The sequence below is a fragment of the Arachis ipaensis genome, chromosome B9 (assembly GCF_059453495.1).
Source record: "Arachis ipaensis isolate K30076 ecotype BB chromosome B9, ASM5945349v1, whole genome shotgun sequence".
NCBI classification, from domain to species: domain Eukaryota; kingdom Viridiplantae; phylum Streptophyta; class Magnoliopsida; order Fabales; family Fabaceae; genus Arachis; species Arachis ipaensis.
Window position 1 is genome coordinate 22,231,262 of NC_142444.1, and position 72,089 is coordinate 22,303,350.

The window sequence follows — 72,089 nt, forward strand, 5'->3', positions numbered from 1 at the left end:
AAAATAAATTAATATTTAATATAGTTTCATATGCATTCTGAAAATTATATGTACACTAATTTAATTTTTTTTAAATTGACCTTTTATATTGGTCTTAAAAAATAAGATTTAGTTAATATATATTTTTAAAATATAATTTTAAATTGTCAATGAATTATATCTTAAATAGCATAATTTTTCCATATTCATTTAAGAAGTTGCGGGTTCAAGTCTTCTTATTTTTTATTAAAAGAAATACAATTTTAAGTTATCAATTAAAAAATTATAAAAAAATACAAAATAGAATTTTTAATTCATTTTTTGTGTATTTATTAAAATAAAAAATTTAAAAAATTTTGTTAGTAATAATCTTAATATATGTCTAAAGGTACATGATAGCAAAATTCTGAAAAATATATACTAATTATAAGTTATATTGATATTTTGTCAATGAAATAATAATATGCGACATGAATTATTTTATAATACATTATTATCTAATTGATGAAAAGATTAATATAATATATTTTTGTATTTTTTATAAAATAATTTTAAATATTTAATCTTTTGTGGACTATACTATAATTAGCACATCTATAATTTTTAAAGACTATTTTAATTTTCAACCTCAAGCTTTTTTTTTCCTCTTTGAATTTCTCATTTATATTATGTTTACTTTTTTTAAATATTTAGCTAAATGCACGTGTCAAGGTTATTATAAGTAAAATGATTAAAACTTTTTTATTTTAATATATATATATATATATATATATATATATATATATATATTGAAAATGTAAACTTTGTATATTATCTATTAAAAAAAAGTATTCATTAATAATCTTAACATGTAAAAATAAAAAACAACATTCTTCGTTGCTATGTGCTCTTAGATCATATATTACTTATATTTAAAAAAAAAAAAGTTACTTAAAACACTTGTTTACAAATTGTATAAAATAAAAGCCACTCGAAAGTGATGGGGTTGTTGAAACTTGAGTACATTGGGACCAGTTCATCTGTTCATGCACCATGCACTTTTGTAAGAAAGAATATTAATCGCTATAGTCCAAAATATATATTTAATTAAGAGGAATATTATAATTTATATCGATTATTTTTATGTATATTTTTTATTTTTAATATTAAGAATAATTAATAAATAGTGAGAGGAATAAACTTAAAGGTTATATATATATATATATATATATATATATATATAAAAGATGAGTTAACAGTAAAAAAATAATAAGTCACTTTTAAAATGTTTTATCTTCTATTAAGCCTATGTCTATGAGTCCATTAGCTTGGTTGACATGTCTACTCTATGATTGGACAGGTAAGCATAAGTTTGATTGAATATTAAGTTAAATTTTGATGCATTCATAATTGAAAATATAGTTATTTTTATATAGTTATGTAATAATATATTATTAAATATTTATATAAAATTATTTTTATATTAAATGTGCATCAAATTAAATCTATGAATAATTATGACTTTATTAAGTTTTTAGTTTTTATAAAATACTTAATTTTAGTTTTAATTCCTATAATTAAATTTTTTTAATTTTGGTTTAATAAAATTAAAAATAATTTATTTTAGTCATTGTCATTAACTAGACCTGTATGTTAAGTATTAACATATAGAAGGATACATGACGATATAATGTATTTTAATTTGTCATATCATTTTAACATATTGATCATCATTTAACTGATCATATCAGCAGTGGTGAAACTTAGTTCAGATAAGGGGGAATGGTCTTTTCAAATTTTTTATAAAAAATTTAGTAATGTGTTTTTAAAAGATAAAAAATAATTTAATTGACTTAAATACTTTACTATGACTTAAAGTATCTAATAAATTCAATAAACAACACTCTTTCTATTTTTAAGTTGAAATATAAAAAATTAGATATTTTTTATTTATTTAATTTAATATTATTTTACTATTTATTTAATTTAATTTTTTATATGATAAAAAATAGAATATTTAATAAGTATTAATATTATTGTATTTGTATAAATTGATAAAAAAATTCAATAAATATTATAAATTTTAATATTTGTCCTTCTAACTTCTTCTTTATATATTTTACAGGATATATATTCAAATTTTTATATAAAATAATAATAAAAAATCAAAGAATTGATACATGTTTTAAGAAGAAGGCTAATATTTAAAAAGGAGAACATATAATTTTTACAATATCAACACCTGTAGATAGTTCTTCTACTTTAATGAATCACGAAAAAAGTGAGATATAACCTTCAAAAGTTCAAAAACTTACGTCTGATGACTTTAACCTTAAATTTTTGGAATGAGATCTTGAAAAACGGCTTTAAATTTAGCAATATCACCCAAACCAAAGAGATGAGATTAGACGAACTTATCTTAAATGGGGTTCATATCAAAAACATTTTGACAATTATTTTCTATCTGCCTCCCAAAATTTTGTTTCAAGTTCCGCCACCGCATATTAGCACTTAATGGAATAAATTAACTATGTTACTAAAATAAATAATTTTTAAATTTTACTAGATGGAAATAAAAATATAGAGCGAGATCATAAAACAAAATAGGTATATGGAAGTTCCTAACCCACATGATGAGTAGGTTAGTAATTTACACATTTTAATTTGATCATAAATATCTCGCTTTTTTCCTACATTAAAGTATAATTTTAAATTTATAATTTTATATGACGCACATTAATTACTTTGCGTCTTGCTTGTCTTCCAGTCTATTAAATAATGATATTGCTTTATGACTATTTTATCATTATTTAATTTTTTAAATAAAATATTATAGATAAATAAATTTAACATTACTTAAATGTTAATATCTTTGAAGGAAATGGATGCGCTCTAGATGCATGGCCTCCGATGCTAGAATCTTTGCGAAAGCGAGGAATATAGTCACGCCGATATATATTATAACTTATATTAAATTATGTTTTTGCAAATTTATTTAACTAATTTTGTTTTAAGCAGTTTGACCAATGATTTATTAGTTAAACCATCGCTCCGATGGCCTATTACTCTACCGAATTGATTGTGGGGTTAATTTTGATAATCACAAAAAAAACACACAAAAAAACAAAAAAACAAAAAGACAAAGTTCGAAAAAGCGTAAGTTTCAGGTCCCAAAAAAAAAAAAAGAAAAAGTGTAAGTTTTATTTATTTATTTATTTATCAAGAGGTTGGTATTCTGAGTTCCTATCTCACCTGATGACGTGGAATCCAGTTTGAAAAGGAAAATCTCGTGAAGGATCTTAGATTCCTGACTAGTGACTAGCTTTGTCTCACTGTTTTCAACTGTTACATGCAATTCATGTGTGTTTTCGATGTATACAAGTATGTGTTTTGTAATGTGCTTCTGTAATTGACTATCAATATGGCTATAATTTTTTTATTTTTTTGAGTAAAATGATAATTAAATTTTTTAAAATTTTGTTTTTGAATTAATTAATTATTAAAAAAATATTAATTAAGTTTTTTATTATAATAAAAAATGGTTTTTATTAATAGATAATATAAAATGAAATAAAATTATCTATATATTTTACTATTTATAATAGTGCGTCTCACATTACTGTTACATGAGCATGAAAATGATATAGTTTTGGACAATAAAATATTCATTATCTTTTGAGTTTTTATATAATATTTATCAATTGTTTTGTATTTACACACAAATCCTACCAAAATTGATAAAGTTTTGCTCAAAAAATTTTATCTACACGACGATCTTTTATAAATAGACACTTTATAATAGTTAACGGTACATAAGCATCACCGTTAAATTTGACATGATGAATTGATAGAAAGATATAACATGTGCTATTATAGAAGACTAAATCAAAGACTAATTAATGCGAAATCAAAATATTTATTTATCACTTTATTCTTATTTTTTTAGTCCATCTCAAGGTGTCTTTGTTCCAAATAGATAGAGTGAAAGGTTCTATCGGCTATATGGCGGTCAAGATTGACCTTAAGAAGGTATATGATTGTCAGAACTATCAGTTTCTCTATGATACTCTCACTGAAATTGGTCTCCCAGTTAATTTAATTAGTCTTATTGATCACTGTTATTCTTTTGCTGAAATGCAAGTCCTCTAGAATAGAATCTATTCTACTCCCTTCTCCCTGTCTAGAGATATTCGACAAGGTGATCCTTTATCTCAGTATCTATTTATTCTGTATATTAAGCGTTTATCCCAAATTATATCGACTGTTGTGAATAATAATCTCTAGGACCCGATCTGTTTAAACCGAAGAGGTCTTAAACTGTCACATCTATGTTTTGTAGATGATATTGTTTTGTTTGGCAAGGCTTCCATGGACCAAGTTGAGATTATGAGGAATATTCTGGATCTCTTCTCCTGTAGCTCTGGCTATAAAATGAGCTTTGAGAAACCTTGTATTATTTTTTCAGACAATGCATTCTTTAATAGAAAAGTTGAATTAAGTAATGCCTTGGACATGAAACTTATCACAAATTTGGATAAGTATTTAGGAGTTCCTTTGCTTCATGGCCAGACTAAGAAAGAATATTTTCAATTTATTCTGAATAGAATGGCTAGCTGACTCAGCTCCTGGAAGGCTCGGAATCTTTCTCTTACAGGGAGGGTTACTTTAACGCAATCCACAATAGCTACCATTCCTATGCAAACCACAAAGATTTTGTTAAGTGTTTGTGGTAAAATTGATGATATTTGTAGAAATTTTATATGAGGAAGACTTTCTGATGGTAAGAAGCCTCATCTCCTTAGTTGGGAGAAAATTTGTCTACCAAAGACGCAGGGAGGACTGGGTTTAATACTGGCCAGAGCTCTAAATAATGCTCACATGATGAAACTAGCTTGAAAGATGATTCACCATTCAGATATTCTATAGGTACAGGTCCTACGGAGAAAATATAGATACAACAATAATCAGATTTCGATCATTAACAAGCCTCAATCTTGTTCTAATGTATGGAAAGGTATCTGTCAGATTTGGATAACTTTTGAAAAAAAAATCTCATTTGGAGGCTGAGTATTGAAAATCAGGTGAACATGTGGACTGACCAAGGGATACTTGGTGTGCAGAGACTAGCTGATCTTGTCCGAATTTCTTATCAAAAATCGAATGAAGGACAAAGTGGTGAAATATGTGTCCGGCTCAAGCTGAAATTTAAATCTCCTTGATAATTTTTTAGATGAAGATTGGGTTCCTATCTTAGCTGCAACTAAACCATTGAAGAGTAGTATGGGAGAGGACCAAGTTGCTTGGTTACACTCAACTAATGGTTCTTTTACCATTAAGTCAGCTTGTTTGATTTATCTGGAGGTTGTGGATAAATTTGCAGATGCGTTTTTCACAAAGGTCTGAAAAGTGCAAGCCCCATAGCGACTTTGTGCATTTTGTTGGCTAGTAGCAAACAATGCTCTTTTCACAAATGAACTTTATTTTTGAAGAAGAATGACACCTGATGATCTTTATTGTATCTGTGGTATCTATCTTGAATCTGTGCTCTATGTTTTCCGAAATTGTAAAGTCGCGCACGAGACGTGGAGGAGTATAGATAATTCATTGAGTATGGATACTTTTTTTTTTTCAGTAAGTCACTTTACCCATGGCTCCTGAAAAATCTATCGGCTCAATCTCACCACCAAGATGTCCCTTGGCCCCTTATCTTTCTTTACACAATGAATACCTTCTGGTTTCGGCAGAACAAAGTTCATCTTTGAGGCTAATCTCTTTATGCAAGAAGATTCTATTCGTTAGACTACTCTTCATTTAGTTAAAAACTATTATTTTGCACAATCTGAGCCTTCTTGAACCAGGAGTAGAGTTAGTTTCTTTATTGAGAAACAAATCAAATGGATGTCCCCTTCCTCGCCATTCTTCAAATTAAATACTGATGGTTCAGTCACAAAAGAAGAAATTGTGGCTTGCGGTGGTATAATAAGGAATCATGATGATAAGTTTTTGGCATGCTTCAGTGCTAATTTGGATACTTTCTCTATTACTCAAGGTGAATCATGAAAAATTCTTCTTGGATTGGATTTTGCTATCAATCTTAATATTCTTAATCTAAGTATTGAGGCGGATTCAAAGGTTGCTGCAAAACTCTATTTGGGGAATATACTGCTGATTTCCATTATGCTAAATCTCTTGTTGTTGTGATTCATTCAAGATGTCACAATTTTATAACTTGAAAAATTCATCATGAATTTAGGGAAGTAAATGCTTGCGCTGATCGACTGGCAGCATAGGGCCATAATCTGTAGTTAGGAGAAATAGGTGACAATCGACCCTTTGGTGAGCTTACTATTTCCATGGCCGGTACTCCTGTGATGGTCTCAGTTTTCGGAGAGGGTGGAGCACTAGATGGTGTCGAGGATGTACTACGGGATGATGATGACATCGCGAGGAGTATTCCAGCCAGGGTGATGGAGTATCTAGTTCAAGAACTCAACAGTACCCCCTCACTTTTCAACTTTGAACTTGGATGCCATGACACAGTAGAGGTTACCCGAAGTACCTTCTAGATTTGGGGCCAGAAATCCACAGGATACAGGAGCTCCCGCTGAGTTCCAAGTTTGACAGCAGCTTCAGAATAAAGAGGAGGCCGTGTTAAGCATGAAGACTTATAGCATCTGCCATGGGGTTGAGTACAAAGTATTGGAATCGATCATCACAAGTACCACAGAAAGTGTAAGGATTTTGGCAATGACTGCACATGGTTGATTCGTACCAGTCTTCGTCAGTGCAGGGGTATTTGGGAGGTAAAATGGTACAATAGACCTCATACTTGTCTGACTACCTCGATATCTAGTGATCATAGGATGCTTGATTATCATATTATATCGACTTTCATACTGCTTATGATTAGAGCTGATACTGCTGTGTCGATCAAGATATTACAGAATGCGACAGAGGCATATTTCGGTTTTAGACTGACTTATAGGAGGGTTTGGTTGGCTAGCAGAAGGCCATTGCAAAGATTTATGGAGATTGGGATGAGTCATATAATGAGTTACCGCGGTGGGTACTAGGTGTGTAGATCACAATTTCAGGTAGTGTTGCAGTGCTGAGGACGAGTCCTGTGCGAGTTGGTGGGCAAGTTGATGAGTCATCAGCTTATTTCCATCGGCTTTTTTAGACATTTTCACCGTATATCGAGGCTTTCTGGCATTGTAAGCTATTGGTTAGTGTTGACAGGACCCACTTGTATGGCAAATACGGGGGTACACTGCTCGTTGCGATTACTCAGGACGGCAACTCCAATATCATTCTTGTTGCATTCGCACTTGTGGAGGGTGAGAATGCAGAACCATGGTCACTCTTTCTTTCTCACCTTTGGCAGCACATGATGCCTTAGCCAGGAATTCTAGTCATATCTAATAGGCACGACGGGATTAAGACTGCACTGGAGGCTCCTGATGGCGGTTGGCTTCCACCTAGTGCATACCAAGCATTTTGTATCAACACGTGGCGGCCAATTTCATCCTGAGTTTTAAGGGCAAGGATGAACAGAGGTTTTCAGTGAATGCTGCCTACGCCAAGACTGAGGTCGAGTTTGACTACTAGTTTGACATTCTCCTGTCCGAAGACCCTGCAACATTTGACTGGGCTAACAGAATTGAGTATGCACAGTGGACTCAACATCGGAATGAAGGTCGGAAATTCGAGCATATGACTACCAACATCTCCGAGTGTGTAAACTCGATACTAAAGGGTGTTAAGAACCTTCCAGTTTATTTGTTGGTGAATTCCACCTATGGGAGATTGGTTGAGCTATTTGTCCGCAAGGGAAGAGAGGCAGAGGCACGTTAGGACCCAGACAGTAGTTTAGTCAGTACCTGATGAAGGCAATAGAGGCTAATGTGAAGGTATCAAGGTGTTTTACGATGACTTTGTACGATAGGCATAATTCTGAGTTCACTGTAGCTGAAAGGACTCAGACTAATAGCTTTTCACTTAGATCTTATAGAGTGTCCCTAAGGGACCAGATCTGTGATTGTGGATATTTCCAATCACTTCATTATCCATGTCTCCATGCCTTAGCATGCTGTGTATACTCACATCTAAGTTGGGCCACCTATGTCCATGAGGTGTATTAGATGAGATCGGTGTTCGATGTCTATCGGATGGGCTTAAGAGACGTGCATCTGAAAAGCGTCCCAAGACTACTAGGATCCGAACTGCAATGGACGAGACTGACCCAAACAGACCTAAGAGATGTGAGCTATGCAGACAATCTGGCCACACACATAGGAAATGTCCACAAAGAGGAGTCAACATGGGTTCCACTTCTGTTAGTAACGTGTAGGGTTATGTTTATTTAGTGTAAGGCTTGATCGGGTATGTCTACCTTTAGTTTTCTTTAATGGTGTGTCCAATGTAATGTGTATTGTGTTTTGTATTCTCACCTAATAGTTAGTTAAATAACATGATTTGATTTCCGGGTATTTTGCGTATTATTCACTTGTGTTATGATACAGCGGCTTAATACATCATGAAATGGTAATATAACATGTGCTTCTAATCAAATGTAACATACATGCGCTTGCTAAATACAGTAGGCGACAAGCAGGATATAACTAACATGTAGATAAATATGCATACATATGCAGAAGCGAACATAAAAACACAACAAGAAACTGACAATGCATACACCTAATCAAAGTAGATGTGATCCTATGAAGCAACGGCGGTGGTGCCTGATACGCCGTGCTTTCTAGGCTAGAGGGACCTCATCTTCATCCCGGTCGCCATGATGCTTCATCTCGTTTGGTATGTACTCTTGTGACGTCGATGGACCGGAATGTGCTCGAGTATGTATAGTGAATGCCGAGGGGGTGTCCCACCCAATGCAAACATGTCATCCACGGATCCAGTAGGAGGCTCATTCAAATCCATATCTAGGTGTGCTTGGGGTCCACCTACCTCAGATCTGCGTCGTGCCTAATCATCCTCTTGCATGATCATGCTAATCTCCTCAAAGAAGCGTGATCCTCCAAACTCCACGTCAAGGCCCTCACTACTAAGCAAGTCCAATAGCATCTCACCGGGGGCCAATGTATGCCTGGCTCTCGTATACCGCCTCATCGCTGCTAGGAACCCCGACAAAATAATCACCAGACCCCCAACCAGCCTGTGCACCCAAACCGTAACAATCTCTACCAACATCTCCTGCACCACCGGAATCGCCCACACCTCCTCCTAAACCCCCACCCATCCCTCCATCATATCTATCATCAACACCTCCGCCACCCCCTTCAAACCCACCACTACTCATACCACCAGCAACTCCACCATTATATCCTACTCCACCACCATCACCAACTCCAACATCATCTCCACCATCGTGTCCTCCTCTATCAAATCCACCATCGTGTCCACCATCGCCGTCATCATCTCCAGGATCATCTCCACCATCGTCCTCACCATCACCACTGTCGTGACCATCATCATCATCATCATCATCCTTGCCTCTTCCTCCACGTGGAGCTCTACCTCGACCACCACCCCTCCAACCCCATCAGCCAGGACCCCTACCTTCTCTATGGCCTCGACCCATGCCCTTTAATGCACCAATCACATCGTCGAGCCACCTCCACACACGTTGACTTAAACGTGTCCTAACACGATGTCTCCGCTCAACACGACATTTGTATGGGACATCAAGAACCTGGTCCATATCAGGAACCTGTCTTGGACCTCTCTGCATCAACTCGATTGGTATCGCAACTGCCCTGGGGTGACCGAGAAAGAGCTCAAGCGACAAGAATCTTCTGTCATGCTCATGCCACCACTTCAAGTATGCATGTGAAGGTCCTGGATTTGGAACAACGTCAAACCGTAACACATGTTGCGCCTTGTTGGTCCAATAAATGTGCCAACACTATAACGTAGTAGGAAACCACCAATCTCTACTTCTGTCATTCTTTGACATCAAGAAATCGATATCGAGGGCGGCACAGGATCGGTGTTGTACTCCACCAAGCTACGGTAGCACCCGATCCACCTAATATCACTCTATGACAGCAAAATAGATCAATGTTGTCACAGCCCTCCATAACGTCATATCCCGTGGCTCCAGTATCTCGGGGTGCACCACTTAAACGACATCAGACAAGCTATATGGCATCCACATGAACAGAAATAGTTATCGTTAGTCATCATAAATAGTAAAATTGCCAAGATAATATGAACGATGAATATATTCAAACCCTAAATACTCACATCCCCAGCCTGAAGTACATCTATCCTAAGCTTCCAATGCGCAACTCGAGGCCCCTTCTCACTCAACGTTGGCTGACAACCTGACTATCTGCGACCCAAGACATTTTATCAACAACAGAAATAAACTGAGAACAAACATAGCATAACCCAAAAGCAAGTACCTCGACGCCAACAGCCAATGAAAGACATCAAATCCCTCAGACCAGGGAACCGCCAGAAGATCCATGACTGAAGGAGCTGCAATGGACCAGTGATAAACCACTATTTCATGGTTTATCTTGTGCTCATTTGGGTGGTTTTTATCAGCTTTTCAACCACTTATTCATACTATTTGCATGGTTTTACATTTGCCTTCCTAATTATGTGCTTTAATTGAAAACATGTTTCTTTGGACTTATCTTTGCTAATATTAATCCTCTGTTATTACCATTAGATGCCTTGATATGTGTGTTAAGTGCTTTCAGAGATTACAGGGCAGGAATGGCTCAGAGGATGGAAAGGAAGCATGCAAAAGTGGAAGGAATACAAGAAGTTGAAGGAACTGCAAAGCTGTCAGCCTGACCCTCTCGCACTCAAACGACTGTAACTTTAGCTACAGAGGTCCAAACGACGTGGTTTCAGTTGCATTGGAAAGCTAACATTCGGGGCTTCGATTTGATATATAATATGCCATAGTTGCCTTGACTCTAGGCGACGCGACCGCGTGCTCCATGCGGCCGCATCACAGTGACAGAGATCAGCGTGTTTGAATTCTTCTCCAGTGATTTCTGGGCTGTTTTCGACCCAGTTCTCGGCTCAGAAAACACAGATTAGAGGCTATAAAGTGGGGGAATGCACTCATTTAAGGGAGGCTTTCATATTCACAATTTTAGGAGTAGATGTAGTTTTTAGAGAGAGGTTCTCTCCTCTCTCTTAGGATTAGGATTTAGGACTTCTCTTAGTTTTAGGAGTGACTCTCAATCCCAGGTTCAATGTTCTTTTATTTCTTTTCTCACTTTTGTTTATGACTCTTTATGATTGATTTTCTATTTTAATATATTCTGAGGTATTTCAGACTTATGATTGTTCTCTTTAATTTATGTTACTGTTGCTTCCCATCTGAAGGCATTTTTATTCCAGTAGATTTATTTTTCTCCTTTTGGTCTTGGTTAAGGAATCAGTAACTCAGGAGTTACCTTAGCTCAACATAATTGACTACTGTTATCTTTGCTAATTGAATTGAACTTCAATAATCCCAACATTTTCTTAGGAAATAAATAGGATTCGAAGGTCAGACTAATTAGTCCCTTGACTTTCCTTTGCTTTAGTAAAGGTCAACTAAGTGGAATTAAGATTCAACTTTCATTATTATTGATAAGGATAACTAAGTCTGGACTTCCAATTTCTCATACCTTGCCAAAAGTTTATTTTACAGTTATTTATTTATTTATTTTATTTGTCATTTAAATATATCTGTACCCATTGCCCAACTCCTAAACCCCCAATTTACAAAACTCATAACCAATAATAAGAACATACCTCCCTGCAATTCCTTGAGAAGACGACCCGAGGTTTAAATACTCGGTTATTAATTTATTCAGGGTTTGTTACTTGTGACAACCAAAACGTTTGTATGAAAGGACTTTTGAAGGTTTAGAAACTATACTTGCAATGAGGATTTATCCGCAAATTTCTAGACCACGCAAAAGTTCTCTCATCAACCAGCTAACTTTATCATGTTCTTGTTGGTCACACAGCACATGCACCGGTATAACCATGACAAAACAGCAGACCCCCAGCTATATCGATCGACCCATGTCCTCTAGCCTGGCTACGTAGGGTAGCCAACGAATGTGAAGACATGTGCCAGCCTTATCACTGGATAGATGAGTCGATAAAAGTATCATGATATACGCCCGAGCATACCTCCTAATCGTAGCATCGTCTGCGCCCTGAGGAAGCTCACTGAATGTCTCCTGCATCCAAGTTCACTTCACCATGAATTTGTCGATGCAGTTCACAGGAGGTAAAACACCCAATAGCTCCTCAAACCATGCCCATGCTGGGCGGTCACTGTTGATGTATCTCTCAAAGTTCGTGAGGCATCCGCTGACGTACTGATCATAGATCGGGAGACCTAACTAGTACGCTACATCCTGCGGTGTAATCATGCACTCCCCGAAGAACATGTAAAAAGTATGCGTCTCTAGACGCCATCTCTCTACGAATGCACTCGCTAATGGCTCATCCAACCTAAATCAGGTCTCATTCAGCCTCGCAAGATGGTATAAACTGGTCATCTGCAAGTAGGGCACGATCCTGTCATCTAGGGGCATGCCGTGTTGCCTTCTTATGCTGGTGATATAGCGTTGGGGTTGCACAACGATAGAAAATTGTTTATAAGAACCATAACAAAACAGTGTTCATTTAAAAAAAAAAATTAAAAATTTGCTAAATAATGCCTGACCTAACTTATAAAAACTTGTTTATAAGAACCATAACAAAACAGTAAATAATGCATGACCTAATTGAAAAAAAAAATCCTAAACCCAAACATATAATCTTACATATTCAAACAAAAGATAAAATGCTAAAACTAAATGGATCTAACACGGGAGTACTCTAATAAAAATTTAACTTTAATATATAAAACATATCGCAATACTCAATCACCATCATGACTAGCACTATTGAGTTAAAGTGAATCCTAACCCTAAACTACTTCTTTCTAAATATAAAACTAATAAATTAAAAAATCTAATAGAGCCTACATTCTCTACTCTAACTAATATTTTTAAGTACCATTTCAAATTTTTGAAATCTAATCAACTACTAAATCACTACTTCTAACCGCCATTTATATTGAAAAAGTTAATTTTCTAATTCCTAACTAATTCCTAACTAATTTTCTAATTTTCTAATTCCTAGCAGCTACTAGAGGAAGCAGGTTAACATTACTAACATTACTAACCTATGTTAAAAAAAAATGTTTTCATTCACTAACCTCTTTATGAATGACACCAACAATATGTGCGACTCCATCCAACTAATAGATACCGTTTAGATTGTCCTCCATGTGGTCAGATTTAAATGTTGGGGGGTTATTAGCAAAATTTTTGTTCAAGTTCATTTTTGGTGGGGTAGGAAAAGTGATTTGTAATTTAAACCAATTGAATTCGAATTCTATATATAGGCCTGATATTAGTAAATTAAACCTATGCTCTTATCAATGGCTGTAAATCAAAGCTATTGCATTTGATTTAGTAGATATGTAAATCAAAACCACTTGTTTCTATTTACTATAGGTGCAATTCGAAATCTATGAATTTGATTTATTATGTACTTGTCAAACTAAGGTTTAAACTCTACAAAATCGAAACTATCTACCTCGATTTTACCTTAAACTTACTAAATCGAATCATATTGCTTTGAATTATAATAACAAACCCTAAATCGAATATAATAAATTCAATTTACATATAAACGGGCAAAAGAAATTTGCATCTAACACTTTTTATTTTGGGACTTTTACATAATATCGGTGTGTTTTTAATTTTTTTACGTGTTTTACCCTAAAAAGATCATACTAATATATGCAAATAGTATTGTTAAAAAGAAAAAAAGTGAAAAGATAAATAAATAAAAAAAAACATTGAAAATTAACACTTTTCAATTAATAAAGTAATTAACAATTGACCGTTAAAAAATTATCTAAAACTAAAAGGTAAAAATATAAAAAAATTTGAAAGTATAAAATTAATTTTAAAAAATTTTAAATTTAAAATATAAATATAAAATTTAAAATATAAAATTTAAGATAAAGCAATGAAATGATGGCCGATAATGTTAATAAGTAGTTAATATTCATAGGTAAAATAATGGTATTAGAAGAAAGGAAAAGAAAAAAAATAAAAGAATAATTTAAAAAATATATATAACTTTTATCGTTATTTTATTAAATTTTTTTATTAATTTAATATTTGTTGGGTGAATTACCAGCTTAATGGTATTAGATTATTAGTTTCATACTTTTAAGTACAGATATTTTATTGAATTGTCATGTTTACGTATTGGATACATTTTAGATACGATATTTATTGATATTCGTTCGATATACGTGTCTGATGTGTCCAATTGCATCTTAATAAAAAATATTTTTTTTAAATATATTTAGACACACTTAAATATTATCGCGTGTCAACATATTTAATTTAGTTTTAATATATATTTTTGAGATAAATTTAATAATAATATATGTTATTATTTATTAAAAAATATTTTATATAATTAAAAATAATATTAAAATAATTAAACATTAATTTATATTTTAATATTAATAAAATATTAAAATATTATTATAATTTACTTAAAAAATATTTTATATTATATATATATATATATATATATATATATATATATATATATATATATCTTTATCAGTTCCTTAATGATAGGTTCAGTAGCATTTTTGATAAAGAAATGATTGCACTTTACAGTGTTCTTGAAGATCCCAAAAAGTTAAAAATTGCAACGTAGGAGCTGACAGTGCAAAGGACCCACAATGAAGAAGAAGCCGACAAAAACAATCAACATTGGGACCAACCCCACTCATGGTCTTGTTGGCTCTAATATTTAGAGTTCCTTTCACTCTTTCAAGGGTTTATTACACTTTATAATGTAACTTTACGCGGCAATAGGATAGCGATACATGCCAGCCTATGTTAGGTGAACCCACTTGCATTTAACCCAAAAAACAAGCACTTTTTGTTGCTGTATTAACTCTTTAACCCCATTTAACCCAGGTAAATTCTGTTGCTTCTCTTTGCCACGTTTCAAACATCTTAACTTTCTTTTGTCCCTTTTCTTTCTCCACTAAATAGTAAATACACAAGTAATCCTTCCTTCATCTATTTTTCTGCTAAATCATGAAACCTCTAATAGAAAAAATCACAATTTGGTCTTATCTGTTATTATCGTTGGACACATTAGCTTTCCTTTAAACGAAAATATATTCTCTCATTTTTTTTTAAATTATTTGATAAAGTGTAATTCTTCACTTTATATTCTTTAAATGAAACTAAGAAAATATGTAAAAAAAATATTAAATAATAAAAATTATATTTTATCAAATAATTAAAAAAAAATTTAAGATGATCCACTCTCCATTAAACTGATCCATTGCTTTAAGGGTCAAATATATTGTTCATACTCTGATCCAATACAATGATCAAAACCAATCAATACAAAAAGACCCAAGCCAAAAGGTTGGCCTTCACCGTTTACCCGACCTTCCCAAAGAGGTCGGATTCGATAATAGCTGACAGATAATACTTATTCAAATAAGTAATTGCCTCCTTAAATCTCTCACCCACTTCTAGAAGAGATATCATAACAACCCTAAGATAAAGGGATGGTTATCCACCGTCAGAAGTGGAACTACACCAACAGTGGTTATTGGATCATCACTTATAAATACACGGACACACCCAGGTAAACCTAAGTTCTAATATATTCTAAACCTGCTTAACTCCTTGCTGACTTAGGCATCGGAATGTCATTGCAGGTACCATCCCCATTCACTAATACACATACGAATCAACTCGGACGGCGACTCCCATACGCAAAGAAAGTCGAAGTCCACGTTCCCGCACCGTTTGGGCCATTCATTCAAGCCCACTCATCCGGTTTTAGGTAAGTTTCGGAACAGGTATCTAATGACAATATAGATAATGGAGACCTTGTATTTCACAATCATGTTATTTTTCTTCTTGTACTGGAACTCTAAGTGTGGGTTGCTCTCAAAATACTTTGTAACAACAAAATATTTTATGTTTTTTTCTTTAAAGAGGTGAATAATCAATATATTTTTTTTTTTTTTATTGTATACACCAACTTGACAGGTAAAGACTAATTTATTACGAATCAAAATTTATTCATTTAAGTGTTTGTTATTAACTAATAGGTTGGTACATAACGTTTATTGATTTATCTGAGAATTGGTTGAATTTATTATTAACGGGTTAATATTGAGAATGTTTGATTTGGATTCAAATTGATTGGGTCATGGTATTGAGATATGAGATGTTGAATCTCATGAATATTGATGCTTGATTATGAAATGAGTTTGATATTAGTATTATTATGATTTGGGAAGGATATTGTGAAGGTGATTCACTTGTAATTGTGAATTGAAGGTATTCTATGAGTTAATGGTGCAACTTAGGGGCATTGAAACTTAGAATGATTGAATTAGGTTGTGAAGAAATGCTAAAGAACTATCAGAATTTATTATTTTGGGACATTAGTTATTTATTAATATTTAAAAATATAGGCTAAAATATGTTATTAAATTACTAATCTTAAAAAAATTGAGTTGATAATTAAAATTGATAATAAAAAATAATAAATTCGGAACATTTCTTAGTTGTGTATGGCAATATGAGGGTGTTGATTGAGATTATACCTTTTTTGGGAGGTTGGTATATGAAGTATTGCAAAAAGTTCAAGAAACTTAGACTCTACTATTAACATTATAAGGGGTTTTTTCAGAAATAAAATAAAAAAAATTTATATTTTCCCAAACACTATTTTTAAATTTTAATTCCTCAAATATGATTTTTTTTTTTTTTTGTTTAGAAGTTCGCCTTATAACTTAAAATTTTTTGAATCCCCCGTTATTAATCCATTATAATCGTATTTGGGCTACGACAAACTTGTTCTAAACAAAAAAAAAAATTGTATTTAGAGAATTAAAGTTCAAAAATAGTGTTTGGAGAAATATGAATTTTTTTTATTTTATTTTTGAAAAAAATCCCTTTATAAGTGTGCCCTTATGTTCAACCTTTTTTGGTCATCAATAATACCTACCACTGCGATTTGATGTACCATAATCATCAAATATGAATAACAATTATTTACGCATAATTTCTCAACGCTAATAAAATTGAGTACAAATGTGATAAAATAAATGATTGAAAATTGAGCGCGTCAAATGGAAAGTATAACCTTCCTTTCGGCTTTCGGCCCCAAAATTGAGCTCTTACATATAACCTTTTAGATAGGGTGATGTAATAATGCTCCTCGTTGAGAATGTAATAAAATCAATTGAACCTTTTACAGTTGCATGAAGATCGAAGGAAACATATTAAAAGAAAGAATCTCATAAAATTCTATCCACCCATCTACCAGAAAATAAAATCATATATTCAAATCTAGAAACCCCATAGCACCAGGCTAATAATTTTCCTTCTGTACCTGAAAAAGGCTACAATGAGCATCACTCTCCTCTAAATAAATCTCTCTAGCTTTATTGAAGTTATAGGATTTGGTGGACGGAAAGTCTCCAATTGCAAGTTAGAGCCAACACAGATATCACGTAAAATTGCGTCCCCCTTCTCCAATTTTATTACCTCTAAGGTACTTCCAAGAACATCAGCTGCAAGTCCAGTTTCTAAGAGGCTGCCTGGTTCCTCCCCTCCATCACGTAATAACCGCCCAATCTCATTCAAAGAGATAACAGACTCTATTATAACTTTCGCAAAAACACGTCCAAGAAACTCTGGTGCTTTGGGAGCATCATTAACAGCATCCTCCAATGTACAGAGAACAGACTCAAACCTAACAAAACAACAAAAGAAAACAAGGTTATTTACGATAAAAGAATTCTCTCTTCTAGTAATCATATTCTTTAATAAATCTCACCCTTGGATAAGCTGTGCTTGACTCAAGATACCATCATGTGATTTCACAAGGTGAACTAGCAATTTGGCCAAAAGGTCTCGTTCTGTGTCCTTTCTCTCAAATGAGTCTGTGACCCAGAGACAAACCATGGAAGGATGGAAGCATGGAGAATTTAATTCTTTGACACATAGAGCAACTTCCTTCTCATCTCTAGCACTAAATTGCATAATTTTTTGTTAGAATGGTTGATGTCATCAAGCTTGTGGATCTTGCCCAGGATGAACATTGGAAATAGGAAGTAGTAATATAAGAGCAATATCATAACATCCTGCCAACTATATCAATTTATATTCAATGTATAGGCACATGTGTGTCTAAATAATTTTAAAACAAAAAGAAATACAGCATAACATAATCTATTCATATTTAAAGTTGACTGTAAAAAACTTCAAATTCTAAATACATAATATACCTAGTTTTGTAAGCATTGTGAAAAAAAAAATGATGGTTTCAAGTGTTACCACAGTCAAACATTATTAAAATGAATCAAGGCTTAGGTTGAAGTTTGCAATTAAAATTTACAACTAAAAAGTTACAATTTTTGAAATCATATGCAAAATATATCATTTTCAGATGAAATGGAGTAATTCATTGAGGACTTTTCATTATCACTATCATCTTCCATTTTTATAAGAAATAATAAATTCTGGTAAGTGGCGGAATCCACAACAAAATATAGAGAATTGTGTACTTATTTCTCTTAGCTGTGTATGACTTAGCTTTGTGAAAACCATAAATACCCTGAGAAAAGTTAAGCTAGGTCTTTGCCAATAAAATATAAAATGAAAACAAACAAACTCTCATCTCAAGGGCATTAAATTTGGATTTTTTTTTTGGGTAAAAAAAAAGTAAGTGGCCACAGGCAGTAAGAAGATAGAAACACCACAAAGTGAAAGCATTACCTGTAGTATTCTTTGATTGCTGCCATGGACATGTCTCGGAGTTGTTCTTCTGACCGAACCTTTTCTGAAGAAGGAACCTGAGAAACTATTGACCCTTGCAATTGATCAGATGGTGAAGTTGCAACAAGGTTGTCAAGTCTCCGATATGAAGTACTCAAATCTTTTTTGTCTAAGCCTATATTATGCTCTAGAGCACTTGATTGATCATAAGCAGCTGGACCTGAAAACCTGTCCGTAAGGTATGGTGCATGCTCTGATAAATTCCCATAACCGTTAAGAACATCAGTTGCTTTGGAAGAGTCTACTGAGGTAGGAATTGCATTAGGCATCGATGAACTTATTGCAGTTGATCCTCTAATGGACATTCCCCTAGCCAAACTGCCCTGGGGTCCCAAGGTAATAGAATCATCCCCCAAGGCTCTTGGAGACAAGGTCCTAGCCTCAAAAGATTGCCTCTCTTCAGAACAAGCATCCTGAGAACCAAACCCACGAACTTGACCAGGTAACCCATGCGGTACTCCAATTTGAGCAGTTGTAGATGACACCAGAGATCCTCTTGGACGAAAGTCCATAGGGTTTCTTCTTGATGTTTGGTTGTTGCTTGGACCACGACCTAACCTACCAGCTTGGGCCTGCCTCTCTTGCACCGCATCTCTATGCACTTCCTCAATCTTCTTTGGACCTTCAATTTTTCTCCTTTGTTGCCATTTATTTTCCCTCAAATCAATGGCATCCTTCAACATGAACCTCACCCTAGATGATAAATTCATGTTGTCTGACAATAGTTTCATCCTTTCGAAGTATGCATCCATATGTTTTTTGGCTTTGGGATGATCAATCATGTCCCCAATAGTACTCATTAGCTTGCACAAAGCTTCAATATCTTCTTCATCAGGATCCTGATATTGACCGAGTAACTTCTTGATGCACTCATGCATTATCCTCTCTGTCAACATTCTCTTCTTATATAGCTCACCAATTAATCTAATATTACCTAGCATGCGTCTTCTTGCCTTGACTCTTCTATCTTCCCTTTCTTCATCAGATAGCTTAACTTCACCTTCATCAGCCTTATTTGCTTCTTCTTGCTCTCTTTCACCTCTCTCAAATTCCTCTTGACACTTGTTTAATAATAATCTTTTGAAAGTTATCTTTTCATTGTCCTCACCGAAATCAGGCAACTCAGAAGCCAAATGTAAACAGAAGTTGGCATACATTTCACAAAAGGTAGGCTCCATCAAAGCCTTCTCAAAAATTTGTGAGATGACACCAGTAAGTGTGATAGCATTGTCAATATTAACCACTTTTACCTGTTCAAAGAGCCTCTCAAAATTCTGAGGAGTTAATTTGTTCAAGATAGCTTTCAGCTGCCTCTGTTTTGCCTCTTCTATATCCGAAACTTTACCCACTTCATACTTCCTCTCAGCCTTGTGCATCGTCTGTAAAGGAGTTTGAGGAGTACGAGAATGAATTAACCCCTTGTGCTGGAAGCTAACAGAACGCTGCCACCTTTCTCCATTACTGTTTCTTTGCATTCCACTTGGAATTCCCATGGATTGCGTTGGTCCATAAAGGACCCCTGCTCCAGCATATTGCATAGGTGTCTCTCCACGAAAGTTCCTTAAAGCACCAAAATTGTTTCCTGGACCAGATCGAAAACCTACATTACCTCCACCAACATCCAAACCACGTCTTCCAGAATGAAAAGTATTAGAAGATTTACTCCACCTCTCTTCCTCATTTACACCAGTTCCACAATAATCCATCCAAGGCATTCCACTAGGCCTATCTACAATAGTAAAACTCATTAAAGCCTCAGCTATGTCAACTGTGATCTGAAAACCTTCAGGAAGATCAGTGCACTGCTCTGCAAATTTCAAAAGAAAATCTCGAGAGTACCTCTTGGCTACACCTCTGTTAACATCACTAATCAGTTGAAATTTGTCATCAACTTCCAGTTTTGATGTACACATGTCAGCAGCATCCTCCCAATCATCAGGCTCAACTTTACTCTGTTGACATTTCTCACTCACTTTAAGATCTAGGTGAGCAGCATCTGTAGATACCTGCTTCAAACTTTCAGATGAAGAAGCATTGTTTGTGCTTTCTGAACTGAAAACAGTTTCTTTCTTTTCCTTTGGTCCCTTGTATGCGTTATAAAGATCAGAAGTTGACCCAGCAGCATTAGCTTTTCGAAGAATCTCTCTTCTTTTCTTATTACCTTTAGATGTAGCTTTTACTTTATTTGGTTCTGAAATTGGTTTATCGTTGGCACTAGATGTCAAAAAAGACAGAGAGTCATTGCAAAAAGTATCTGAACTATTCTTGACATGATTTGAAGTTGTCTCCAGAATATCAACTGACTGCATATCTAGTGTACAGTAATTTCCACAAAGAACACGGTTAGTAACTACACAATCATTTCGACTTAAAATGATATCTCTATAATCCAATGTAAATAAATGTAGAGATGCTTAAATTTCCACTCGGCCTATCAAATTTTGCTACAACACTAGCAGATTCATCATGTCCTTGTTGTATGAATCTTTAAGATTAACACCTCATCACTTACATTTACAGAATTTTGTTCAATTTGTTTTCTAACACCTCATTAGTTACAGCATTTTGTTCAATTTGTTTAGACTTGCCCATCACAATTAAAATTTTCCTGGTAACTACAAAAGTGGTTCATCATTTTTGTTACCAAGTTTCAAACAATTATGCTTTAAACCTTTTTCTTCTGGTGATTCATTATGCTTGTCATCCTTATGATGACTACTAGAAACTTCAATGCTATTGTTCACTTCAACACTAGGGATGGTTGATATTGTGTCATACATTTCTGGAAGATCTTCAGTGGCAATTGCTATAGAATGAATTGTTTCAGTTCTAAATGATTTGGAAACTCCAATATCAGACATACCATTATCAATAGCTTGATAAGCAACATTATCCATTGATGGAGATTGAATAGAAACCTGTGGGGGAAAAAAGTACATAAAATATAATATGCTCAAGTAAATCAAGACTAATGAAGAATACTTAAAATGAATAATAAAGTACTAAACTGCCTGATGATGTGATTGGGCGCTCTTCTCTAGTTTCTTTGGATTTTCCTTCAAAGAATTTGACCTAGTTAGAGCTTCCTTCCTTCTAGACACAAGTGAGGCATGATCTTCAGTCATTACTGATGAAGGTTGTGACAAGGGAGTGGCTGCAAGCTTCTCAATAGATACAAAAACAGATCCAGGTGATTGTTTTTGTTGCACAAAAGAGTTACCAAATAATTTTGATTGCTGTGAAGAAATTTCTGGACTAGTTTCAGATACATTTTGTAATGCAGGGGAGCCAGAATCACGTGATGCTACCGAAATATTGGGTTCTCGGTTTTGAACGCCAGAATTACCAGAATTGGACAATGATGTGTCTACAACATCAGATGCATCACATGGTCTAATTGTCACAGGAGCAGCTCCAGTTAATGACATTAAATTAGGAATATCATGAAAATTTTCTAAAATTGGGGGTTCAACACTACCAAGAATAGAAGCACCTGTTTTATTAGCAAATAGAGAGCTATGTTGCATTGAATTCAAGAAACCAACATTTTGCGAACCATGATTCAATGGATAATTAAATCTTTGTGGTTGCAAATTAGCAGTATTTTGGCTACTTGTTAGTGGGAGAGGATTGGGAGGATGGTAATAGAGAGAATTAGTACTATAAGAGTTGGGGGAATAATAATTCATTGGATAAGCTGCAAAAGATTGACCAGGTTGGGATTGAGAAGGGATATTAGGATGTGACCTAGAATTAGATGACCCATCTGAATATGCATTTGCTCTTTTATCAAGTCTCAACTCTTCATGAGTCTCGGGGTGAGTGATCTTCACATGAGTTGTTTTTCGAGGACCAGGTTGATATTTTTGTCCATGTTGGGGATATTGTTGAATCATACTAATACCCACATTGCCTAATTGATGTGACAACTGATGCCCCATTTGAGGAGTAAAAGTCATGTTTTGACCTTGATTCATGATCCCCTGAGGTTGCATTGGACGAGGTTGAAGACTTGGAATAAAAATTGGTTGTTGCACTTGTGTAGTATTTCCAATTGGCAAAGCCATTTGTATAGGCATCTGGAGAGATGTTGTAGGCAACCCCTGAGATTGAATATGTGGATTAGAACTACCAAACTGTAAAGATGCTCGTGACAGGTGATATGGTGTTGAGTTTGAAATCCCAGTTATAGGAATAATAGAAGGATTCTGCATTTGGTTTGCTGAGGTTGCAGTTGGCACGCGAAGATCCTTTTTTGCCTTAGTTTGTATATTAGTTTCCCCACCAATAGACTGCTCAATGACACTTGCATCTTTTCTTGGTGATAGTTGTTGTTTTGGAATAAGAGATGTTGGCACTGAAGCCTGAAAGTGAAGACAATTTGTTGGCACAAAATAAATAATTTTCATTGCTATGAACACATAATTCAAGGCGTGTTATGTCAACATCAACAAGTTACATAATCATAAGTGCACTCCAACCTAAGATTCTATATCAAATCAATTCTTGCTCAGCATCTGAAATAAGATCTAGAATTCAATGAGAAGTTGTGGGTAGTGGTACCAAAAGGAATATAGTAACATAGAAGTAAAGGAGAAATTAAAAAGAATATATATTCACACCTGATCCTGCTTCTGCTCATCTATATTAGGAAGAGCTGAGCTTATACTAGTAGGGCCCTGAATATCAGAACAAATTACTTAATGGCCATAAAGTTCTAAAAATATATGCAGTATACCAGACACAACGTACACAATTTATATGTGCAAAACTTACTGTCATCCCATTCATAATGCTAGGATTAATAGATCCAAATTGGAAAGGGAATGACTTTGATGCATCTCCTATAAAAAATACATTTGATATTCAGAATACTTCAGTCTCAAGACTGACAATTAATAGCTACTAAGGAAAATATTTTAGCATTAAGAACTTTTACAAACCCAAGATACAAGTCATAAAATGTTGACTTAATTCCACATAATTTCAAGCAAAAAACTCATTAGTCTAGCATACCCTTAGTAGGAGTTTCAGGAGTAATTGGATCAGAAGTTGCAGGGGGCAGTTGAGAACTTGGAACTTTTGGAATAGTTACAGTACTCCCTTGTACAGCAGATGATTCACATGGCTTGGTAGTAGCTGGAGCATCAGATGCTCCTATCATACAACATAAATGAATGAGTTACTTAAACTAATAATTCACCGAACACCAAATAACATATAATTCTAAATAGTTACTTTAGAAAATCAAACCTAGTCCCTTCAGTTATACTCCTTGTGGATACCTTAACAATTGAGCTACAATTTGTTTTAATGTTTATTTTCATATTTTGTTATATAAAAATAATCAATAAAATTGTCCATATCTAGCAAGGTAATTGTTATATAAAAAATAATCAATAAAGATGGAGATACTTTCCACAGAAAAATTTTCTTAAACAGAAAACTAGAAACTTAAAAAACAAAGAGAATAAACATAATTCTTTTAAAAAGGAAGTAAATATAATTCTCCTCAAGCTTACCATGCAATTGAGGTTGCACATGGGCACGATTCTGTATGTTTCGAGCAGCAGAACCACTGTTAGACTCTATTACATTCAGTGGGGTGGGGTTTACTCTAGATTGTCCAACTTGTGCATCGCTAGACTTCTTGTTAAACCTAGAACAAGCAACAAGCAACAGACAAAATCGATTAAAACACGCCTGCTCGCACACACACACGCATCTCACACAAAACAAATCACACACTCATCTCACCCAAAACTCAATCTCCACACATCCAATATCCATTGAAAAACATAATCGTAGTAAAATAACAAAATCAGTTACAAACTTGCAAGCCTTAACATACCTCTCGTTAGAGGAGAGTGATGGAGATGAGGGAATCGATGGCGTTGGCTTAATGCCGCCACCGCCGTAGGCAAATGAGGAACCTTGTTGCTGATTGAAACTGGTGGATCGCTCAGATTTTCGGTACACTGCTGTGCTTCTATTGGTCTTTGATTGATTGAAGGACATATATCCAAACCCTTTGATTCCTCAAATACAGTTTTCAAAAATGGGGGGATAATTGGAAAATAAAAAGAGAAAATTTCCCTCTTTCAATTTTTCCTGCAACCAACATGATCCAAGTTATCATCATAATTGGAGCACGCTAAACTTTAAACAATTTATCAAATTGTTCGTATTTGATCTAATTGTTGTTGGAACATTTAGAAAATTATTCAAAAAATACATACCGAGAAAAATTAGATATCTACAATTTCGAATTTTTTTGATAGCCAAATGTTAGTTTACTCTCAGAATTGCATACACTAAGATGACAATAAAAATTTAATTAAAATGAATACCAAAGAAATAACATGATAAGAAACATATGAAATAAATAAAACTAAAATAAAAGGAGGACATAGTGAAGCACCTGAAGTGGAGGAGTGTGTGTCAAAATTAGGGGTTTATTGGGTAGTGATGGCAGTGGGAGATAAACACAGATAGATAGAAGGGGATGAGAGAGAGACAAAAAGAGAAGAGGGAGAAAGGGGGGGGGGGGGGAGAGAGAGAGAGAGAGAGAGACCAGATACAAAATGTTCAACTATGAACCAAACTCACCCGCAACAAACTCATGAGTGAAAGGGTGGGTCAAAAGAAGGTAGGTTTTTCAGGAGATCACTATTCGAATGGGCCATGATTTTTGTAACACCTATTCATACTCTTCTCTTTATCCCTCGAGATATTCTTGGGAGTTCTAACAGCAAATAAACTTTAATCTATTTATAATAAAACACATAAGATATGAGTCATATGTGTTTCTAAAATAACAACCATGGTTAAGAGTTAATTTAATATTTAAATATCAAATTAAGATATGGGAAAAAAAATAAATCTAGAAATATTATTGATTTCTCCTTAAGTTTCACATCCTTAGTGTCTCTTCACTGTGTCTGACACTAATCTCAATTCTCACAGCTGGTGCAACCACATGCCTCAACTCCAAACATTTTTTTCTTGTCATTGCTGTCGCTTAAAGATTCAATTGCAAACTTCTGTTCAAGTCTCTTTTTAATTTTAAGCTTTTGAACAAATTATTTTTGGAGTTTTGATTTGTCTTGTTATTAGTGTTTTTGTTACGGGAAAGAACATTACCAATTTCAATGAAATTAAGGTAAAGGATGCTGATTCAGAGCTATTTCTTACCGTAAAAAATATGAGCTCTTGTAGTGTCAAGTTTTGTGTTCATAGAATGTGTTTTATGTCTAAAATAATATTTCACATCAAACCTACCAAATAAAAAATACAGTTTTAAAGTTAGAAGCAGTGGCAGAATTAGATTAGAGGGAAGAGTCCAATTAAGAAGGAAATAAAATAGTATAAGCTTCCGAAAATATTGCCATAAAATCTCTATTTTTACTTGGTTTAATTCAAATTTACAATGAGTTAGTTAATCATGGTAGCTTTTTCCAAAACATAAGTGATCCAAAAAACATGTGTCTCCTTACAATTGAAAAAGAGAAAAAGTCTTCCTTTGTTCATGAACATCAAGTTTTTCTCTTGTTTCTCTCACTTTTTTCTTCCTTTACTTTTGCCTCTATTGTAATCTAATTTTAATGGTTAAATAAATTTGTATCCATGTAAAATGGTAACTTTTTGCTTTATTTATTAAAAGAGTAAAGTATCGTTTTTGTCCCCAACGTTTGGGGTAAGTCTCAAAATTGTCCCGTTTAAATCGCTATTTAAGTCCCTAACGTTTCAAAATTGACTCAATGTTGTCCTAGGGATCTGTTAACAGAATTAATGGCGGGACAAAATTGAGATGGTTTTGAAACGTTGGGGATTTAAATAGGACGAAAGCGTTGGGGACAAAAACTATACATAGAAATAAATTTTAATTTTATCCTTCAATAATATCAATTTTTTACGATACATAGTTATTCAATTATTTTTTAATTACATCTAAGTAAATTATACTTAATCACATTGCTTTTGTTCTAAATAAATTTATTTTTTTATAATTTTACTCTTAAAAATTTTTACTCATCATAAAATGTTTATAGAATGACTAGTACATAAACTTGTGGGGAAAAAATGATACATATACAATAAAGTAATGTGATTCTAGTCATTCTACAAATATTTCATGATGAGTAAAAATCTTTAAGAGTAAAATTATTAAAAAAAAAATTATTTAGAATCAGAATAATGTGCTTAAGTGTAATTTATTTAGATGTGATTAAAAAATAATTGAATAACTATGTACAGTAAAAGATTGATATTAGTGAAGGATAAAATTAAAATTTAGTTCTATGTATCGTTTTTATCCCCAACGTTTTCGTCCTATTTAAGTCCCTAACGTTTTAAAATCGTCTCAATTTTATCCGCCGTTAATTCCGTTAACAGATCCCTAACGGCATGACAACATTGAGTCAATTTTGAAACGTTAGAGACTTAAATAGGACGATTTAAACGTTAGGGACAACTTTGGGACTTACTCCAAACATTGGGGACAAAAACAATACTTTACTCAATTGATTAAATATGTGATTATTTCATAAGTTAAGATTGTATATAGTAGTAGTAGAACTATCATGCAATTGCCTTAACATAAACGAAATAATGATATAATCAAAACTAACATTTTGAATTCTTTTATCAAAAACATAAGAAAACAAACTGTAAGACCTAAAAAAAAATTTTAAAAAAATCATATCTTATGTAACAATTTTTTACACTGTTAATTAATAAAAGTGTAAAACAATATCAAATTACTATAAATAAATATTGAGTATAATAGTTAAAGTATAATTTTCATGGGTTGAGTGTAAAATAATTTTATACTATCAATCAATTAAAATTCGGAATACTGAGAAATCATAATGTGGATAATAATGGTAGTGGATAGTTATTTTGAATGATTTGACACTTCTTTCAAAATTACAATAGGTAGATAGTGTAATGTTACACTATGAGTGTAAAACTAAATCCAAATTTAGAGCTTAGTTTTTGTATACATCATTGTTGTGTAATAAAGTTTTACATGTACGTTCAATATTTCAATTAAATACTATTATGTAGAAAAGAAAAATGCTTATCATACTCACTATCTAACAAAATCATACCTATGTAGTTGATAACTCTTTGGTTATCCCACCAAATCGTTCAAGTTGTAAAAGATGAGTAAAGCATTGTTCCCATGACAACTAATTTATCAAAACTGGTCACTACTTTCAAATATCTATTTAGAAGAAATAAACTATTTTCAAATTGAAGGTATCTCAAATTAATAATAGTAAAGTAAGAAAGAAAATGCTATGTTTAATACAACTAGCAAAAGCACGCTAAAGATTCGGATTAATTCAATTCAATATAATAACCGAGTAATTTTCTAGGAGCTTGATTTGCAATTGATAAGCTAATGAAACAGATTATAGTTGTTAATCCCTACTTCCTTAGGTGGCTAACTCTCCTCTTCTTATATCAACATATTAATCCTTTAAGTATGTGTCTATAACAAGGACAAACTCCTCTCCTTAGAGCTAGTGCATACATCAAATTCCCAATTCATGCATAAACCCTAAGTCAATTCAGAAGGAGATCGAACTCACGAAGTTGCAATGAAACAAGCGATAAACCTTTAAAGTATCAATCTTATCATCAAATTCTCAAAAAGCTGAGACATAAATTATCCATATTGAACCAAGCCCCTATCTATAGTGAGAAAATCTAGTTACTCACAACATCTATCTTTCTCTTGTTCTTTTTATTTTATTTTGCATCACCGTCTAGGCGGTGGATTTATGCCGCAACAAACAGTGACCTTTCGGCTGGAAAATATTGAGTAACCTAAGCAATGAATGCTTGAGTAGCTAGCTCTAAGTGCATTATGATGGCATATTGCAATAATTTTTTTCCTGACTAGTGCTTGAGTGATAACTTTTGATTGCTTGAACATGAAGACTCTACATACTAAAAACTCCAAAAATATAAAAACTAGGAAAATGAGCTCTCTTCCTATATAGGCCACAACATCATCAGGTAAAATTCTATTACCTGACTCTTTTAGCATGGGTATAATTACAACCTATTACTTAGGACTACTCAAAATTACCTCTATCCAACAGATGGTGGTGTATCTAATTACCCCACATCATGGGTATAATTACTCCTCGCCAAAAGGGCTCTTGGGAATCAACTGTATCTAACATTTTCGAAACAATTCTATTCTCTACCTAAGTAGCAAGACAATTTTATTCTCGTCAAGAGCTAACTAAGTTCGCCTTAGCGTGACTTAGTCATGCCAGTCCTTTTCAATTAACATAGCACAAACTCTCATTCATTATCCTTTATTGTATCTTATTAATCTCATTTGTGAATGATATATTCAACATCATAATCAAGCATAAGAACTTTACGAAGTGATAAAACATAAAAAGGCATTCCATAACATCTATCATATCAGAATCCAATGTATTTTTAGTGTCATCTCTCTTTTACCTTCCTTACTGAATAATAACTTTGCAAGCTCTCTAGCTAGTCTCTCACTCATTTAGATCATCAATAACTCATTATTCATTTTCCTTTATCAAACAAAAGCGCACCTAATTAGACTTTTGAATCTAGTTTTACTTGTTAACTTCTAATTCTTCTTTCTCTTTCTCTTTCTCTTAAGTCTCTATATCTCTAACATAGAAAGCATCACAAGCAAAATATGAAATCTCTTGCCATGTGTTCTAATAAACACCGCCCCTTGCATAACATAATATTGCATCAAACTCATAATAGGCATAAGGCCTTCTCTAAAGAAAACCATCTTTTGCCCTGAACTAGGATCACACGTGTCACAAGTACACCTTTATGCAAAGGTCTAACTTCTTACCATTTTAGAACATAATATTCGTGACAACATTTCATCACCCATATTTAACTTATCTTAATTCCTGAATCATTTACATTAACTTGTATCAACTCTTATAATCTCAACATCAACAATTAATACTCAAGACTCAAGTTAAACAATGACATCCTAAGCCCAAGACATATTCATTAACAATCTATAACATTACAATGTCTAAAACACTTTAATCCACCATATCCTATAATAACTCTTAATCCTCAAGAAGCATTCATAACATCAAATGCCTAAAGACACCTTTAAGCCTTAAATCACTTCCCCTTTTACATCCTCTAACATGATTTAAATTATAATCCTTATGCTCCATAATCATTCTAGTATTTTAGGGAATCTAGTACTCGTTCTAAGGTCATTTAATACATAAAAACTAAATTCTGCAGCAAAAGAATACATTTTGTAATAAGGACAATCAATTTTGTCATTGATTTGCATTTTGCCATTCTGGTGAATCGATTATCCAAGCTAGAGGATCAATTATCCGTTCTCTAAGTTACAGAAGAAAACACGAATTTCTAGATAGCAAAGAGAATAAAATCGATTCTCTAAGCTGCAGAACCCAATTTTTTTCGCATTCAATTCTACAAAACTCCACCAACACAATCTACCTCTCCAACCAAACTCGTAAGTAAAAATCTTCCAAAATCCATATCGTATAATCACATTCAAGCATATATCAAGCTTTCCATGTCTCACACAAAACCCTAGGAAGCATAAATCACTAACAACAACATCAATCATGCACTTTGAAACACAAAAACCTAACCTTGGTGTGCTTAGTGTAGGGGCGATTGCTACCATAGTGTTGCTGGCAGTTAAAGCCAACAAAACAGAGGAAGGTGGACGGATTAGTGGTGATGATGGCGATGTGGGTTTGCTCGGTGGTTGTGGTAGCCATGAAACTTGACTCCTTGAAGTTCCTCCTTCAAGCTTCCAAGATATACAAGGGTTCCTTCCTCCCTTTCACTTCTTCCTCTTCAGTTCTACTCCTCCTTTGCTTTCTTCTTTTTCTTCTTCTCATCTGTTTCCCTCGTCTATTTTTCTTCTCTCTCTTGTAAAAACCGAATCAGATCATCCGGTTCGACCGGGTTAGCAAGAACCGACCCTTTATCCGGTTGATTTTGATGAAAAATCGTACTAGTCAAATTGACGGCAAACTGAAGAACCGATCGGCAGCGTATCCGTCTGCTGCAATGCTCCTAAACGACATCGTTTAACCATTTTACCCACCCTCATCCAAGTCACATATATTGAGGAATTAAAATCAAGAGTATTTATTCAAATTGGTCCCTAAAAGGAATTTTGAAGTGGACGCTTTGGTCCCCAACAAAATTTAATTACATAATTAGTCCCCAATTTTTGTAAACGTCCATCACTTTAGTCCTTCTGTTAGTTTCTTCCGTAAAATCTTAACGGTAAAATCCAACGTGTCACGTTAAACTGTTGAGTCAGCCATTAAACGCCACGTGGGATGAAAGACAAAATGGTCCCTGAAAAGACAACTACAAAAGTGTTCTTGTATAATGTCCTAAATCCTAAAACAACGGCGTGAAGGTCATCATCATTTTCGTGTGCTACTCTGAAAATGTGTAACCGTGGCAAATGGAGGGAATTCGGTAAACTCTTATCGTCGACGAGTTATTAGAGGTAGCGGAGATGGTAGTGCTAGCAGTGCTTCAGGTGGCCCCAAATTTGGAATTGCAAGAGGGGAGAATCCAAGATGCCACTGTGGAATTTATGCCATTGTTGTGGAGTCTGGAACAGATAAGAAACCCAAGAAGACCTTTCTTTGGATGTCCTTATTATAGGATAAGGAAAATTGAGTATGGTATCTTCTTTATGCATTGCAAAATTCATGGGTTAACTTTGATTTTGTGCATTTTCTCCTTCAATGTAGGAGAATCTTTCACACTGTGAATTTTTTATATGGTTTGACAAATTTTTTTCCCATGAAATGCAAGGTAGCCAGCATAATGTTGTACTGGAAGAGAGGGTGAAGAAGTTGAAAGATTTGATAGATGAATTATAGAAGAAGACTAAAAATGTAAGTAAAAGGAGGGAGTGGAGCAGTCAATGCAAAAGTGTGTTCTTTTTCATGCTAGGTTTTTTGGTTTGTATTCTTTTCCAACGCCATAGCAGCACAACTCTCTATTCAAGCATCCTTTTACGTCGATTGGCAAGCCCATGCGTACGCGTGGATTGACAAAAACGCAGGGGACGCGTACGCGTGCAACACGCGTACGCGTGTGTTGGCTTGTGCACCAGGCACCCCTCCCGCATCGTTCTAACATAACTCTCTGTCCATTTTCTCTTTGTTGCACAGTCACACACGACGCGTGCGTGTCGTAGACGCTTGCGCGTTGATCCTTTTTTTTATGCAAAATAAAAATAAATATACAGAACTGGAAATGAATACTGATATTAATAAAATAAAACTAATACACAGGAAAGATCATACCATGGTGGGTTGTCTCCCACCTAGCACTTTTAGTTATTGTCCTTAAGTTGGATATTTGGTGAGCTCCTTGTCATGGTGGCTTGTGCTTAAACTCATCTTGAAACTCCCACCAATGCTTGGACTTCCAGTAAGCTTTAACATCTCCAAATAAATTCACCAAGCCGTGATGAAGTTCTCCACAAGCTTTGAGCTTCCAAAATGGATCCTCTTGTATGCCGGGATCCCAAATCTTGTTTCTACACCCGTCTTTAAGTTGATCATCATGATTCCATTCGGGTGGTTTAGCCTTGGAATTCTCATTTAAGCACCCAAACATCTTTCCAGACCCAATCAATTGAGAATTATACTAACCCTTGCAATTAGGCCTTGAGCTTCCAACCATAACGAACCTAGGATGGTGTTGCCAACTACTAACCATCTCTCTTTTATTCTTAAAACCACAGATAGCTCTAAGTTGTCCATCCGTTTCAAGCGGACCATACTCAAGTGGGAAGGTAGAGTTTAAGGATAAGAATTTTACCCACTTGAATGTTGTGTTGGATGGTAATGGCTTGGGGGGAGGTATCTCCAGTCGGGACCCTGCCAATGTATGCTTCACTCTCTTGGGCTCCTCTTTGATGATTTCCACCTCTTGACAAGCTTCTGTAACATTAACCTCTTCCTCTAGTTCAATGGGAGATGGTTCAATTGTAGATGAAAACTCATTAATTATTGACCCATCTCATGATCAACCTCCTCAATATCTTCAACCATGATATGCCTTGGAGGTTTTACACCCTCCTCAATATCAATTTCAAGCCTCTTGGAGGGAGGCTCTATGACTTGAGCTTTCCATGGAGGTTCCGCATCTACTAAGTCCTCAACCACTTCCTCTTTTTCAATAATTTCGGGTTTCTCCACTTGTTCTAGTACAAAATCTAACTCCTCCTTGATAACTTCCACTTCTTGACAACCTTCTTCAATTCCCCCTAATTCTTCAACTACTCCTTCATATTCAAGGGTCTCTCCTACCTCTACTTTTTGGGCCTCCTCTTGCTTCTCTTGAAGTATATATGTGTGAACCTAATCCATTAAGTCCCTAAGACGATCCCTTCTCTCTTGTTCCATGTCAATAGCGTAATTGGGATCATGTTGCTCTTGGATTGATGGATATGGGTTAAAACTAAGTGCATTAAAAGTAAGTGCATTAGAGCTTGTGAGTATGGTGGTTCAAAGCTACGTTGAGGATGGGGTTCATAGGCATATGGTGGGGCTTGTTGGTAACTACAAGGGGTCCACCATATCCATTGTGTTGGTACGCACCTCGAAATGGCTCTTGCTCATAGTAAATTGGTGGAGGTTGGTTGTCACGAAAGGGTCCACCATAACCATTGTCTTGGGATGCATCGTAGAATGGTTGTTGCTCATGGCACATTGGAGAAGGTTGTTGCCGAAAGGGTTTATCAAATCCTTGTGGCTCATCCCATCTTTGATTGTCCCAACCTTGATGCATGTTCGCATTATAGCTTCCATTCCCTACAACATAATTTGAACCAAACTCGTAGTCAAAGGGATGAGAATTCATAGTAGCAAGAGAAATAAAAACTAATAAAAATTAATGAAAGTAAACTCCTAAAACTAGAAACACTAACAAAGAAACAAAAAAGCAAAATTATTCACAATATTCACAGTAACCAATAATAAGGCACACGCTTGCAATTCCCCGGTAACGGCGCCATTTTGATGATTAGATTTTTGTGTGGTCTAGAATTTCACAACAAATTCTCGTTGCAAGTATAGTTCCTAAACCAACAAATAATCCTCTCATGCAAAATTTGGTTGTCACAAGTAACAAACCCCTAAAAATAATAACTGAAGTATTCAAACCTCGGGTCGTCTCTCAAGGAATTGCAGGGAGGTGTTCTTATAATTGGTTATGGGAAAGTCTCTTTTTTTGGGTTTTGAGTTTAATAAACAAGGAATGTAAATAATAAGAAAATAAATTGATAACTAAGAAAGCTCTTAGCAAGGTATGAGAATTAGAATTCCTATCCTCATTATCTTCCTCAATTATGATATCAATTGTCCATTGCTCCCACTTAGTTAACTTCTAATTATGAAGAAAAGTCAAGTGGATAAATCAATTTGATTCCTCAAGTCCTAGTCAACTCCTAAGGAAAGACTAGCTTTAGAGGGATTCAAATCAACTAGCAACTTTCAATTATCAATCAACAAAGGAATTTAATAACTCAAGAGTCTCCAATTACTCAACCAAAGCCAAGAGGAGAAAAATCTACTCTAAAATCTAACTAAGCATTCTATCAAACACTTGGAAGGCACAACATAAAGACATAGAAAACTAACAAGGAAAATAAATCTAAACAACCAATTGTAAGGAATCAATGATAACAAACGAAGAAAGGAACTATAAACATGAAATACCTCAAATTGCATTAAATAGGAAATTGAATATAACATGAGAATTCATAAACTCAAATAGCAACATAAAGTAATCAATAAGGGAAATAAATAAACTAAGAAGCTAGAACAAATAAAAGTAGAAGAGAAACTAAATTGAAATAAGATAGAATTTAGAAATTAAAAAGGAATAAACTAAGAATCCTAAAACCTAGAGAAAGGAAAGAGAATAAACTACATCTGAAACCTAAAATTATGTGAATGAATGTTGTATGAATGAATCTCCCACTCTGCAGCCTCTAATCTATGTTTTTGGGCTTGGAACTGGGCCAAAAGGAGCCCAGAAATTGCCCCCAACGTCTTCTGCAATTTTTGCACGTGGCGCATGTCACGCGTACGCGTACATCACGGGTACGCGTCGATGGTCTTCTACACGTGTCATGTGTACGCGTGATCCACGCGTTCGTATCACCTAACAGCATGCCAACTATGAGAAATTGCATATCATTTCGAAGTCCCGGATTTTAGCTTTCCAACGCAACTGGAACCACCTCATTCGGACCTCTATAGCTTAAGTTATGATCGATTTAGTACGAAGAGGTCAGGCTTGACAGCTTAGCAATTTCTTCAATTTCTTGTATTTCTTCCACTTTTGCATGCTTTCTTTCCATCATCTAAGTCATTCCTGCCCTATAAACCCTGAAAACACTTAACAAACATATCACGGCATCGAATGGTAATAAGAGGGGATTAAACATAGCAAATTTAAGGCCAAAGAAGCATGTTTTCAATCATAGCACAAAATTAGGAAAGAAAATGTAAAACATGCGAATTATATGAATAAGTGTGAGTTTAGTGGATAAAATCCACTAAATTAAGTATAAGATAAACCCTAAAAATGGGGTTTATCAGTGGATGTTTAGGCCTTCGTGGTCCCTTACATGTTTTTGCATTGTGGCTAGATTCGCCACATTTTTTACAGGTAACCTTGAATGTTCTTCGTCCCTTTGCTCCATCACACGCGTCTTCAACAGGGTCTGCCTTCCTTTTTTCCTTCATGGGGCAGCCTGCAGGCCTTCTAATCATGGGTGGCTCTGAAGATAGTGGTTCAGTCTTCACCCAATACTCTTCTGAGTTGACAGGTTTGATGACATGCTCATCGGTTGCTCTAAATGCATACATCTTTAGCCAAGGATGTACATATGGTTCTGGCTTATCACACCTCTTTTGAATAGCTGCTAATGCATGAACACATGGTATTCCTACAAAGAATTAAGTAGCATTGACTTTAGTACAACAGAACGCATATCTTAAACTCATGTACGTCAAATACAACATGTTATTACTATCTGTCAGTTGCCACATATTTCAAGTACAAGTATGCCTTCAAAATAAAAATAATTCACTAAATCAAGATCCAACGGAGGAAATCTCTTTACATTCCCATTAATGTAAAGAAGTTCACCCTTGTTATCTTTGACAAAACTCCCCCCATGTTGAAAGACAGGGATAACCCAATCAGTCATCTGCAATCCATAAACATGGAATAAAATGTCAAAACCAGAACACAAACTTATACAGAGCAATTTTATATTAAACAACAACTGCTCAAATTTTGATTTTCTAATTGTGATAACTAGATTAATCAATGTATAAAGTGTATTTACCACAAAATATTGAATCTTTTTAATGTTAAGCTCATATATGCATGTATTATGTCACTTATCAGTAACTGGTTTTCATAGTAATGAAGAACTTAAAAACACTTTCTTCACTAACTAATTTCTACTACCAGAAACATACACAAGGTAAACACATTCGAACAATTGCAACGATGATCAACTATACCATCCGCATCATAATAGAGAAGATATATACTAACCTGACCGGTGAAGACCGATAGACTGGCAAAACCTTCTTTTATAATAACTTCATCTGGTACAAAGCCTTGAGTCAACAATGTCAGCGGAGGTCATCGGAAGACTAGCGATTCACGTGGTGGTGGCTTTCTTTGTAAAAAACCTAGGGGAAGAGAGGGTGTTGGTTGTAATTTCGTTTTGGGGGAGGATGACAAAACTGGACATTTAAAGCCACTCAGCTAACGAAACGACACACACCCTCGTGCCTACTCCCAAAACGCGGCGTTTAGCATCATTTATAATAGGGACCAATTCGTCTTTATTGAACACGTGGTGTTTAACGGCTGACTCAACACCTTAACGTGACACGTTGGATTCCACCGTTAAGGTTTTACAAAGAAAACTAACAGAAGGACTAAAGTGACGGACGTTTACAAAAGTTGGGGACTAATTATGTAATTAAATTTTGTTGGGGACCAAAACGTCCACTTCAAAATTCCTTGGGGACCAATTTGGGTAATACTCTAAAATCAAAGTTCAGCAGCCTTACCTAGAACCCACACTCACCCCCGTCGCCTTCTCCATCGCCAAACACTCACGTCGGTGCTAGGCTAGCATCACCTTCCCGTCGGCATCCCTTCTCGATCTCGTCGGCGCGCCTCCGCACCATCGCGGACTTCTTCTGTCCCCGTCGCTCACGATCGTTCTCTTCTCGCTGGAGTACCTCAGCTCTGTCGCGGTTCTCTTCCCTTCGTCGCTGACGTTCTTTGGTGACCTTGCCGCATGCTGGACATATCAGAAATCGCTGGGGGCGATTTCTAGGCTGTTTTTGACCCAGTTTTTGGCCCAGAAAACACAGATTAGAGGCTATAAAGTGGGGAAATCCATCCATTCATTGATACAACATTCATTATACATAATTTTAGGTTTTAGATGTAGTTTTCTAGAGAGAGAGGTTCCTCTCTCTAGGTTTTAGGATTTAGGATTTCTCTTAGTTTTAGGATTTCTTCTTCGTCTCAATTCCAGGTTCAATGTTCCTTTAATTTAGTTTCTTTTCTACTTTTATTTGTTCTAATTTTCTAGTTTATCTAATTCCTTTGTTGATTACGCTACTTGATTTATGAATTCTCATGTTTAATTTAATTTTCTATTTAATGCAATTTGAGGTATTTCAGAGTTATAATTGTTTTCTTCTATTTATGTTATTGATGCTTTTAATTTAATTTAGATTTCTCCCCTTTGACTTTGGTTGAGTAATTGGTGACACTTGAGTTATCAAACTCTTTGTTGATTGAAAATTGGAATTTGCTGATTGATTTGGATCCCTCTAAAGCTAGTCTTTCTATAGGAGTTGACTAGGACTTGAGGAATCCCATTGATTAGTCCACTTGACTTTCCTTTATTTAGTAAGGGTTAACTAAGTGGGAGCAATAAACAATTCTCATCACAATTGATAAGGATAACTAGGATGGAATTTTCAGTTCTCATACCTTGCAAGGGTTTTCATGATTATTAATTTACTTTCTTGTCAATTTATTTCCTTGTTCCCTATTTCAAAACCCAAAAAGACACTTTTTCCATAATCAATAATAAATCATACTTCACTGCAATTCCTTGAGAGACGACCCGAGGTTTAAATACTTTGGTTATTATTTTTATTGGGTTTGCTTAAGTGACAACCAAAACTTTTGTGCGAAAGGATTTTCTGTTGGTTTAGAAACTATACTTACAACGTGATTATTTTTATGAAATTCTTTACTAGCAAAAGTCCGTTCGTTCAGTTCCCTAGCATTGTTGATTAGAAAAATATTTATTGAATTTATACTAACACAAATTACTAAGGCAAATTAAGATTGCACGTTGGGCCTTGACCTGAAGTTTAGTGTCTTATTAAGAGATACATACCAATTTTTGGCGCCTTATCCCGCTAAGACTTTCCTTCGTAGTAGAGCTGATTTGACATAATGATTGACAGAAACTGTAGTAGTGAAGCTTTAAGTGTTGGTTAACGTGAGATTTGGAGAGACCGTTTTATCCCTCATTTTCGTCATATGTGTTTCGGATTGATAATTAGAACTTCATTACATGTTAAGGGGATTCTAGCCATAACAAAAGGTATGAAATGTAAAGAAGCATGGATTATTGCCATTGAGAGTCCTCCACTTACCTGCTCCTAGTACTGAGGAATTCACATGCCACAATGAAAGGTGGTGCTGATGGTGCTCTACTGACATGAGAGTAAACCTTTTTTTTTCTTCTTATGGAGCCTGTTGTCACTCACGAGGACAGTTTGACACCGCGACAGAGCCACGAGTCATATTGCTCTTTCTCAGCGGAAATATTCTTTCTCGAAAGCATATCTGAACGGGGAAGGCGCATAGAGCTCTCTAGTCGACCATTCACGAAGTGAAAAACTTCCACGCTTAATTGGCTTCTACATACCCCCATATTGGAAAGTGCCCATCAAGCAATATACCCATGTGAGTTAAAATGACTATTCTTTTTTTCCACTCCAACCAATGCTAATTCATTGACATTTGTTTCGATTCTTAGTTTGTTTCCATTGTAAAAGTGTTTTATGCAAAGATATTGCGCCTCTCTTCTAATGGATTTGTATTTTTGTTCCTTGAGATTGCAATCTTTTTTACCATGTTCTAATGTAATAAACAAAATGGCGCAATATGGACAAGTGTTATGTTTCATTGAGTCTGCCTATTTGATGACATCTATGCCACCGTTACCAGCCCTAACCGGTGTAAACGTCAGCGTTAGGGTCATTTTTTTTGTAACCTTAGGATTATTTAGTTCAATTGAGGGTGGGCCTAAGTCATTGATTGGAAAATGAGCCATACTAAGCTAGTAGGCTTCAGCCACAACTTTGATGGTTTAGATTTTTTTTTACTGGTTATGAGAACATTTTTACATCATCCTTGTTGTAAATTTTTTTGTTTATGTTTTCCAAATCACCCATGTCATATTTTTTTGGAAAACAGGAGTGGGTCTTAGTCTACGTTAGAATCTCGAAAAGTAGGCCAAATGGTTTTAGTACGTTTTTTAATTCTAGTGGTAATGGCTGTGTAGTCATCGTGATGGTCTAACACTAAACCAAGTTAGCCCAATCAGTTTTGGACCGGTGAATAGTTGTCAACTAAGCAAGCCTGATCTACCCCGTGTGTGTAAACTAATCTTAAAATTCAGGTCTAGGAAAAAACTGGAAACTACCTACTATAGTCTATACCCACAAGCATGGCAAAAAAAAATTGAAGCAAAAGAGTCAGTTACATTTTCGTTGTCACCGGATGAAACAAACCGTAACTGAACTATGAGTTGTGGGAGAGTTGATCGGGCGCCAACGTTGGCGGTTGGAAGTGTTCCTGGTTACACTCCCAAGCGATAATTCAATGTGCAAGGTCTTATCTGCACTATGTATTCGAGGAAGTTTAACCAAAAATATTCGTTAACATTTGATTGTTGTTTCATAACTGCGATTCTAACCTCTATTTAAACTATGTGTTGTTAATTTTCAGGTGATCTCGCAAACTTTCGTTGTCTCAAAGTTCCTCGGAGCAGGGGAGGTCAAAGAGCTTACCGGCTTCCCATGCGACACTGAGCCCAAGTTTCCCATGCTCTCCATCCTGTGCGCGGAGGCAGTTCCAGCCGAAGACAATTAGGTGTGTTAAAAGAAACTATTTCTCTCTCAATGGACCAAATTCTTTAGAATTTTTGTTGGTTTAATTATGTATATCTTCTGTAATAGTAGATTTTTTGTTTACCGAAAGTAACAGAAACCATATTAAATGAATACCCTTAAACCTTAAAGTCATAATATTCACTATTTACTTTCAAGATGTTTCATTGTCCTTTCTAGTTCTGATTTAGTTTATTACAAAAATTGTGACACCTCCAGGGTTAAGGCCGAGTCTCCTGGTGTTCCTGTCAATTTAGCCGCCAACGGCTGGTCTTTCGTGAATTCTATTATAGGGCTAAGACCCTACGTCATGTTGTGTGTCAAAATTTGGAGAAATCACTGTCATTTGTTATGGCTAAACGGGTATTGGTCTGTATCATGCAGGAGTGCAGTCCGATTATAAAATTTGGGGTGACTACTATATCAGATCTACATTCAAAAGTGAGGAACCTTTGCGAGGTTGTGTCTCGGTCATATGCACTCATTGCGGAGATCAGAAAAGTTTTGTTGGAGCTAGTAAGGCAACATGCAGCTAGAACCACACCCAACAAATGTTTAGCGCCTTTGTGTGAGTGCGCGTCGCATCCTAAGTTTATACTGAAGACCAGTGAAAAGCCAAAGAGTGTGCCAAAGAAATAACGCATTTGTAGCCCTTGAACCAGCACACACGACGTTAATGATCCAACGTATCAACCGTCCCTTGATACCAGTTTCAACATTGATCACATGTCATTCGGTTCTAAAATGAAGAAAAGGATCAGGAGGCAAACCACTAGGAAGTGAACAAGCAAGGCTTCAAGTGACCCAATTAACATGAAATGTCTTTTCATCGATTGTGTGCAAAAGTACATTTGCCCTCATTAATTTCATGTTGACCTTTGTGTTTGGAATCTATTTCTATCAGGTCAACCTTATTAAGGAACCTTGCAAAGACGCATCTGGTAGATACACACGGGCATCAGTGGGATTACAGGTGAGAATACAAACAGAAATTTATTACAATCACCTTGCCAAGCTTGGTAAGGACATACAACTGGATAGTGCGAAGCTAATGCGAATTACAAGTGATCGCATTCCGAAAGTAGTTATTTATGCATGACCCATGATGTAATGTTGTCTAGTTGTTAGCATCAAAATTTAAAACTATTTTAATTAGTTCATGCATTGCATTTGTTGTTCAGGGAATGAATCTGGTGTCGCCTGGAGTCCGTGAGATGGGACTTGCAGAGCTGGATTTAGCCGTGGCAACATACATATTCACAAATGATTTTCCACCAAGGTAACCTTATACCATTAACTGTGGCTTCCTGAATTACATAGACGGCGTTCTTGTATTCCTCTTTTGAAATTTGAAAAATGGCCTCATGGATCCCATCTGGTGATTCATTCGTTTATGACTATCATGTACACAAGTATATTCCTTTTTACAATGAAGTTTATCCAACAGTTTTCCAATGTAGCCATGCCATGGGTGCGAAAGGTCGATTTCAATGATTTGGATGCACGTGCAACCAAATATTTTAGCTACTAGCTTAACTTGTATCTTAGTTATGCCAAATTTCGAGACACTGTGTAGGCCGCTGAATGGTGTAATTGACATAATTTCATTTTTCTCATACCAATACCGATGTCTTCCTTTTCTCCCTCAGTAAAATCCTAGTAGATGTTTGGGAATGCAACGACAGTAGAGAAGCCTTATTAACTCTGGTGCTGAGGGGATAGATTATGGAAGACTTTGTTTACTAAACCTATGTATTTATAAATTAGCTATGAATTACAGTTTATTGTGGGTCTATTTCATGTATGTCCCTTGCATTTTCACTAAACCTTTGAGCCGGCATTTGGTAATCATTATAGGTGTTGAATGTACTGGTGAACATGTTATCGCAGACTACCAGAAGTCAATGCTAGTTCCTTTCGGCCCCGATAATGGTAAGTATATTTTTTTCTTGAAGAAACTATGTTGATTCATTGCTTCGTATTTAGTGTATCTCTCCACGAGGAGAATAAAGTTGTCTTTATAAGTGTGACCATAATGATATCTTTGGTTAACTTCGTGTGTGGCAAAAAATTGTAAGCAACCCACATTGGAAGGGCGTACAATGTCAGATGGTCATGTGCAGATGTTGAGACAAATACACATGCGATCCAGAATCGACAAAGTGACATGGGCAATAACCTTGACATAGTTTGAGCATGTATGTAAGATGGTCATGTGTAGTGCTTTCGCATGTGTTATATTAGATTCCTGATTTGTCGTTTTCAACACAGATTTACTAGCTGATGTGGGCCTCTGGCCACTGATACCTAATGATAATTGATATTATCTATAAGATATTGATTTATCTAGACTCGCTACCTTGATCAAACTAGAATGAATCACAAAAGATTGCAATGACTTGAGTGGTAAATTTGTAAAAAAGATGTGAATCTTATCATAAATTATTGTTTTAACAGTCGTGACAAATAGAATTTGCACTGCTGATATAATCGATATCATTTTGTCATATTCACAGGCCCTATGCCTTGAGGGATTGACCCCTTGCACAGTCATGGCTATCATTCCTCGATGTCAAGCAGCCAAGCTTCCTATAATATGAGATTGAAGACCTAACGGTCCCCCAATAGCAGCGCGGATCATAAGTAGATGATTTTTTCCCGTTTTTGATGCATACGGATAATGTGCAACCTTGTACAAAGGTTTTGATGAAACTCTGCAATGTACTAACATTATTTATATTTTGCTATCATGTTCAGGATGGATTGTGGGTTGTGGGTATCACAATGAATGATACATGAGGCCCTATGGGAGGACTACGAAGTGCGGGTTAGTAAATTTTTAAATTTAATAGTCACCTTAACTTTATCATTTTGGCCACATTCACAAAAATAATAAACGAATTTTCTGTAATTTCATTTGATGATATTTTGCCCCGTAGTCTGTTAACAAGAAGGCCCACATGAGATTGGTTGTGGACCTGGTAGTGAAGTCTCATACCCAATCGCGAAGGATGTAGTGAGCAAATCGCTTGCATATTAGCGAAACAAGTCAGCATAGTGAAAATTTATAGGTGAACAGAAGACTACTGAAATACGTCATGATGCAATATTTTGGGGAGGTTTTCTTTTAGTTGTCACCGTCTTAATAGAATATGATTCTATAATTAAGTTGCCTATATGTTTTGGTTATGTATTGGCCCGGAAGAGAATTTTTTATGCATTTCTTTTTTGATGTTGAAAATCATTAGACCTTGAAGTCGAAATAAGGGCTCCTTTTGTGTTGCTATTTGGATGCTGCTATCTTCAATTTCTATTCAGATGTGCCTTGGTAGACTTTGCTATTATGCCCGATTTTTTTGGTCTGCAGATTTAAACTACATATTTTGTAGGAGAATTATCGTATGTAATATTTGTTGCCTTTTTTGCGTGCATAATCATATATGCCCTCAAATATTGTTAGACATAAGTGTTTTTGGTTATCACAAGTGGCCCTAACTTCCTATAAGAACTTAACAACATTATCATATGATCATATCGGGCCATTACTATCCATGTCTTGATGTTTTCAAAATACATAAAAACTAGAAAATGGTGTGCTAAATTTCAGAGTAAATGTCATGGTTCGGATTCTGGGCTACATTTCTTCCGTATATTTGCAATTTTGGCCAAAAAATTCTAAATGCCAGCCGAAAGTCTTTTGCTTTTTATTCTTTTTCCTTATTCATGAATGGTTCCCTTTTTTCTAAATTTCGTTTAACTTTTTTTTTGTACACATAAATTATATTTATCTTTAAAACTAATATAATCAAAGTATGATATTACATTTTTCTGCTGATTTTTCGTTGTGAAAGTTGTCATAAAAACCTTGATGAGTAGATGATAAAAAATTTGTTGTTCATTTAGCTATATCAACGTATTCCTTTTTACATAGAATATAGCTATAATTTTAGTGTGTTTTTCTAGTGTTTATAAAACAATTATTCCTTTTGAACTACGGTTAAATTGATTAGACCAATTACAAAATGTAAATTTATAATAAGAGCGATTTGATAATCAATTATGAGTCAAAATCTTGCCTAAGTCTTGAAGTTGAATGATAATGTTAAATACTTTGTAGAAATTTTGGGTGACAAGAATGTTAGTCATGATGAGAAAAAGTTCATCACTGCAAAATCGGATTGGATGCCTAAAAACAATCTTGAAAATAGTAAACTCTTTTTATAGCCCACACACTACTGATTATGTTCTCTGTTAATAATAAAAGTATGCTACAACCTTAATTATGTAGTTTAACACTAATAATATCTGTTCCACTGAGTACTTTGTAAGTCACATATAAACGTAACGCAAAACAAGACAAGAAACAACCATAGTTGCTACCTATTCACTTCTTAACCCTATGTTTTGTGAATGCCCTGTAGGGTAGTGAAACTGCACGACTCAAAATAGCGATCCTAACCTATTGGTGGAGGAAGACCTGCCTACCATATTCTGCAATCATTTTTAGCACTTTACAGGTCATCATTAATTCAAGGCTTGCTAATATAAAGTAGTAATTATGAAGATTGAAATTGCCGTTTGGCTACAACATATGAATATTGAAGATGCATATCTCAAGTATCCACTGTTGAAAGGCGTCACTACTCAGAATTTTGAAATGGCTTGAGGTGACAGCGACCACAGGTTGGGTTGACCTGACAGCAGTGACGGGTTGTTTAGGAACTTCTCCTTGATGAGTAAAGCAACTTGGAGAGGCAAAGAACTGTTATATGTGTTGGTTTTCCCATGAAGAAGTTGTCGTTGCCATCCCTTGGGCTGAAAATAGGTACACCAGAGTGATTCACATTTGCTTTGACCGGGATCGGGATATATGCATCCGAACTAAGGGAGTTGACCAGGCCAAATAAGCCCTCTCCACCTACACTTTACTCGTTTTATCTCCACATATTAAGAGTGAATCATCGCAGTTATTGGAATTACCAATCTCAACACTACTAACATGCAATAATGACCATAGCATTAAACCCCAAGCATGAAAACTAATAAACAGCAGCACTATACTAAAAGTGAATTATTGCATTTATTAGGATTTACCAGTCTCAACACTACTAACATGCAATAATGACCAAACCCAAAACCCCAAGCTTGAAAACTAATAAATAGCAGTACTATACTTAAAGTGAATCATAGCAGTTATTGGAATTTACCAGTCTGAACACAACTAACATGCAATAATGACCATAGCATTAAGCCCTAACCATGAAAACTAATAAATAGCAGCACTATACTGGGTATTGTTTGGTTTTATAGAAAATAAGAGGAAAAAAAATGATTGAAAAAAAATGAATGAAAAAAGGTATTTTCCCTTGTTTGGATATCAAAGAAAATAGGAAGGATACAACATTTTTTTCTGGATTCCACCGAAATTTTTTTGCTTTCATCACAAGCAAAAAAATAATAGAGAAAATATTATCCTTTATGTATTTCTAATACTACCCTTAGTTATATTGTTATTAATAATTATTAATATAAGCTTAGTTTTTATACCTTTAATATATTATTATAATAGAGATTCACATTTAAATAATATATATATTAGATAAATAATTTAAATTAAATATATAAAATTCTAATATCTTGTAATATTTATAAAATGCAATAAAAATAAATAAATAAATAAAAAATATTTACTTTATTTTACGACAAGAACAAATTTACTGGTTCTAGGGGTGTTCATGGATCGGATCTAATCCGCATATCTGCGGTATTTATCTGAATTCGATCCGAAAATTGCGGATATCGATCCGATCCATAAGGTTATCGGATCTGATTCGCAAGATTATCGGATCAGATTACGGATTTCATGTAGGAATCCACATATCCGCAGATCCACAAAAATAAATAAATAAGTAAATATTCTTTTTATATTTTATTTCAACTAATAATGATCATATATGTTGTATTATTTTATTTTTATTATTTAAAAAAAGTATGTTTAATAATATGTTAAGAGTAAACATGCTTAAAAGAGTAGAAAAATAGTATTTTGTTATTATTTTTTAAAAGAAAAATAAGCTTTTTAAAATATTTATATATTCTACGGATATATCTGAGATCCGATTCGATCCGATCTGCAAATGTGTGGATCGGATTGGATCCAAGCTAAAAAATTGCGGATATTGGATCCGATCCGATTCGCGTTCACCCCTAACTGGTTCACATATAATACTTTAATTTACATATAAGGTAGATAGGAGTATTACATAATTTTACTCTATTATGATTTTCTCTCTTCTCACTTTTCTTTCTATGCAAACAAAAGAAAATTTTTTCTATATTTTCTTTCCATCTATTTTTTCTTCATCCAAACAACACATAAAAGACTCACTATTCCTTCCATTTTTTTCCTCTTATTTTATTTTTTTTCATTTTCTTTTCTTTTATTTTTCATTATTTATCTAAACAAAGTGTAAAAGTGAATCATTGCAGTTATTGGGATTTACCTGTCTTAATACTACTAACATGCAATAATGACCAAAGTATTATACCCTAAGCATGAAAACTAATAAACAGTAGCATTATACTAAAGTGAATCACTGTAGTTTTTGGGATTTACTAGTCTCAACACAACTAACATGCAATAATGACCATATCATTAAACTATAAGTATGGAAACTAATAAACAGCAGCACTATACTAAAAGTTAATTGCATAGCAGTTATTGGGATTTACCAGTCTCAACATTACCAAGTACTAACATGCAATAATGACCAAAGTATTATACTTTAAGCATGGAAACTAATAAACAGCAGCACTATACTAGAAGTGAACCATTGTAGTTATTGGAATTTACTAGTCTCAACACTACTAACATGCAATAATGACCATAGCATTAAACCCCATGCAATTTCAACTAATTAACAGCAGCACTATACTAAAGTGAATCATATAGCAGTTAGTGGGATTTACCAATCTCAACACTACTAACATACAATAATGACCAAAGTATTATACCCTAAGCATGAAAACTAATCACCTTGAGCACTATAGTAACATAAGACCCCTGACCTATAATACATTAAACATATACCCAAATAAACATACCTTGGGATGCTTCGGTGGTTTACGTATCCAAGTCGGCTTGCTTGATGATGAGTCCCCGACCGTGGTCGAAACCCCTTATCCGACACAAATAGAACCATTCTCCCGCTGCGACATGCATGTCCTCTTCGTGTGACCTAGAACCAAGGTTGTGAGAACCGGATCGGTCAATAAACCGATGAGGTCACTGATTCAATAGTTCACTGGTTCGACCGGAGTTCAACCGGTTTAATTAAATATTAAATAAAATTATTAAAAAACCTAAAAATAATTTTAAATATATAAATTCAATAATTTCTAACTTAATAAAATTTAAAATTTCACATAATAAATTATCTATAACTTAATATTAGAGGTTCACAAACAACTTTAAACATCAATGTTTATAACTAAAAACAAAAAAAACGCACACAATGACAAACACATACTGTTCTACATTTAAAAGAAACAATTACTAGCAAGTTTTCAACTAATCAAAGGTGCAACACATTACAAATCATAATCATCATTAAGTGTTCCAATATCTCCATCATAAATAGGTAATCCAAAGCCACCATCTTCAGAAGTACTACCAAAAGAAGCTGTATTTGAAGAATCAGCGACATCAGGCAAATCCACATCAACTTCCACATCTCCTCCATCTAATAAAAAAAGACCAAAGTTATAACTTTACGACATATATCTTTAGTAAATGAAACAAGTTTTTCTATTTCAATCACCTTTAGGATATGAAGGCATAGCATTATCCGTGTAAATTAAATTTTCAATGCCTTCGATGTCTCCATTAGTAAATTCAGGATCATCTTCATTCGCCATTACCCAGAAATATACTATGTCAATGCTTTGAATGTCAATTGGATCATAATTCTTCTTCTTGTGATGCAATCTAGATTGAAGGCGTAGATTATAAGTCATATAAACAATCACTTAGCCTTTGATGCTCTAATCGGTTCCTCCTCTTTGAATGGATTTGTTCAAAGAGGCTCTAGTTCCTCTTACATCCGGATGATGAAGATGTTTGATGAAGAAGATGAATCGCCACTTTTTGTAAATTATGAGCACTCCCACCGTGTAGCCTCCACCACTCACCTACCAGATCTGAAAGTCAAACATCAATTCTCATTCAGTATTTAAAAAACCTTCAAAGTAAATTGAACTTAGAAATAGAATAACTTACCAGGTTCGAGTCCCTTTATCGCTCTCAAAGCACTTTCCCTTCCAAAACTTTCTTTTCGATCTCGATACAACTGTATCTCTTGCATTGCGGCAACTGAGTCATCACAAAGGGTGTCAATATCAAATAAATCAAGTAAAAACCTCAAGATATTTGCCTTCTCAACAAACCCCTCACTATAGAAGAAACCTGGATTCAAAAAGTAAGCTTCTGCATGGAGGTCATGCATCAACAGACTTAACAAATGACATACCAGCACGACAATAAACTAGAAAATTAATTAACGTACGTTGCCTTTGATCAGTCCAGCCATCTGCCATCAGTGTACAACCAGTGCTTTTTCACGAGCTCCTATAGCCTTCAACAAGTAGTTGACACTCTTTCTTAAGATCGGCCAACAAATGAACTCTCATTTCATCATATGACGGTCCCTTGAAACCAATTCCAATTGCAGCAATGCCGTCCAAAGTAGGTTGAAAGTAAGGTGATTGAATTGCATTAAATGGAATACCTGCATCAATGATCCATTTTGCAAGCCCCAACTTAACCTTGTGCACAACTTGTTTACTGGCCAAGACACTTTTCAAAGTTGGTTAAGAGCCTGGCGTAGTCCTTCCCTTAAAATAACTTCCAATTGGAGTAGCAGCAATAGTTCTTTTCTTTCCCTTGTCTCCCATTGTTGCAGGAGCTGGATGTTCTACAGGATTAGGCACTTCACACTCTTCTTCCGCTTGTGTTTCCATATCATAACAATCACTTGCAAATTTTCTTTTTTCTGCCTTTTCTTTTTGTTTTCCTCCAAAAGCCTTTTGAATTGAAGTTCAACATCTTCAGTTACTTTCTTACAAACTTTAATTTGTCCAAAATTTTTTGCAAGATGATATTTCATTCTATATATCCCCCCTCCATTGTAAGTATTCAAGCAGAAAATACATGTATATTAAGCCTTGTTATTTTTGTCATACTTCACTGTAAAATATTACCAAGTTGGATCAGATTTACCTCTAGAATAACCAATTTGAGAATCTTGAACAGCATTATCTTGTGGCTGTAGGTTACTTTGTGATTGTTCCATCTGAAACATACAAACAAATAAATTCAGCAACCAAAATCATGAATAAATAACAATAACCTCAACAAACAATTACCTCAGAAAATCAAAAATAAAAAATATCCTCAGAATATCATGAACAAATAAATAACCTCAGAAAATAAAAAATCATGAATCCAAATAACCTCAGAAAATCATGAAGTCAAGCAACCAAAATCATAAAGTCCAGCAAACAAATAAATCATGAAAAAATAACCTCAGAAAATCAAAAATCAAAATCATGAATCTAGCAAATAAATAAATCATGAACAAATAACCTCAGAAAATCAAAAATCAAAAATCAAAATCATGAATCCGGAAAACAAATAAATCATGAACAAATAACAAATAAATCAAAATCATGAATCCAGCAAACAAATAAATCAGAAAATCATGAACAGAAAATTAGAAGGCAGCGAGGAGGAATAACAGAGTATTACTTACCGGCAGCGAGCAACGGCAACGACAGAGGAGGCGAGCTCGGCGATGACAAGGACGCGGTGGAGGATGCGGTGGTCAAACCCGTTGCTGTTGTGGCTGTGGGACGCGGTGGCTGCGGAATGCGGTGGCGGTGGGCTGCTCGATTGGTGGTGGTGGCTTCTATGGTTCTCAGAGAAGAGAGGAGAGATGAGGTGCTACTGACTGAAGAAGATGGGCTAACGGATTTAGGGTTCACTGGTTCAGTACTTCGTTTAGCACTTTAGCCTTTCTTTTTTTTTAAAGGACAAAACAACGCCGTTTAGAGGGTTTATTTCCAAACCGAAAACCCGCTAAAAAACTGGACGGTTCTACTGGTTCACCAGGTAACCACCGGTTCGACTGGTTTTTCACCGGTTTTTGCCAGGCGATTTATAGGCTTACCCAGACTGACTAGGTGACTGGTTCCCAGTTAACCCAGTTGAACCGGCTGGTCCGATTTGATTTTCAGAACCATGCCTAGAACCTTGCAAGTAGTGCAGCAACACCTCTTCCCTCAAGCCTCTCCCTGGCTCAAGAATGTTGTTTCCCTATAGCTTAGGGACCCCCTTTGTTTTGGCGACAAACGGGTCTTAACAACCTCCTGTGATGAGACTCCATCTTCACTGTTAGCCTTTTGACATTTGTGCTAAATCGGAAATTGCATCCCTGGCTACCACAAAGTCTCCTACATTCTCAAATGCAAGCTTCACAACTAGAGTCATTGCACTGCACAACGCACCATACCTAAGTAGCTGAGACTCATGTCATTCTCTTCCTTCTGTTGTTGTTACCGTCCAATCCTTAGCGTCCTTGCACCACCTCCTCAATATCAGACCTTGTGGGATTTCAACCAAACCCTCGTACTTTATGACGCAAAATATGTGGCAGTTAGGAATACCTTCACTGTTTTACATCTAACAGTCATATTCAGTTTTCTACTCGTTCGGATCATACAACACCTTGCGTACCCTACAACGGTTCCCCATCTTTGAGAACTTATAGATAGTTGTTGTGCTTATGTTGTCCTTGTCAAAAAAGAGTAAAGTTCCAACCCCTTTGATTTGTTTCTTCACCTCCTTAAAGACTCCTCTAGTGTACATCTTTGAAGCAAACAGCTCTATCGAATCGAGTACTATTGTTAGTATTGGCGTGTAATACGAGAAGAAAAATTGGGATGTCACCTCATTATTGCGGTAGTCTTTCACCACCCTGTCCAAGCTATGAACCAATTTTAGAATGCTATTTGTTGACTTAAAGAACCCTTTGATAAAAGTGTTGATGCCTCTCATCTCGAAGTTGTCCTATAGCTGACATAGAAAGTACCTCGAAGATATGCCATTGCCCAACTCTGTCTTATATCGCAAGGGCTCTTCACCCAAGTGTTGTTCATTAATTTGAGACTCTCCAAGGCCGTCTTCCAATACTTCTCAAACTCCTCAACGTCAAAGTTTGCATAAATTGCATTCTTGAACACCTTCCAAAATTTTAGTTCTTTCACCATTTGGACATAATTTTTCTCCAAGTGCCACCCACATAGGCGATGTCTGGCCGATGGCAGCACCTCCGCAATTGTTGCCCGCATAGATTTATCCCCATCGGTGACCACAACAGACGGCTTCTTGTCACCCATGACATCAAGAAGATTCAACAAAATCTACCTATATGTACAGACCTCCTCGTCCTCCAACAAGACAAACCCAAAAGTAGACTTCTGCATGTGGTGATTTGATCCAGAAAATACTACTAGAGGCTTCTTGTACTTATTGGGCCGATATGTTGAATCAAATGCAATCACATCAACGAACAACTGGTAATCCGCCATCATCTGCCCATCAGCCCAAAATGGGCTACCAAGTTGATCTTCTGCCGTCCTTGTATATCTGGAGACCGCCATCATGTCAGCGTTAGCCTTGCCCTCCAAATAACTTATGGTTGTTACTGCATCACCATCATTTATTTCAGCTAGTCTTTGGCTACACACATAATTATATAGATGCCTTTTGGTAAACCGAAGCATCCCATAGCCTCATGAGTCATGACTACCTGGCCATGTAAGCCATAATTTTCGATGTGGCAATTCCGAACTTATTTAGACTATCAACTTGAGTCTTGTCACTGTGACTCATCTTTTGATGACTAGGAAGAAAATGGCTAAACATAGTTGGAAGAAAAGAAAATAGTTTTTAGATCATAAAAAAAATTGGAATTCGAGTTAGAGACTCGAAATCAAGCAAAAGCGGAAGACACGAGTGGGGTGGATTTGGAATCATCTCTTTCAACCCACTAGGGCTGGGTTTCGGCCCGTTTGCCACCCCTATCCGCAGCCACGTTCCCGCCACTTGTCACTCGTCAGATGTCAGCGGTGCACATGCAATGCTCCTCAAAGAAGAACCAGCGCTGCGCCTTCCTTCCCTCGTTGTTTTTTCAACAACCTGGTTTGGAGCAGTCTGACCGCCCGCCTCAGCTTCTCCAACCCACTGTCCATCACAGACTCCTCCTCCCTCACTTGGCCCATCTTTGCTATGTGTAATTGTTGGCCTAATTCTATTATGGTCCAAGCGGTACATGCCACCACTATTTCTTTTATTATCCATCTCCTTGTGGAAAGATTAACCCAATCTATATATATTTTCATTTAGCCCTTATACCACTCGCGTGAAACCCATTACCCTAATTTGAATGTCCCCAAGAAATTGTCCTTTTCGAATCCCCTTCCAAACTCAATTCATAATCCCCATAATCCTTGCCTCCATTAATCTCCTTCAATGCATTTGGGTCTGTTACCTTTTTTTAACTTGATTGATCTTAATTGCTCTTGATTACATACATTCAAAAATATGTCATGAATTACTGTTCTACCATTCTCTTCACCGTAATCTCTTGGCCCTGCCACCACTAGTTCAGCTGCCGGATCCCGCAGTGCTGCCAGCGTCTTCATTCTTCTGTCACCTAAATTCTGGTTAGCCTCCATCGTTCGTGAATTTTCAACTTCTAAAAAACTATCCGCTCTATATATCTCATGTCCCACCTCCTTTACAAAAACATCAAACCCAATAGTCAACCCCTATTCCCTTGTGCGACTGACACTTCGACCTTCATTGTCCATCCATTTCCGTTTGGGTATTTAACCGTTGTATTCTTCATTGCCACTTTTCCATCTGCTTTCATAATTATATTTTTTATTATTATATTTTCTTTCCAAATTTTTTGAATGAAAAAAAATGAGAATAAATTCGACTTTCATAATTTGTTCTAGTTTATCACCTAACAAAATATAAGAACTCTAATTTTTACATCTTATTCTCAATATCTTGTATTATCTTGTTCTCAGAACCAAACACAACCTTAGAAATTAATCTGATTATTAACTCTTATTATTTTTGCATTTTGGTTAAGGACACAATCACATATTGCACTTTTTCTTTTTGATATTAGATTAATAATATTGTTTTTTTTATATTCTGGACTGTTGTGGTATTTTTCTAAAATGTCGAATGATTTAATTTGGGGAGTAGAAATCAGACCATCCAATACAAAAATTGAATGCTTAAAAAGTTAAAAAAAAATTTAAAGTTCACAAATTAGAGGGTTTGATTTGTGAAATGTGAACGTCGAAAATTAAAAAAAAAAATTAGACCTCTAATTTTATGTTAATTTTTTTTTGAAAATCTCATGCAAAGTAATCGGGTCCAATTACTTAGGGTCGGTTTGGGAAGTTTAAAAAGTAACTTTTTTAAGTTTTTGACTTATAAAAAGTAATAGTATTAATGTTTGATGCAATTTTCAAAATAAAATTACAATTTTCTAAGAAGCTATTTAGAAGCTTATAGAAAAGTTAAAAAAAATTAGCTTCTCTCATAATAAAAATTTTATTTATCACATTTTTTTTAAAAATAAACACTTTTAAAACTAAAAATCTAAATATAAAATAATTTATTTATAAATTACTTTTAATATAATTATTCCCGTACGGCGTACCAAAAAAAAAAAAAAAAGGGTACAAAACCAATATCGTCATTGGATAATTTTTTATTTTATAAAAATTGAAAACCCTGTTTTCCCGCAAGGCAGCGATTTCAAATTTCAAACCTAAGGAGAAAAATGTAATTGACTGAAGAATTTGGAAAAATGGGGGGAAAGATTTTGGTGGTAAGCAAATTATTTTCCCGGGCAATAGAGAATTAAACGAAGATGGTTTTCCAATAAACCCCATTCAGCCTATCCCAGCCTTTCTCCCTCTCAATATCCCTAATTTCCCAAACTCAAACCACTTGTACCCTCCGCCTGCCGCGCAACCGTCCTCCGCCCGCCGCGCAACCGTCCTCCGCCGTGTCTACTACCAACCTCCAGGTAACCAATGTCTTGCACATTCCATTTCTTCATTCTCGTTCTGATCTGGTCCATTTTCGCTCCTATCCGCAGATCTGGTTTTACTCTGTTATGACTTTGATTCGTTCTCTTCCTTCAGTTTTCAGTTTCTTAACATGGTTCGACTGTTACAGTGTTCTTGCATGCTGTTCGTAACTTTGATTTTTACATATTAGAGATGTTGTTGACCTAATAGATCCAACTATACTCGGTTTAATGAGTTATGTATGGTTTATCTTTTAGTATTCACTCTATGTACGGCGTAGATTAGTTAGGGTGAGGGTTCAGGTTATTTGATTGAAACCATAGTTTAAATTTTAGTACATGTTTGGTGAAATGGATCTTGTTGCTGCTAAGTCGAACTTTTATCTGTACCTGCATGTATGTTAATATACTCTTGACAGCTTGTTCCCGCTTCTGCAATTATGAGAAAGCATGCTAAATACCCTAGGGTTGCACTGCGTTCGAACCATCCAAATTGGTCCACTGGGATTAAAAAAGAATTGGCACAAGCCAACAATTATATTTTTGAGTATCAAAGCAACCTTAACTTTGATTTAATTGTCGTATAGTCCAATTTTCTTCCCTAAATAATATTTTTTTTCCCAACACAAATGAAAGCCAGTTACTTCAAAAGGATTGCATTGACTTCAAAAGAATTTCCAATGTAAAGTTACATCCAAAGGAATGTTTTCTTTTTTATATGCAATGCTTATATTTAGCTCTCATGATGGTCATTATTCTGCTATGTCATCTTTATGCTGAATAAGTCGAGACCTCCTGAAACTATGCTTGCCCTCCTCCCTTCCCCTAAAAGAATCCTAGCAAAATGGAAAAATAAAAAACACTATGGAGTGAGAAAAACTGAAAGCATGAGTATACTGAGAAGAAAGATAAAATTGAATGAGAGCTCCCTTGTATATTGTTTATTTTAAAAGCTTGCCTTCAAGAAAGATAAATGGTGTATGCTTTATGATTTGTGGACAGCGCCAAAGTGCTTTTTGACGTCATTCATCAAAATATTTATGTTTGATTGCTATTGTGGACAGGGTGCTATTTGGAGAAATTGATATCAGGAAGCAGGATTGGGCATCGCAAAACAGATAGAATAGTGTACTGAAACTAAGGGGGAAGATTTTGTCGCCATGGATATTGTAATTGCCGGGAAACATAAGTTTTAATGATAGTAGTAGAGAATTAAAATCAAAATAAACCCCTTCCCTTCCTTCAACCACAGTTGCCAGAAAGGAGTTACCATTTTGAAATTTCCCTTTGTATATTCATTCGTTTCACTACTCCTTACTTGTCATCATTGAATTGAAGCCATATCACTGATAAAGTTTACTCTAAATGCTGGGAACTAGTGATCAATCAGAAGTCTTTTGTGGTGTTCACTTCGTTCTTTTTGGTTTCAGTCCCGAGGATGAAACCGAGGTTTCCCATTTCCCTGATCTTTATTCATCTTCTGATTTCTTAAATGGCTATCTCTTTTTATTCATCGAATTTGTTATTTAATTGCTGTTAATTGTAAAAAAAGGTTCGGTTCAAGCTTGTGAACGGTGGTGCAGTGGATGAAGGCAAGTACAGTGGAAGTTGCACGCACGTCATTGTCGATAAGATCATATATGTTAGTTCGATTTGCTACTTGATTTTATTTTACCCTCGTTTTTAATTGAAACAAATAAGTACTGTGATTCCGAATTTTAATTTAAATTAATTTAATTTGTGTGTTCAGGATGATCCTGTGTGTATTGCTGCCAGAAACGATGGAAAGACAGTGGTGACTAAATTATGGGTTGATCATAGCTCTGATATTGCAATGCCCGTCGATGCTTCCTCCGTTAGTTTCTTACATATTCTTGTACTTTTTATTATTTTCTTGTGAGTGATGATTATAATAAAATCTATCTAAATACTAAATAAAGTAAAGTAGTAGATATTTTATTTTATTGTGTTGAAATTTTGAATCACAAATTAACAATCAAGTATTTCTTCCTTATAAGAGTTAGCATGATGTTTCGGACTTGGGAAGATTTATCTGTTCTCATTTTTGACATGTCAACTTAGGGGAAGTTTGTTTTGGCTATAGTTAGTTGATGTAGTTCTTCAGCTATACAAATTATAATGCTTTGAGTCTACAAATTATCAGGAGTAGTGTGGTATATATAAATGAATTCTTGCATGTTTAAAAGTTGAGTAATGATATATTTGGTAAAATTAATTTTTTTTTATAATTAAATTGTAACATAAGTTGCATGATTTAGGTTTTAGGGATTGGTGGTATTGAAATTTAAGACATAAGATAGGATTCAAGTTGTGGAGGGATTGGCCCACGATAGTAATAAATAATAGTTTTCAAAATGCCAGTAAGAGAAAAAAAAAACTGGTCTTTTTGGAGATGAAAATGTTTGAATTGGATAAAATATACTATAAACTAGATTTGGGATGATTCCATTCAGAAGAAACTTGAAGGAGCTCCTATGGCGGGGAGGATTGCATATATTTGCCCATGAGAGAAGTTTTTTGTGAGGAAGTTGTATCTAGTGGAAGATAGTCTAATAAAAAAAAACTGAAGAAAATTTTGAAAGCCGTTTGAATAGAAGAGCCTTTTAAATAGCTTTGGATGCCTTAGGATTTATATTTGATTCAAAATATATAATCAAAATTTATAAGTCCTTTGAGGTAATGCTATTTATTTGTTTTTATTTTAGAATAAAAAAATTGACTAGTTTCCTGAATAATCAGCTTTGAAGCTTGATGGCAATGTTAGGTACGTGTTGCAAACCCACCTAAAGAGACATTCTTGGTTTATTAGACAAAATTTTCCCGTGAATCTGGTCTTTCAATCAAAACATGAGTTCCAGAAGACGATTCATTTTATTTACTTTGCTTTCTCGGTTCTGTTTGATAATTTTCTACCTTTACTTCTAGCAAGGTTTGGACTTTTAGCAAATTATTTCTTGTTTAATTTTTTACATTTAGCAGGTTATGTACAGACCTCTTAAAGATTTAAATGGAATACCTGGTGCCCAGAATTTGGTTGTGTGCTTGACTGGTTATCTACGACAGGATCGTGATGATATTATGGTATGCAGTTTCTGCTACCATATTGTTTTCTTCTTCAAGGAGCATATGATTGCATTGTTGTTATGTGGTGATAATATTGGTTTGACCTTTTCAGACAATGGTTGACCTCATTGGTGCGACATTTCTTAAGCCCTTGGTGGCAAACAGGGTTACTCATCTTGTATGCTACAAATTTGAAGGTTTGTTTCATCTTATATTGTTTTGACATTTATAATCAAGAGCACACATTCATTTTTCTCTTTTGATTTCTATTAAGTATTATTACTCATTTATGTGTGATCCTCATATCTTCTTTCCATGATCTTCTATTAAAAAGTAAAAGAAATTATCTTCCAATACCAAAGGATTGATTTATCTTTGACATATAGGGGAGAAGTATGAGCTTGCCAAGAGAATGGGAACAATAAAGCTAGTTAATCATCGTTGGTTGGAAGATTGGTATATGTCTTTTCCTATTTTGTCTCAGAGTTCCAATATTTATAGTTTGGATTGCATTCTTTCTATGTATGATTTATTTCATTTATTTTATTTTATTTAATGACTGGTTGAAATTTTACAAAATAGCTCTGTAAATCTAAAGTGCTGCTTATTTCTTCAGCTTGAAAGTCTGGGCGCTTCTTCCAGAAGAAAATTACAACAAGAGGTGAGGTGTTGCTTTGCACCATGTGAAATTGTAGACTTGATTTAAACTACTTTTTTATCCACAATCTAGAATTCAATCAACTGCAGCCTAAGTGTCAGTTAAGAGTCCTTTGATACAATTGATGACATCCTAGAGGGAATTGTGCCTAGTCATTGATTAATTGAGTCATCAGAGAGTTGAGATGTCTTTTGAATATCCTATCTATAATTACAGTTCATTAACAGACACTACAGTTTGATTCCAGTTCTAACAGCAGACAAGGGGAATTTTTTCTCAGCTAATCAGCTTGCATATTTATAAAGCATTCTCATCGTGATTTTGGAGATAATTTGGAATTTGTTTGAAGTTACTGACTGAGATTGATTTTAACCAATAATCTTATGAATGAAGAACTTTTGGCTTAACAGTATTTGAATGCATTCTGGAGTATACAGAAAAACATTTGCATTGCTTAAGCTCAGCATCTTATTGTCAATATGTACTTGTATATTCTTGCATTCATTTTAACTTTAAAGCTGATTTCCATATATTTAGTTGCAATGTTTCTTGCCATGTCATTATATCGTACGATTTCATAAAGATGAACTAATGGCCTCAATCATCTACTTCTACTATATATAGAAGGGATTGAGAAAAGTTGGTGGCCAATTATTTCCCCTCCCTCTCTTTTTAACCCTTAACTCCCCCCTATGTAACTGCAGTTTTCTTATAAGAACTTCAAGGAAGTTAAGGTTTTTTCCCTATATCACTAGTTTGCTATAAATGTGCATACAATATGAAAGTTGAATATAAAGATTGTGGTCTTGTTCAAAAGCTTTAAGTTGCACTGTCTCACTGCAATTTTTTTTTCTTCTAAGATGATATAAATATAATAATACATGCTTATATTTATTTGTTTTACAAAGTTCTTATCCATTTCAACTAATTGCTCAACATTTATTTATAACCAGTGGCTATGAACTAGAGATTATGAAGTTAGAAGCTAAGGATTCCGATGAAGAAACTGAAGATTTTGATCTGGGGCAATCTGAGAGGAATATAAGCAGAAGTCCCCTCACTGCAAAATTTGGTGTTGAGGCAACTAGTGGCTTATTAAAATCAGATCGAGAGCTTTCAAGTGCCCAGACAGAATCTACTAGTCTCAAGAATTCACCAAAAGTTGATAATAGTAAAGAATCTTCATTTATTCAAGGTAATAACAACGGAGCTGATAGAGACATAAGCTTTAGTAATGTTGATGAGCCTAAGGCAACGGATAAGTTTCTTGATGTTGCTATAGGTGCTACATCATGTCAGATACCTGAGACAGATGTTAAGATCAGGGAGTCAAAGAAGGCCAATTCTCCAAAGACAGGCTGCCAGGATGTTCTCATAACTGAAAAAGCAGAACCACATGCTGAAACTTTTAATAAGCTGGCCAATGATTTCGGATCACCATCTACTGCAAGTGCTGAAAGGGTCACACATTCTGAAGCAAAGTTCAGTTCTATCAAGTATTATTCTAAGAACAAAAGGGGATTCACTCTTCCAAGGAGCTTAAATGATGGTTTGGATAATGGAGCTGGATCTACTGTGTCACCTTTGGCTGATTTGAAATCAGGTAACAAACATAAAACCCCTTCCAATAAGGTATTAAATGGCAGTGGGGGAATCAAATCAACCAGTGCTAAAGATTCTGGGGATGTGACAATTGGTAAATTGCCGCAAAAGAGGGTAAATGAAGCTGCTTCTAATACATTAAAATCAAGGAAAATTACTTCCGATGCAAAATTATTCATCGAGAAAATCACTTCAGAAAATGGTAAATCTGAAGCACGAAAAGTGACATCTGTGGTTGAGGAACCATCCAAGTCTGAACCCTGTTTTTCTGCTGGAAAAGATAGTTTTGACAAACCCAACAAAAACTCATTTTCTAAATCCATAGCTTCTATATCCAATTCCCTATCATTTGATGAGCCTTTTACAAGAGATACAAGCCCAAAGTCAGCTCGAAGTGATAAAGCCTATCAGACTGAGTCTAAAATTAATGGGAAGCATGAAATCGCGGGTCATGGAATGGAACAAGTTGCTGGTAATGAAGTTGAGCAACACAAACTTGCGAAAAATCTGGAGGGTTCCCCTGACAATAAGAACCCTCTGAATGGGGAATCCCCAAATTTAGATTTAGGCAATGAAGAAAGTACTAAGCTGATTAAAAAATCACCTCGCAAGAAATCAGTTGCCAAGAGAAGTTTTGGCTCTAAGCCAAAAGTTGGTGCTACTGCTAAACAGAAAACACTAGTTTCCTCAAACAGGACCATCCAGCAAGGTGAAGCTGTAAACTTTTCCAGTCGAATCAAAGAGGTACCAATTGACAATGGCGATAAACCTCAACCTATGACTGATGATAATAATAAGTCAGAGGAGCAAGAAACTGTTGTTAAACATGCAGATGATGCCAATGGCAGACTTGAAACTATGGATGATGAAACAGAGGCTCCTGATGATAAATGTGAACTTGAGCTGGGAATGAAACACGATGAAAATAAAAACAAAGCTGATGAAACAGCAGAAAAGTCAGAAGACATGCACCATGTAACAGAATGTGAAGCAGCAGTGCCTGAGAAGGAAACTGCAGAGTTAACTGAAAAAGAGAAGGCACCTTCAGTAGATGACTCAACCATGAAACGCGAAGTAAAACATCAAGTGAAAAAGCGTCCTCTAAGTATTGCCAAGAAGGTCACTGTTGCAAAGGGACTACAGAAATCTAAAGTGGCACTGTCTGAGAATAAGATAAGCATGGAACGGGAAAATGTGGCACGAATGAAATCTGCCAAAGAAGTATCTCATGCTACAGATGCGAGCAACAAATCCTTCGCACCAAGAAAGGCATTTGGAGATTCAAAAGAACAGAAGGAAAATAGACCAATTGATGAGGGAGAGCAGGATATGCCTGAGGCCAAATCTGTTGCCAATCGAACTAATAAATTGAGTTCAAAGCCAGAAAAAATAAATCCCAAGCAAACAGGTTATAATCCACCTATGTCAGAAGCTAACAAAAGATTGAAAACTGAACCACCATGTTTCATATTAACGGGGCATCACTTTCTGAGAAAGGATTTCCAACAATTGATAAAGAAGTTAAAGGGCAAAGTTTGCCGGGATTCTCATCAGTGGTCATATCAAGCAACCCACTTCATAGCACCAGAGCCTCTACGCAGGATAGAGAAATTTTTTGCTGCTGCGGCATCAGGAAGGTAATGAATATAAGGCACAAACACCTACTATTTGTCTTCATTTTTCTTTAACACGAGTAAAGATATTCTAATTAATCTTTGGATGAAATGCAGGTGGATTCTGAAAACTGATTTCTTAACTGCTAGCAATCAGGCAGGGGAATTTGTGGAAGAGGAACCTTATGAGTGGCACGATATTGGTCTCAACGAGGATGGCACGATCGATATGGAGGCTCCTAGAAAGTGGCGGCTGCTGAAAGAGCGAACAGGTCATGGTGCCTTCTATGGAATGCGCATTATTGTGTATGGTGACTGCATCACTCCACCTTTGGTAGGTTTTCTCAATCCTGGTTAAGTACTCTATCCTATCTCCTAACACTGCTTGGTCCTTATATTATATATAATAATATAACAGCATCAACAACAAAATCTTATAAATTGATAGAACAACTACATGATTCAAATGATGTCATTGTACCCTGTTATATATTATGTCTATAATATGGTCATTTATACTTAAGTTTCTTTTTCCCACCTCATTAAGAGTCTTCTGAAGTGTTCCTCCTCTCCTAACTACTGATCTATCTAACATTCGTTTAATCTTCTCTTCATATGTCCAAATCATCCAAGACGGGATATTATTATTTTTTTCAACAAATGATGCCTCTACAACTCTTGTATTCTTTGTTTTTATTTATCGTGTATGACTTCTCATCTGTCTAAACATCTATATCTTTCATCTTATGATGCTATAAATTATTTCATACCTCTTTAAGTCATACATTTGTCTTGAGAAATGTACTATTGAAAGAATGTCAGAATTGAAACATCTGGCTAGTCTAAAAATATTTAAAAAAGGGGATTGGATTAAAAAAGCAACATACACAGATTTGTACTTTCACAAATTAAAGACTCAAATACAAAAATATTTAGCAATTGACTTAGGAACACACAAATATGATTCACAATTAATCACTATACTAAATAGTTATCTTTGTACTCTTATTTATTATTTTGATTGTTCTTCCCTTGTAAGTATCTGCCAGGCTTTAATACTTTCTTCATTGTCCGCTGCAACATTGTTTCTTCTTGGCAGCTTGTTTCACGAAGAAGACTGAGAGAACATACCCGAACTACTATGTTTTATGAGAAGCAATTTTTAAAACAGTTTTTTATTCAATTTTCTTTTATTAAAATCAATGTTATTTGAACAAGTTTAACAACTTTGTAGAATAATTATGGTGTAGACCAAACGCTTTCCTTATGCTCTTATTGGAAGTATTTTTTAATTTATTTTATCAAACATAACCACTACAATTTTTGATAAGTAACTCTTAAAAAACTAAGAAATCAAGCAACTTTTGAAAAGCAACAGCAATACCGATGTGCACTTTCAAAAACCCATATCGTTATAACTTACGGATAAATTCATTCAAATTTTTTTTTTCTATTTTTGAAAATCAAATTGAGAGATCACTCCTAACAATGTTTGCAACCATTTCATGTGTATATCAACTGTTAAATTTGACGCATCAAGCATGTCAATTATCTGTTATAGGATACTCTGAAGCGAGTGGTCAAAGCTGGAGACGGAACAATACTAGCTACCTCTCCTCCTTACACGCGCTTCCTTGGTACCGGAATCGACTATGCCATAGTTGCTCCTGGAATGCCACGTGTCGACCTGTGGGTACAAGAGTTCTTAAGATACGAGATACCTTGCATTTCGGCTGACTACTTAGTCGAATATGTATGCAAACCAAGTTCCTCACTTGAGAAACATGTATTATATGACACTCATGCTTGGGCAGAAAGGTCATTTTCCAAACACCAGAATAGAGCAGAAGAGACCACTGATATTGAAGAATCAATTAGTAGCACTCCTGAAAGCAACGATGTAGCTTGTGAAGTTTGTGGATCAAGGGATAGAGGGGACGTGATGCTGATTTGTGGTGATGAGAGTGGTTCTGTTGGTTGTGGAGTTGGTACACATATTGATTGTTGTGACCCTCCACTTATGGATGTTCCTGAGGAGGATTGGTTTTGCTCTAAATGCATTGTTAAACGAAACTGCTCAAACTCTCCCAAGAAAAGGAAAAAGGGTGGCTTCTCCAAGAGTAAGAGGAAGTGATTTTATTGTACCTGTATAGGATATTTGCCTTAATTTGTAACCGTCTTTGGCCACTGCCAACGGTGGATTTGTCATAAGAGTATGGATAGGGGAACTCAATGTTATTGGTTCTCACTTTTGGTGAGAGCCACACTCCATTCATTGATATTATCATGTGGTAATTATGTACAAACTTTTCATTTCTGAGGGGCAGTAATTATGTGCAGTACTTGGTGATTGATGATGTATTAATTTTGATTTGAAGACTTGTTTGGTTAACATTTTTAGTGGACTTAGTGGTAAAACTGCCTAATGTAGTAATGTGTGTATTATATAAATTTTAAGTTAACAGTGTCACCTGTTTTGCTCAGTAGAGACTTCGGGAGCGTGCTATGTTTTACATATTTTGAAAGAGTAAAGTATCGTTTTTGTTTCTAATGTTTGGGATAAGTTCTATTTGTGTCTTTAATATTTAAATCGTATTATTTGCATTCTTAACGTTTATAAAAGTGATTCAATGTTATCCTACTATTAATTATACTAACAAATCAGATTATATTTTTCAATTATTCTCCCTTAGATGTATTCATTCTCAATTAGATCTTACTTGGATGTGTTCGATTTTAATATTATACCCACTATTTGTGTTTAGATTCAATTATGTTCCTAAAAAAGTGAATTATGTAAATGTTGTAAGAATTAGTTTTAACATTTGATGAGCTATTTTTTTGGAGTAGATCATCGATTCTATCCCAAACATTTATATTCTAACTTCAAGAAGAGATTTTTAAAACTCAAACTAAAGCGCTCATGATGTGTAATTGACGGCATGATAACATTGGATCACTTTTACAAACGTTAGGGATACAAATAGGACGATTTAAACGTTAGGGACACAAATAGGATTTACCCCAAACGTTGGGACAAAAACGATACTTTACTCTATTATTAGAAGTCTGTTTCTTACTGAATTTCTTGACACTTGTTGGATCTCAAAATGATGTAGATGAGTTAATATTCAAAATGGCCCCTGAATTTTGACCTTAACTCAATTTAGCCCTCAAGATTTCAATTGACTCTAATTGTACCCTGAAATTTTGACCCGCGCCTCAATTTGGCCCTTCCATCGTTTTCCGTCACCGGAAAGCTGACTTGGCAATTTTGGTTGCACCTGGCACCATAGCAGTTAGATGACGTGGCGAAATATTTGAAGGCATCAATTTAACCCTAAAAAATTTCAAATAAAACCTAGCAGCCCCAATTTCCTCAAATCGCAAGAGTCTCTCCAAAAATTGAGAAGGATGTTGGAGAGTAGCAGTCAAGGCTCAGGCAGCTCTAGTTAAAAATAACACTAACTTTAATTTATTAAAAACAATAATTTAGATTACAGACAATTCAATTGGAGCCTAATTTTAATATATTGAATAAGTTAATCATAACCAAATATCACTATCTACAAGGGATAGAATAATAGAATGTGCATCAAATATCTAAGAGGTAAAAATTTAGGCCTTTGGTTTGTACTGATATGCTAAGTATTAGATAGTCAAATCAAAATTCAAAATAAATTTAGTGTCAATTGAATTATATAAAATTATAGAGACAAATTTAGAATACAAACAAAAAATAAATAATAGAATTCGAAAACAAATCTTACATATATTTTCATAGGAATTTATAATTTACATGTAGGCAACAAGTTCAGTGTCTAGAATCTAGACTTGGCATCTTGGTCAAATTGTTGCTAATATTCTCCTGCAACACACTTTGTGATTGACATTCTGCAAAGTGCAGGATCAATTTAGTTGTTCTTATTTCTTCTTTTTAATCATGAATAAACGTATTAGCAACCATCGGTTATTAGAATCTCGAAGCAAATTAGCAAACTGACCCCACACAAGCCTAGTCCTAATAACGCAAGTGCTAGTGGCATTAGACACACTGCCACAGTATGCAACAATTCATTCTCAAAATGTCAGAAATAGTGCATAGCTAATAATAGGCTTAGCTTGTATAAAAAAGGGTACATCTGAACATAAGAAGTGCATCATCTATCTCTTACAATATGTGTTTTAAATGGAGAGCACAAAAAATTATAAGATTCAGTTGATCACAATTATATACATACAAAAAAATTAAACCCTAGCATACAATAACTCTACTATCATCAACAACCGTAATCAACCAAAGTCCCCCAAAGTTTCACTGATGAAAATAGAGCGAAAAAATTGAAAAACAAACCTCATGCAATATTTTGCAAAAAACAGAGCATCGTATGTTGAGAGCAACCATTTTGTTACTAACCTGTTTTTGAAGAGATTGCGATTCCCAGACAATTAGTCTTCACAATGGGGGCGAAACAAGTAAGAAAAGCTTCAAGCTTTAGTTACTGCGACATCCATGATTCTTCTCTGAGGGTATGTATACGAGGGGAAGAGAAGGAAAAAGAAAGGTCAATTGGGGGTTTCATTTTGAAGTGGTTAACGTTTGGGTTTTGGTTTAACCCCTTTCTCATGTCACGCGACGTCGTTTCTAAACAATTTGGGCGCCAAGAGTTAAACGACGTCATTTTGATAGTGCCAGGTGTCAACCAAAATTGCCAAGTCAGCTCTCCGGTGACAGAAAGCCACAGAAGACCAAATTGAGGCGCGGGTCAAAATTTTAGGGTTCAATTAGAGTCAATTGAAACCTTGAGGATTAAATTGAGTCGGAGGTCAAATTTCAGGGGCCATTTTGAGTATTAACTCGATGTAGATAGTTTCTATTTTCGGTTTGATTAACAAATTTTATATTCTTCTCCTATATTTTTATTATGTTTTGATGGAACTGCTACAACTTATGAAGGGGGTTGAATCAAGTTAAAATTAGAGTTAAACTTCTTTTTGTTCTATTTTTGTGGAAGCTAATTATACAGGAGATTTTTTTAGTTTTTTCTCTAAAACTAACAAGAAACAGAGAAGGGAAGAAGAGAACGAGGCCAGCATATATCTTAGTTCGGTTTCCAAGTGGCATGAACTCTACGTCCAATCTCCACCACAACCATGATGGAATTTCCACTATAATAAACTAAATTACAAACACCAAATCAATGAATTACAATCCTAATTCATCTAGTATCAAACTCTAAGCTTATCCCAAGCCTAGCTACCACTAAGTGCTGTTCCAACTTGACAAGGGGAATCCATCGATTCAATCTACCACCAAATGCTATCCCAATTTGGCAAGGGAACTAAACCTTAGTTCTACAAAACCAAATCACACAGGAACTTATCTTTTGACTTTTTCACGTATCTCTCTTGCCTCTTCTCTCATGACTTTTTCACTTACATTCATAGCCTTTTTTCTCAAATACAGAAAGATGACATTAGATAGCCATAACAAATAAAATTTGAAATGAAGCACAAATAGAAGGAAAATGATTTTCAGCTCAAATGTTGAGATGATACTCTTGTATCACTATCTTTTTCTTGTCCTCTAATGTTAAAGTGAGGCCAGCTTTATAGATGCATATTGATCTCCAATTCTTCTTCATTGCCGCTTCCAATTTCTTGTACCATCTGTCCGTTGAAACTGTCTTCATTTGCATGCAATGCTTTTTTCATTCTACTCTACTAACTCTACTTGTTAAAAAGCTGCTTCACCACCTCTGTTGTCCTTGTATCTGTTGTCTTCCTTGGCATGCATAGTATTTTCGTTTTTGTGCCATTACTGCTGCTATACATTGCTTTGCAAGTTTGTTTTGCTCTACCACTATCTAAGTTTTGCTTTACTGATGTCCTTGGAGTAGTTGAATTGTCCTTGTGTCTTTGTTACTTTGCTAGAGCCACAACTGTCCCTTAATATTGCCAAATGTTATTTTACCTTTTTCTTCATTTGTTCAAACCATGAACATTCGGATCTTTCTCTCTTAGCTCATATGTTTTGATTTGTTTCTCATTAACATGTAATGGGCTGAAGCTTTGGAGATGTGATATTTGAAGTTGCTGAAGCAACATGAACTTGGACTTAGAAGTGATTAAATGGGCCTGCATCACTTAGCACACACATTAAATAAACTTGGGTTTTCAACCCAAAGAATATTTGTCATCATATATAAAAAACCCAAAATCAAACTTAACTCAACAATCTCTCCCTTGATAACAAACATGATAAAAGAGAATAATTTAATTTACAATGTTAACTTAAATGAGTTGAGAATACTTTCCTTTGATGATCATCTAAAATGTGCAATGCTCCCCTTTAATGTCAGCATTTCTCCCCCTTAATCAAGGCTTACTCTTGAAATAGATACAACTCAAAGTTACAAAAATAATACCAAAGCAATACAACACAGCAACAATATCACAGAGCAAATAAAACATAGCAACACATAAGGCAATATATATCATTAAGCATCATCAATATCCTAAGCCACGCTTAACTTTTCTTTTCTTTTCTCCCCATTTTGTCATCAAGAAAGAAAATGAAAGACCTTACAAAAAATTTGTTAGTGGCTTAACACAGGCAATCTGAAGTAGCAGTCAATGCAAAGTGTTAAAATGGCTACAGTCATCCAGGATAAACAAAATAAAACCAAAAAGTCTCAAAACGAAAATAGAGAGAATTTGAAATTGTCCAGATCAGAGATTAGTTAAACTAGACATCAGAATTGGAATCATCGGAGCCTTCATCCTCATCCTCATTGTCAGTGGTGGTACACCCAACTTCAATTTCTTTCACATAATTCCTGAGAATGCGAATGCGGCCCTTAGTCTTCTTGAGCGCAGTTTCTTTCATGCCATAACTTTCTTCCTTTCAGCCCCAAAGTTGATGAGAAGATCTGTCAGATTCACGAATGTTTGGAGCACATCCTTTATGATCCCAGACATGATTTGGATTTTAGTTGAGTTAGACTTAGGAATCAATGAATCATGACCATGAACCGGAGCTTCAGTATCCACCTCAGTACTTCTACGCTTGGTCGTTGCTCTCTTTACTTCAAGGAGAGGAATGTTGACACAGATAGTTCTTAGAGTTTTAGAGTAAGACACATTCAAAGACTCATCCCACTTACCAGAGGTGAACACATTGATCCTTTTTTCTTGGTAATCTAGGGCTTTACTGAGAAGGTATTTGTCCAGAATAATGGTGCGGCCCTTGACAAAAGAATCAATCCTTTCTTCTTTGTACGACATGTTACTGTAGAACTGTCTCACAAGATCTGGGTAGACCTTTTCACGAATGGAAAGGATGGAGATTCATCCTTGAAATGCAAACAGAGGCATAAAGTTCAGACATTTCCTACAAAGACTCTCTAGGTTGACAAGCTTAGGAGGGCAGACAGGGCGTTGAATGATATCTTTGCAGAAAAATATATGGTTCATGAAGGAATTGTAACAACGAAAATCATAGGAGATTTTTGGAAAATCGGCATAGAAGGATTTATAGGCAATGTGATTTAAAAGTTTAAGTTCAGAAACAGGTGAAGTTGAAAATCTATGACCGTACTGCGACTAGGGCGAGTAGGAGACGGAGGGAGCTTAGCTTCTTCTTCGTTAATGGATATCTTGCCACGAGAGAAACTCGACTGAGAGGAACTGGGCTGAGACAAAGTAGGCCTTGGAGCCACTCCTGAACGGCAAACAGTAGTTTTGTTACGAGCCATGTCTTCAGGGACAGTGGTAAGAGGAGGATATGGAGGAGGAGAGTTGGTTGGAGAAGGAGAAGGAGTGAAGAGTGGTGTGTGTGAAATGGTGCATGAAGATGAGCACTAATATAGACCTAGAGAAGTGTAAGGGTCTTAGCTTGAAAATGTTTGAAAAGATTTTGAAAATAATTAAATTTTACGACTGTAACCCATTGAGCCAAGTTTTTCAGAGGATGAAAAAGTTAATTGTAAAAAAAATGAAGTCCAAGTTAAAATGAAAACAATTGTATTAAATCCCAAGTTCAAAGTAGGCCCAACACTTTTGAACACAAGTGACCCAATTAGAAGGAAGACAAGCAAACACCTTAGGCACACCAAATTTGAGAAGCCTCCAACGAGTCCACATAGCAACAAATTAAATTAATGAAGCCACTCATCATATGCCCAGAATAATCTCATCTTGACCCGTGAGAAAAAAATATTGAACCAGAACATTAACAAGATTAAGGAACATTAGATGAATCAATAATGACCAATGCTATTCGCAACTTGCAGAATCTCTCTTCAATCAAAGGTTTAGTAAAAATATCAGCTAGTTGATCTTCTGATTTAACAAACTGAATATCTAAATTTTCATTTTGTACATGTTCTCTTATAGAATGAAATTTAACTTCAATGTGCTTAGTTCTTGAGTGCAAAACAGGATTTTTTGAAATATTTATGGCACTCATATTGTCACAAAATAAAGGAATATTAGATGCATTCAGTTTGTAATAAGCTAACTAAGTTTTCAACCATAGTAATTGAGAGCAACACGAAGAGGCTGCAATATACTCAGCTTCGGCAGTGGACAGTGCAACTGTTGCTTGCTTCTTGCTTCACCATACATTGAGTGATTTGCTAAGAAAGCAACACATGCCATTGATGCTTCTTCTATCAACTCTATCCCCAGCAAAATATGCATTACAATAACCCACTAATTGAAAGAAATCAGTTTTGAGATACCATAAACCATAATTAGGGGTACCAAGCACATAATGAATAATTCTTTTCACAGCGGATAAATGGAATTCTTAGGGATTTGATTGAAATCTTAAGCATACACCAATACTTTGAATGATATCTGGCCTTGAGGAAGTAAGGTACATTAAGGAACCAATCATTCCTCTAACAAATTATAAAGAACAACCCAACTCGATATTTGGCTCAAATAAAAAAAATCATTAATTCTAATAATTTCACTGATTTCTATACAGAATGATATGAAACACTGCATGTATGGTTTTTCCTTATAACTCTTATATTTTGCACGCATTTTTAAGCTAGATGTAAGGTAGAGATTTCATCCATGTCATATCTACACATGTAGATATTTTTTCTATCTATACCATAGACTTTGCCTAACTTAATTGTTATTCTCAAGGTTCTGAAAACTAGTTCGAACCGGCTAGTCGAATCGGTCGAACTGTAAATCCGTGAAAATAGCAAATTAGTTAGATACTATAACTAAAAGATTCAGAAACTGCAGTTGGACCGCCGAACCGGCTAAAAACTGTTAGCCGAATCGAACTGGGACCTGACCAGTTTTTTTATTTTTGCCCAAAAGTCCAAAACAGTGTTGTTTGGTTTATAGGAGAGGAACCCTAAGTCCCTACACAGCAGCAACACCCTCGTCTCTCTCACAGTCTCACTCAACCATTCTCCTTCTCCTTCCTCTCATCAAGCTCCTTTATCAATCCCTCGCTTCCGTCCAGCCACCGTCCTGCTACCGACACCATCGCAACTTCTAGAAGCTGCCTTCATTGCGCAGCCACTGTTCAAACTTTGAAGCCATCGTCGCCACTTCAACTGGTCTTGCTGCTAGCCTCCATTGCGCAGCCACTGTCCCGCCGGTGCCACCTTTGTTCCATCGCGCTCCTTCCCTTGAGCTGCGTCAGCCCTTCCGTCATGCTTCCTGTCCCTTCTGTGCTCAGTTTGCTCTCTTTAGGATTTTTTTTTAACTGTAATTGTTGTTAGTTGATTTGTGAACTACTAAACTATGATTTTTCATTTTTATGGTTTAGAATTATGAATAATCTTGAATAACTGTTGTTAGTTAATCTGTGAACCTTGCATTTTGTTTGACTATCTTTGGAAATAGAACCTTGTTGTTAATTTTTTTTTGTGTAATTATCTATGTTGATTGTTGAGATTATTGGGTTGCTGTAAGTTTGTGATATTGTTATTGGTTGCTAGTAATTTTTAGATATTAAATTATGTTTTAGTGTATCTATTTATATTTTATTTATTATTTTATTATTAAATAATTTTTTTAGTAAAACACAGTCAAACTAATTAAACCAACAAACCAATAGATAGAACAGTTCGATAATCAGTTCAATTTTCAAAACCTTGCTTATTCTTGTTTTATTAGTCATATCCCGAGATATTAATAAATGAGATTTGAATTCACATATGCGTTGGTTTTATTTTCCATGGTAGTCCTTTAGACCATTATTCTTTAAAAATAATTAACTTAAGAGTAATTACTCAAATCAGTCCTTAAAAATTTTAAAAACGGATATTTTAGTTCCTAAGTAAAATTAATACATAGATCAATCTTCAATGTTTTTTTTCGTCAGACATAATAATCTCCAATTTATTTTTCAGTGTGACTCACTAACGAAAGACAAAACAGTCCCTAATAACTTTTTTCTTCTTCCTCTTCTCCGCCGCCATCACTGTCTCTTCAACTCAGAAATCATTCAAACCAAAAGCATTGGTCATCCTAGTGACTGCTACGACAAAAACTACGTCTCCTCCACCTACTGCCCGCCCGCTTCAGCTCCGCCTAGTGCTTCTTCGCCGGCTTCACCTCCTGCGGCACCAGAAATGCCCCTCCCCACCCAAGATGCAACAACAATACCTACGGCCTCATACAGACAACACCATCACCCACACCACCACCGGTGGCGAGCTCCAAAGACGCCGTGTCCATACAATTCATTATCGGCTTCAACCCAGGCC

General features: G+C 35.1%; 3 protein-coding genes across 6 annotated transcripts; 1 reads left to right on the forward strand and 2 right to left on the reverse strand.

Annotated features, from left to right (window-relative positions):
* Positions 1-17,177: 17,177 nt before the first annotated feature.
* LOC107617678 (eukaryotic translation initiation factor 4G) lies at positions 17,178-30,844 on the reverse strand. Of its 3 annotated transcripts, XM_016319498.3 has the most exons (12): positions 30,575-30,827; positions 26,100-26,182; positions 24,757-25,016; positions 24,428-24,564; positions 23,922-24,062; positions 23,682-23,749; positions 23,528-23,584; positions 21,914-23,269; positions 21,769-21,823; positions 18,846-21,216; positions 17,905-18,099; positions 17,178-17,820 (listed from the first exon to the last, which is right to left on the reverse strand). In XM_016319498.3, exons 3-12 carry the CDS (start codon positions 24,921-24,923, stop codon positions 17,490-17,492), a joined length of 4,878 nt encoding a protein of 1,625 aa, XP_016174984.1. In that variant the 5' UTR covers positions 24,924-25,016; positions 26,100-26,182; positions 30,575-30,827; the 3' UTR covers positions 17,178-17,489. The 3 variants fall into 3 exon arrangements, 2 of the variants coding, with proteins under 2 accessions (XP_016174984.1, XP_016174983.1); XR_001615029.3 differs by lacking the exon at positions 26,100-26,182 and having other exon boundaries at positions 17,905-18,218; positions 30,575-30,824; XM_016319497.3 differs by lacking the exon at positions 26,100-26,182 and having other exon boundaries at positions 30,575-30,844.
* Positions 30,845-47,800: 16,956 nt separating this feature from the next.
* Positions 47,801-49,380, reverse strand: LOC148543998 (uncharacterized). The gene is made up of 3 exons (XM_088498813.1): positions 49,269-49,380; positions 48,031-48,171; positions 47,801-47,952 (listed from the first exon to the last, which is right to left on the reverse strand). The coding sequence occupies exons 1-3, from the start codon at positions 49,372-49,374 to the stop codon at positions 47,801-47,803; spliced, it is 399 nt and encodes a 132-aa protein (XP_088354939.1). The 5' UTR covers positions 49,375-49,380.
* A 4,869-nt stretch (positions 49,381-54,249) lies between these two features.
* Positions 54,250-63,857, forward strand: LOC107618753 (transcription coactivator). 2 transcript variants are annotated; one of them, XM_016320896.3, is made up of 12 exons: positions 54,257-54,384; positions 55,452-55,836; positions 55,940-56,029; positions 56,138-56,242; positions 57,388-57,489; positions 57,584-57,668; positions 57,858-57,927; positions 58,088-58,132; positions 59,083-59,324; positions 59,412-61,368; positions 61,462-61,678; positions 62,906-63,733. In XM_016320896.3, the coding sequence occupies exons 2-12, from the start codon at positions 55,753-55,755 to the stop codon at positions 63,476-63,478; spliced, it is 3,570 nt and encodes a 1,189-aa protein (XP_016176382.1). In that variant the 5' UTR covers positions 54,257-54,384; positions 55,452-55,752; the 3' UTR covers positions 63,479-63,733. The 2 variants fall into 2 exon arrangements, with proteins under 2 accessions (XP_016176381.1, XP_016176382.1); XM_016320895.3 differs by having other exon boundaries at positions 54,250-54,384; positions 59,083-61,368; positions 62,906-63,857.
* Positions 63,858-72,089: the final 8,232 nt, after the last annotated feature.

What these genes read in the sequence shown, in the direction of transcription:
- LOC107618753 (XM_016320895.3), top strand. Translation starts at nt 55,753, where the DNA reads ATGCTGGGAACTAGTGATCAATCAGAAGTCTTTTGTGGTGTTCACTTC. An exon ending in TTGTCGATAAGATCATATAT is followed by an intron (nt 56,030 to 56,137) that starts GTTAGTTCGATT and finishes TTGTGTGTTCAG; the next exon opens with GATGATCCTGTGTGTATTGC. An exon ending in GCTGCTGCGGCATCAGGAAG is followed by an intron (nt 61,369 to 61,461) that starts GTAATGAATATA and finishes GATGAAATGCAG; the next exon opens with GTGGATTCTGAAAACTGATT.
- LOC148543998 (XM_088498813.1), bottom strand. Translation starts at nt 49,374, where the DNA reads ATGAAATATCATCTTGCAAAAAATTTTGGACAAATTAAAGTTTGTAAG. An exon ending in TTTGGAGGAAAACAAAAAGA is followed by an intron (nt 48,172 to 49,268) that starts AAAGGCAGAAAA and finishes AGAAGAATTATG; the next exon opens with ATCCAATTGACATTCAAAGC. An exon ending in TATGCCTTCATATCCTAAAG is followed by an intron (nt 47,953 to 48,030) that starts GTGATTGAAATA and finishes TTTTTTTATTAG; the next exon opens with ATGGAGGAGATGTGGAAGTT.
- LOC107617678 (XM_016319497.3), bottom strand. Translation starts at nt 24,923, where the DNA reads ATGTCCTTCAATCAATCAAAGACCAATAGAAGCACAGCAGTGTACCGA. An exon ending in TCACTCTCCTCTAACGAGAG is followed by an intron (nt 24,565 to 24,756) that starts GTATGTTAAGGC and finishes TGCTTGTTCTAG; the next exon opens with GTTTAACAAGAAGTCTAGCG. An exon ending in TGTGCAACCTCAATTGCATG is followed by an intron (nt 24,063 to 24,427) that starts GTAAGCTTGAGG and finishes GTTGTATGATAG; the next exon opens with GAGCATCTGATGCTCCAGCT.